Consider the following 72,089-nt stretch of genomic DNA (forward strand, 5'->3'; position numbering starts at 1 on the left):
ATTAACAAAAGAACGGATATACAAATGTGGTATATGCATATGACAGAATAATATTCAGCCTTAAAAAGCAATGACATTCTGATACATGCTGCAACATGGGTGAACCTTGAAAACATTGTGCTAAGTGAAACAGGCCAGACACAAAAGGGCAAATATTGAATGATTCCACTCACATGAGGTACCTAGAAGAGTGAAATTCATAGCGACAGAAAGTGGAATGGTTACCAGGGGCTGGGAAGAGGAGACAATGGAAAGTTATTGTTTAATAGATACAGTTTCAGTCTGGGATGATGAAACCGTTCTGGAAACGGGTATAGTGGTGATGGTTGCACAACAATGTGAATGTACTTAATGTCACTGAACTATACACGTTAAAATGGTAAATTCTGTTATGTATATTTTACAATAAAAAAAAATTAGGTGCTGGCCCCGTGGCTGAGTGGTTAAGTTTGCATGGTCTACTTCGGCCACTAAGGGTTTCTCCGGTTCGAATCCTGGGCGCAGACATGGCACCGCTTATCAGGCCACGCTGAGGCAGCGTCCCACATAGCACAACCAGAGGGACCCACAACTAAAAATACACAACTATGTACCAGAGGGCTTTGGGGAGAAGAAGAAGAAGGAAAAAAGAAGACTGACAACAGATGTTAGAGCTCAGGTGCCAATCTTTAAAAAAAAAATCAAATGTTTAGTACTCAAAATAGAAAATAAACGTAATGTGCCTCTTTTTAGTGATATGTACTTTAAAAATCTCTAAAATTATGGACTTTTCTAATAACCATCTCTTACACCCCAGCAGAAACTAAATAATAAATTACTGAAACAAAAATTCAAAGTATTCTTGAATGTCAAATCTCAAAAGTTGGTCTGACAACTGTGTAACAAAGAACGTCAGCTGTTTATTAACTTCTTTCCTTCCTAACTCCATTACTCTTTCCCAGGGAGAAAAATGCTTAATATTTCATTCTACTCAGCTACGTAATTATGAAAGTAGAATTTATTTCTTAAAATCTCTAGAGCTAAGCCAGGAAAACCTAGGTTCATTCCAGTCCAAACACAAATTAATGTTTTCAACAGTTTGGCATTTATTAAGAAATGCTGGCAGTCAAAAGTCTTATGTTCTTCTAATAACTCCTTCAGGCCATCCCACGCAATGACATCATCCTCACCAAATAAAGCCCATTATGCAATACCCACATATACAGTACTATCACTTTCTGTGAGAACAGTCACTGCTATGAATGTTGAAAGGGCCTGAGATTATAACAAATATTCTGTATAAGAGATTTTTAACACTGAGCAAAGTAAATTTTAAAAGAATACTATAGGAATATCCTTTATCATATAAAGAAATGGTAAATACAAACTACAAAAAAATTTCTAAAATACACATTCAATGCAAAATAATAAGAAAGAAAAAGTAAAATTCATAAGGAAGATTGAGTCCCTAAATAATTATATAGAAGTAATAATTTTGAATTTGATTTGATAACTATTTAATAAACCACAATGATACTGTTCATGGTGCTTCCACAGGCTAACAATATGAAGGACGAAGAACATAAACAGTTGCCCATTAAATGAAGATACTGATTAATTAAATGATGACTGATACAAGTTTGTTACACTTTGGAAACCTTCTCTTTAAATTTGCCACATTTAAAATATACTCTATACTTAGGTGTTCCCTTTATGTTTTCAAGCACTATGCCATTCCCAAGAAAATTTCGCTGACAGAGAATGCAATAAAAATTATTTTATTTTAGCTAATAATAAAATTATGTAACCTACGGAGGTCAGAAATGGGAATATTTTCTAATGCTTTTCATTCTAAAGTCATGTTATTTTTACCTAACTTGTGAGTTTTCTTTTTAAAATTGTTTTTAATTTTAATTAAAAAAAAATTTTTTTTTGTTTTATTTTATTTTTTTAAAGATTGGCACCTGAGCTGACATCTGTTGCCAATCTTCTTTTCTTTTTTTTCCTCCTTCTCCCCAAAGTCCCCTGGTACATAGTTGTATAATCTAGTTGTAGTTCCCTCTGGTTGTGGCATGTGGGATGCTGCCTCAGCATGGCCTGATGAACTGTGCCATGTCCGCGCCCAGGATCTGAACCAGCAAAACCCTGGGCGGCCGAAGCTGAGCATGCAAACTTAACCACTCAGCCACAGGCCAGCCCCATTTTAATTTTAATTTTTTATCAAAGGTAGTAAATTTATATAATTTTAAACACCAATTAGTGACTTCTGCTTCCAGGAAGATGGAGCAGATGTACTTTTCCCTATTCCTCCTGCTAAGCACAATTAAAACTCTGGAATTATATCTAAAAAAACAAACATAAGACTCTAAAAGGTTGAAAGAAGACGACTAGGGACTTCAGGATCCAAGGAATGACATAGTAATCAGTTCCCGGAGACTTCTTCCTGCCTCTTGTTTCCCAGACTTGGAGCTGATGTCTCCAAGCTGGCAACCCAGAAACAGGGATGGGCAGAGATTTAAAAAAAAAAAAGCCCCAACAAAAGCCTGCTCTCTCTAGCTGAAGGACCAGGAAAGGAGCAACCTAACAAGACAGAAAACTTTTACACAATAACTGCTCTATCCCAGCCAAACATCCCAGAAAAACTATGGCCACTCCTCCCCCCCCCCCCCCCCCCGACACACTGCCAAAGGAAGAGCGATGAGCCTAAACTTCTACCTTGCAGGACTGTAACGTGGCACTTCAGTGGCTCCTCCCCAGTCCCCACTGGTGTGGTGTCAAAGAAGGCCAAGCAGGGAGCCGGAACTTTCATGCCTGCCAGAAGGTCATGTGGCGCCTCCCTCCTCACCATGTGGGATCAGTGGAGACTACATGGGGAGCCTAGACTTCCACCTCTACTCAGCAGTAATGAGAAGCCCTCAGCCTTCCTGCTGGTGTGACGTCAGAGGAGGACTAGCAGACTTTGACCATTGCCCAGTAGTCGGAGAGGCAGAAAGAAAAAACAAATGGGCTGTCCTAAGATTATTGTTTCTTTTCAGAAAGCAAGGGCCTTGAAGGAATCTCTTGATTCCTTAGAGGAAGAAAACAACAGAAAGTGTACAGGGTATGTAGCAAAAACTTCAAGGACTGAAAAAAGTTCAAAATCTCAACCTGATGCTAATTTTACATGTTCTACGTTAGAGTACAAAAATTCAGACCACCATGACTATGGTGTTATTTCTGAAATAAGAGAAAAAAAATTAGAAAGGCACATTTCAAGAGGAAGTGCCATTGAGCCTATTTGACTTTTGAGTGAAGGAAATACTTTAACAAGGTCCAGTCCCTATAATTCACAACCTCAAAAGTCAAAAACAACATAAACTAGAAGGACCTGGGGGTTCAACGATGAGGATGTTGATAATTGACTTCTGAAGCAGAGTGTTGGAAATAGGCAACTGAGAAAATCCATTAATGTCTTATTTTGTTGATAATGCTATTGGAATTCATGCTGAGTGATGACCACTTGATATAACTAATTCAGAGAATATATATTTTTCTATGAAAGCTATAAGTGAAACTATCATAACTTGTTTTCCTCATTTTTACTTTCACATAGCAACATTTACAGAGATGCCAAAATGTGGCTCATTAGGAGGCAGGTCTTAGTTTTAATCAGATAGAAAATAAAAAGTATAGATCAATATAGTCATATTTTTAGATTACATTCTCTTATGTTTCTCTATAGCACCTTTGGAGTTAGAACTTTATGAACACTTTGAGCAAATTTATTACAATCTCATGACAAACTTTAATGGCAGCATATCTGGGCTACTTCATTGTGGCCTTCACTAGGATTAGAAAATCTGGTCACGATATTATGAAGAATTTCTTTGCAGTGAGGTTTAATTTGTTGTTAATAAGTATCTGTTGAAATTAAGATCACTAGATTAAAATAAACTCACTGTCAAATCTTGTTAACATAGTAACATTCTATTGGAAAAATATATTGTTAGAAGCAACTTGTTTTCCCATTTAAAAATATCTGTGAATATTAATGTATGACTTGTATGAATAAATCTGAAAGAGTAAATATTCCTTTTTCATTAAAAGACGAATGCATATTTTTGGGTTATATAGATGGAACAAGCGTCTCAACTGCTTGAGAAATTTATTTGGGGTGCATGTCTGCTTAAGAAGAAAGCTTTTTGTTCTTGCTGCTATTCTTTTCTTAGCATAACCAGAATATCCCCAACCTACACAGTCTGTGTCCTTTGCTCTATTTATAGCATAGTTTCACCTGAATACAGATACCAGTATTGTCCTAGTACAGGTGAGGAAGGGAAGAATTCCTAATAAACTGCTAATATTTTTAGGCACATGGGGTTTAATTTTTGATTTCTAATGAAATGTTTAAGCCTATTTCCAGTCCCATACTTACATTTAATTTCACAGAAATTTATTACTGGGTATGTTATATCCTCAACAAATACCATAAAATGAAAATACTTAGATCTCAGTTCAGGCTATTTTATGCAAAATTTTTTGACAATTTCAGCATAATGAAAGAATTTCAAGTTTGAATATATAATTTCCCATGGTGGGGTTAACTTCTGTCAGTACTTGAGATTGTATCATCAGCCTTCTTTCATAATGGAATCCTTTTTCCAGTTTAGTATTTAATTTGAACATGTATTTGCCTTTTAAAAAGTGCTTGGCCTAAATTTACTGTAACTGCACGAAATAAGCATTTGTTTAAAACAACATTCTTGTAAACACTCTCACTGAAATGTATACAGAATTTAAATCATGACCAAATGTATTATCATTGCCCTATTTATGATTTTCATCAGCTTTCCTGAAATGATTTTTTCATAATGTAATTGTGAAAACAAATTGAGAATCTTACTGGTAAAAATGACAAGTTATTTTACTCAACAAAAGGATTAAGACAAAGTGATACCCAACCACCTTTTTATTCTGCAGTTCAGTCATTCTATAAAACCAATTAACCCAGGAGTCCTAATGCAGTTTCAAACATCACACTGGTAATCTTATATATTCTAGCTCACTAACGATACCCCAAGTTTCCTAAGCCCTTACCAGACAGCAATTTGGTCTTACTGTTTATACTTAAATGCTCAAATTTTGCTTCAAAACCCAAACTTTTATTTTGCAGTAGAAGTGTAAAATTGCTAATTACTGATTTTATGTAAACGCTTTTTTCATCATTTCCCCACATCTTAAAACAAGATGTTTCTAGCAACTTCCTGAGATTTTTTGATTATCTCCCCCTGAACTCAAATTAGTACTTAACTTTGTGATTATTTACTGACAAGGATCCAAAATGTAAGCAATCCATCTATTTTCAGCACAACTAATTCTAGGCAAATGGATTTTTATTTTTCACTGCAATACTGGATATTTTCATTTCATTTAAACTATGGTACAGTCGTCCCTTTTTTCTCCTGCTTGGAACAGTGCTCTGTGAACTGTGTCTTCCAGCACATTTTAAAGAAGAGAACCAATTCAAAAACAATTACATACTTTGCTTATTAATGAAAGGCTATGTAAAATGAAAACAAATTTTTACTAGAAACGGCCAAGTTTTAAAAAAGAAGCAACTATTTTTGCATTTTCATAAAGTAGATCAGCTTGACCATCATCAGCTTTTGAAATGTGAATTTCTATTGCAGAGTAAAGGTCTTGTTTTTATAACACTACGATGCACTGTATTTCTTCCTGCCCTTCCATCCACCCTTCGTCCATCATCTGGAGAGCAGGATGTGCTGGGCCCCAGGACCGGCACCTACTTGGGGACGGTCAAGGTTTGGACCAGGGTGCTTAATAAACCAAAAAAAAGTCTCACTGGAAAAGCTATCAAGGATGCTAGCTAGGGTGCAAGAAGGCCCACACAGGATGCTTTATATATATATACATTTGTATATATATATTTGTGTGTGTGTGTGTGTATGTATATATATAGTTTGTATACCATTTGCTCAGGAAAAGCAATAATGTAAACTGAATGACTTGGAAAATGCATTTTTTTTTTCAGTTATGTTTTTCACATATCCTAGGAGAGTGGGAAGCTGAAAAATGTATGTAGGATGATAAAACTTTGGTACATATTTCCAAAGCTGGGCCATGAAAAGATATTAAAGAAATTTAACAAGAGGAATGAAAAATTAAATCGAATTTAGAACACTAATGTAATTTAGCCAAGAGAACTATTTTTACAGTCTGGAGACCTGGGTTCTATTCTTGTTTTGTTAGTAACATAGCTGGACTGGGATGATACAAAAGTTACTTAATTATGAAACGTAAAAATTGTATAATGAAAAGGGATGAGAACTCTCTTCTTTGGAAAAAGGTATTTTATAAATACAAGGCATTATTAATGACAGAAACTTTGCCACCAAACAGAATTATTTGATAACTTCTCACTTTAAATAATAAAAAATATAAAGATAACTAAAGAATTTCTCCAGAAGTCTAAAAAAAATTCTTAAAATGATTACCACAAAATTCAAAGTAAAACTCTTAAAGCACAACTGAGAAGGAAAATAAATCATACACTACAAAAAATGACTTCAACAAAAAAACTCTGGGAAAACATGATACCAGTTACCAGCAGTAACCAGCCAGCCATCTTTACCTTCTATACTGGAGTGGACACATCAGTTTAGAACCATGGCAGTACAGTGCACCAATTTACTCCTGTTATATATTTTATGACTCCATAATGACATGTAAAATTAGACTGACAAAAGTAAAAACATTTTATAACAAAGTGGAAGTGGTTTATTTTAGATTCAAAACGCATACTTCAAAAAGCTATATCCATGCCCAGAACAGAGTCTGAGGCACACATTTTTAATCAATAAATGTGGCACTGAAGTAAGCAGGGGAAAGAAAAGGAAGGAGAAAATAGAGGAAGCTACCTTTGGCTGAGCACATATACCCACTGGAACATCTGTAAATGCTCCATATGGCCACAGTCTCATTTAACCCACAAAAGCTCCTTCTGAGGCAGACATTGCACAGACGAGGAAACTGCCACTTTGGAAGGTTAGGAAACAGACTCCAGGGTTACACACAGCTAGCAAGTGACTGAACTGAAATCCAAACCCGGATTTCTCTGAATTCAAAGCCCACGCATAAATACACTTACACAAAACACTATTATACTATAAATTATTATTTTAAATGCTGAAAAATAGGTACATAATTAATAGGCAGCTCCATTATCCTAGTAAAAATCAGGGATTTTTACAGAGATACCATTTAACATGATCTAATACACCATCGCCAAATTGCTTCTGCAGACAGACACCTTTAAGATCCTATGGCATGCTTGCACCCTGCCATGTCACTGGACTGGCTTTTTCTTCAGATCTTAAAACAGGAAGGCTGAAAAATTAGAAGGAGAGGGGCTACTTTACTGAGTTATACTCTTGCTCCCTAGCCTACCTTCCTATATCTCCTGGAATTTTTATTCCTTTATTTTCTTGGGGGAAATTATTTTTAAAACTATTTAATAGAACTTTTAATAAAATGTTTTCATATTGTGATCAAAACTTCACACCCCCAGCCCCGCTGCAATGATTCCTAAAAAGTAAAAGGCACACATTCATGACTTTGAAAGGCTCCTGCTCCTTTACGTAAATTACCTAAGCTGTCCTGATGCTGTCCTGTCTGGTATCAGTTGTCACGTGAAACGATATAAAACGAGGCTCCAGTAGACAGGTCGTAATCCTGTATCCAGTGCTCACTAAAAGGAACCAAGGCTGCATAAGGATAACAAATACTTTATGTGGGGGAGGGGAAAACAGGATGGATCTGGAAAATCTTTTTGTTCTTGGAATGCAATTTTCAAGTCCTCAGCAGCAACGCTGGGATGGGAAAGAGGATTGCCCAAGAGGAGGGCTCCCACACATGAAGGGTTTAGGCAGTGACATACAACAGGTAGAGCCACTTGTAAACATCCTGAATTTCTAAGAGATACTTAGTCCGTAAGAATCCTAAAAAGGAAAGAACATGAAGGGTGCTGTGAAGAAATCAATACTGGGTTGGCCCTGTGGCCAAGTGGTTAAGTTTGCGCGCTCTGCTTCCGCGGCCCCAGGGTTTTGCCAGTTCGAATCCTGGGCGCAGACCTGGCACTGCTCATCAAGCCATGATGAGGTGGCATCCCACATGCCACAACTAGAAGGACCCACAACTAAAAATACGCAACTATGTACCAGGGGGCTTTGGGAGAAAAAGGCAAAATAAAATCTTTAAAACAAAAAAAGGAGAAATCAATACTCATGGAAAATTCTTTTGTGAAAAAGTAAGGAGACAATAATCAAGGTATAGATTCTATAGAAAATGTCTTTTAAGTTCATCTTGTCTTTATCTTATGTTAGAAAATAAACAAGTGTTTACAACTGGCAACTCCTATGATAAGACAGCAAAATTAATAAACCTACGCTGGTCACTGTTTATCTAACCTCAAGAACGTTTAGTTCCTATTGTTACTAAAGAATGTCTTCATAAGCAAGATAAGCAATTGAGCCAATAATAATTAGGCTTCTAAAAGCAACTATTAGAAAGAAATATACCAACAAGATAGATTTAATGGTATAATGATTTTGGGTAGAAAGCCCAATCTTAATAATAGAAGTGGGGACCAAACAACACAAGAAGATTGAGCACTGGACACAGGCTGGGGTTTCTGCACAGGCTGGGATCCTTACTGCTCTTATTAAAATGACAAACTAAGGCTTTTTTACCTTTCCAGCATAATGCTGACAGGGGCCCAGCTGAGCCAAAGCACAGTCCAAACGGACTTGCTAACATCATATTTAACACTAGCCATAAACATACCCATGATATGTTCAGACCATGAGCATATCATATCCTAGGAACAAGGTAGCTGTTACCAAAACTTTCTTCTTTGCCTACTGCACCTCCAAAAAGGGTCCTTTCTCTTTTTTTAATAGACTAGTGTTGAGAGTGCTCAATTTGGCCTATGTAGGATGAGGTTAGAATTTGTTGTTAGTGTCCTTGAGTCAATTCTGACTCCTAGCGACTCTGTATACGGCAGAGCAGAATCCTGCCCTGTTTTTTAACACCATCTTCTCAACTTCTGGTGCTATTCATAGGGTTTTCATGGCCAATGTTTTTGGAAGTGGATGGCCAGGTCCTTCTTCCTGGTCTGTCTCAGTCTGGAAGCTCCACTGAAACCTATCTACCAAGGGTGACCTTTACGGAATTTTTGAAATACTAGTGGCACAGCTTTCAGCATCACAGTAACATGCAGCTGCCCAAAGTGTGACAACCAACAGTGGTGATGTGGTTCCCTGACCTGGAAACAAACCCAGGTTATGGCAGTGAATGCCAAATTTTAACCACGAGACTGCCAGGGCTGGCTGGGGTTAGAATAACTGGGGTCAACTATTACTTCACTCAGAGACCCTTTGGGAAAAGAGAGCTACTTCAACTGCCTGATTAACTTTAGAGCAGTGCTTCTCAAACTGTAATGTTCTCGAAATCACCTGGGGATCTTATCAAAATGCAGATTCTAATCCTGTGATTGGTTCTGAAGTTCTGCATTTCTCCTAAGATCCTAGGTGATGCCATATTGCTGGTTCATAGGCTACACTTTGAATAGCAGAACTTTAAAGAACCATAGATTATTCTTCAAAATTTCAAAAGATGCTACCATACAATAGTAGTATCCTAGGAAAAGCAGGGCATAACAATTTAAAAGAATAATTATGACTTTGAATAGTATTTATCAACCAAGAAAACAGAAAAACTTGTGTTACTGAAACCAAATACTGACCAAGAATTTTTCAATTCACAGATGCAAGAGGCTCAGCAAACCTCAAGTAGGACAAATACAAAGAAAGTCACATCATAATTAAACTGCAGAAAATCAAAGACAACAGAAAAATAGTCTTAAAAACAGCCAGAGAAGAAACAAATGTTGTCTTAAATGTATCATGAACAAAACTAAAAGCTGATTTTTCAACAGAAATTCCGCAAGTCAGAAGAGAATGTAACACTTTTAAGGTGCTGAAATGGAAAAACAAAAAACCCTGCCAAGCAAGAATTCTACACTCAGCAAAAAAATGAAGGAAAAATAATGATTTTTAGACAAAACAAAAATTCTGAAAGAATTCAATGCTAGCAGACCTACTCAGGTTCATGATACAAGGAGCAGAGGGTCATTCATTCATTTATTCCAAAGTCTACCAAGGGTACACCATGTGGCACACACTACTGTAAATGCTGGGGATACAGACAGACAAGGTCGTTGTTCTAATGAAGCTTATATCATAATGGAGCAAGCATTCAATAAATAGAGACATACTATGAAGGAAATAAAGAATAGCAGTGAGGAAAGGTGGTTCAGAGCACCTGGACAGGGTTTATCATGAAAGTCTCCAAGGCAGTAAGTTTTGGGGGTTGGGGACTAATATTTATTGGTCACTTACTATGAGCTAAGAACTACTCTAAGTGCTTTTTATGTACTCACTCATAGTTAAGCTAAAATCTAAAGGATGAGAGACATCCAGTCACAAAAAGATTCAGAGGAAGGGCATGCCACAAATACAGGATATCAAGCTCAAAGGCCACAAAGGGAAAATAAGTTTGATGACTAGAAAGAAGAAAAGTGTAAGTAAGCTATGTCCAAGAAAGAATCCAGTTACAGCTTAAGAAGTTGGCAGAGGTCACAACAAGGCCTTTTAGACCCTGTTAAGGCAAATGAATTTTACACAAAGGGCAGTGGATAACTACTATAGGATTTTGTTTGTCTGATTTTACAGGGAAGTAACATGATCTGATTGACATTGTAAAAATATCATTTTTGGTTGCTGTATGGAGACTGCTTTCAAGGGGTAAGAGAAGAAACAGGAAGACTAGTTAGGAGGCTACTGCAATGGTTCATGGCAACGGATGACGGGGCTTGGGCTAGAGTTTCAGCAGGGGAAAAGAGAGAGTGGACAGATTTAAGACATGCTGAGGTAGATATGATTTGCTAATAGACTGAAGAGGACAGGAGAGAGAATGAAGGATGACTCCCAGCTTTGGGGCCTGAGCTACCGCATGGATGGCAGTAACCCTAATTAAGATGAGTTCTTACCTCAATAAATGCATGGTACTGTCATTTACCACAAGAACAGTTTGTTGATGTTAGTTTCTTCACTCCACCTTTTTTTTTTTTGAGGGAGGGAGGGAGGGAGTAGGGGCAGCAACTTGAGTCCTTTCTGCTCAAGGTACATCTGAGATACCTACTTAGACATCTAGCGGAAATATCAAGTAGACAACTAAATACGTATCTGGAGCTCAGGCACAAAGTCAAGGCTAAAAGTATTTGTTGAATGAATACACCACAGAATCAAAACTGACTCCAGTTGAAGCCAGTGTGGGGGAGGGAGCGCAATTTAACTCACATCTCTCAAACACAATCTCTGAGGAGATGCCTCAAAACCCCTAGGCCTCCTAAGTCTTAAGAACTCCAAACCAGTCTGCCCTTCATATCTTCTAAATGAGGAAAGATAAAAAAGAGTGACTTAAGCCAAACATCTAAACAGTAAAGAATCAAGGCTAAAACATCCAAATCTTCTTACTCCCAAAGTAACGTTTCCCCTATCCTACCCCATCCCATCAAATCCATGGGAGCAGCTCAGCCATTACAAACTATCCCATCCCCCACTTTATATACACACTGGTTTGTGCTATGTATGCTACACAAGGAATCCCAACACATCTATAGCATTGCTTCAAGAAATTTCTTCAGTCTTTGTCTTCTAATATCCTTTCCTTTTGAACAGGGTACAGCTCTTTATCCTTGGACTCCATATCTCCTATCTCCATGTCTCCCATTTCCCATATCGCCTCAAAGTAGAGCCTACAACGCTTTCAGATACATAACATTAAATCCCCTTTCTCCTACTTAAAGATCATTAAGAGGCTAACCACTATCTGAATCAGTATTTGCCAAACGAGGGTAATGGGAGCCTGCTATCCAAGGGATATATGAAATAACCCACTGGAGTACAGCAGAAAAACATTAGAACTTTTATTTCTATTTATCTTTAATTTCTCCTTTAAAATTTTATATTTTATGTATATTTTTAACAAATATAATTTTAGTACATTGGCACATGCATATAATATATAAACAAACATATATTTATCAAAAATTTTTTACTATAGGGACCAGCGGCTGAAATGACAATAGAATACTGGCCACAGGTATTAGGATTTGGGACACTGCAGACACTTGAAAGAACAAGAGGTAGGCAACACTGTTCATCTTTCTTTTCCCTAAATTAATGCAGACTTCAGATCTTAAAAAGAAACTGAATAAAGAAAACACAGGAAAGAAAAACTGAAGGTACTCTTAGAAAAGTCTAATTAATATATCTTTCCGTCCTCTCCCAACTCAACCAAGAAATGGAAGGTTTGGCTACAGAAAAGTTAGACTGATTATAGTCAGTAAAGTAAACTGCCTATCATTTAATGTTGCTTACTGTGCATTATGATAATTACATACTTCACTAAAGGCTTACTTGGTTGTTTGACTTTAGTATTAAATACAACTTGTAGTAGAAACATGTCATTGTTTTAGGTTGCCCAGGAGCTAAACAATACCTGTGCTTGCAGAATCCAATACTTTATGAAACAGAGATCTTTCCTCAAGAGCAGCTGAAAAATGCTGTATAGTATACTTGCTTTCCCAGCCTCTCTTGCAGCTGGGGACACAGGCACACAATCTAAGTTCCCCCAAACAAACACATCCTCCCCAACCCTGAATTGACAGCAGAGTGGTAACAACACGTCCCAATTTCCAGAGGCAGTGGTGGCAGAAGTTCCAGTGCTGGCATATAGTGTCCATTAACACTGGAGTTGGTGGTACAAGTTGAGGTATCGTGTCTATCTCCAGTGGCAGTGCTAGTGTCTTCGGAGGACAAGTTCTGTCACACGATTTTGGATATTGTTACTGGTTTACCTATCCTTCCAGCCTGGTTCTCCAGTGCCCCCAGGGATTTTGTGGGCTCCTCATCATGAAAGTTGGTTTCTGTTGCTTGTAACTAAGAACCCTGACTAATATCATCTCTCTTATCCTCTATGACACCAATTAAAGAGGGTCTGAATGCCTGACTTTTTGACATCAAAAGGAAGCATATTCACTGGCATTATCCTTGAGAATGTTGATTGAGTTCTACTATATCATTGAAGCCCCAAGGGTTCCCAGTAAACCTAGTCACAGAGAAGTCAGTTGTCACTATTTCTAAAGCTAAGAAGGTGAATAGGCTCTTCATCATTCCCCGTTTTCTTCATCATTCCCTTCTCATTCACTCACCCACCCACCCACCCAATAAACACTCAAAGGGCATTCGGCCTTGTACTAGGCGCTGTACAACAAAAAGAGAGTAAGACAGAGCCCTCTATAGTAGGCAGAATCCTAAAATGGCCCCCCAAGATTTCTCCCCCTAACCCCTGGGACTACGAATATGAAATACACTCTTAATATGTTCTTCATGTGGCAGAAGGGATTTTGCAGATATAATTAAGGTTACTAATCAATTGACTTTGAATTAAACAAAAGAGAGAATCTCGCTGGACCCCAACTCATCACATGAGCCCTCTGGCTTGCAGCAGAAGAGGAAGTCAGAGATTCGAAGCACAAGGATTTGACACACCACTGTTGGCTTGAAGGTGGAACTGGGCCATGTTGTAAGGAATGTGAGTAGCCTCCAGGACCTCAAAGCAGCCTGAAGCTCACAATCAGCAGGAAAATGGGGACCTCAGTTTTACAGCTGCAAGGAACTGATTTCTGCCAAAACCTGAATGATCCTGGAAGCAAATGCTTCCCTAAAACCTTCAGATAAGAGCCCTGCCTAGCCAGCACACTGATTTTGGCCTTGTGAGACCCTGAGTAGATAATGCAGCTGAGTAGTCTTCTGACCTACAGAACTCTAAGATAAATGGATGTTGTTTGAAGCTGCTAAATCTATAGTAATTTGTTATGCACCAAGAGAAAACTAATCTACTTCCTTCAAGGAGCTCCCAATCTAATATGAGAAAAGACAATATCGTTCACTGTGACAGTAGAAAAGTGTGCACAGGGTATTAGGGAAGCAGGAAAGAAGTGCTTAACTGGGGAAGGGAGACAGAGGAGAAGGAAAAAGAGAAGGTAAAAAAGAAGGGGTGTTACGAGTGACACATGAGTTAAGAATGAATAAGCCTAAACAAAGCAGTGCATGAAAAAAGTAATACATCATAAATGTACAATTTTTTAAAAAAGTATAAAGTGAATAACCATATAAGTAACGATCCTAGGTTAAGGAATAGAACATTTCCTGTACTTTAGAAATATACCCCAATCTATAAGTCCCCTTTCCTAACTATAACATTTTCCCTCTCCCTTAGAGGTAACCATTATTCTGACTTTTGTGGTAATCGTTTTCTTGCTTTTCTTAATAATTTTAGCACTTTTGTATGATGTTGCTTGCTTTTGAACTTTATTTAAAAGTGTTTGTGTTGCATATATTGTGTCATACTTCATTTGCTCAACGTTTCGAAGGTTCATACATGAAACTGCATGTAGCTATAACTTATTCATTTTCACTGCTGTGAAATCCTATCAATAAATATATCACAACTGATTTATCCAATCTATTGATGATCGTTTGGGTTGTTTCTATTTTGTCAAATATGAACAATGCTATGAACATTCTTATACATATATCCTGGTGTACATATACACAAGTTTCTTTGGGGCATAAGAGTTTGGAATTTCTGGGTCACAGAGTATGTGTATTTTCAACATTACTAGGTATTTTTGAAAACTGATGCACCAACTCACATTCCCATTAGCATTGTATGAGTGTCCCCATTGCGCTTTCTTTCCAGTACTTGCTATTGTCAGCTTTTTGTGTAGTACCTCAGTTTGGTTTTATTTTCCATTCCCTTAATTACTAATAAGGCGGAGCACTTTTTCACGTATTTATTGGTCATCTGGAATTCCTCTTTAGTAAAGTACCATTCAAGTGTTTTCTCAGTTTTCTATTGGGTTGTCTTCTTACTTGTTTGTAGAAATTCTATACATAATGCTGGATATCATTAGTTTGTCGTATTTCCAGGAAACCTTCCCTTACTCTGTGGCTTATCTTTTTACCCTCCATGATGTGTAAACCATTTTTTTAAACCTATTTTTAATGACAAAACCTATTGCCTAGTTTTTCTAAGAAATAAGTTTAATAAACCAGCTAAAATCTTTGGTTTAAGACTTTCTTCAAATAATAAAAATCTAGAAACTTAGAAGAGCAAGGGAAAAAGTTAAAAGTGAGTAAGGAAATACCTTAAACTTTTAGGACTAGTTTATGATTCTAAAATCAGTAGCAGTGCATTTAATATCACTGGGTACTTTAGGAACTCAAAATAATGTTCCTTTGTGTGAATTATCATATTTACCATCTATTTTTTCTCCAAGCTTGAGTGGAATAACTGTTTCATAAATGAATTGAAAAAAATAATGAACATGTATATTACTACTTAAAAGTCATATTTTGAGATATTAACCATCCAGCCCCCAAATACAGCCAATGTAAAAGGAAATGGACCCTAGGAAATCCTTGGCCCCAACACTGCTGCCATTCTTCTAGTCTCAACATTGATTTTGTGGTGATCTATGACTCATCTTTTTACCCCTCCTAAAGGCACCATCGTACTATTTACCCTTCCTATTTAAAAAACAATGCCAGTACAGTTGAGTCTAGATTTCTCCCTTGAAACATAAATTTAAATTTTATTTCAGATGTCTTTATACTGAACAGCCATGATCTCCCACATGGTCTCTGCCTCTCTTTATAAAGCATGTGTGTGTGTTTCTGTTGCAGGAAGAAGGACATAACTAACAGAAGTCTTTTTACCTTGTAAGTCTTTCCCACTGTGTCAGTACAATATAAGAACTGTGCTGTTCCTCAGGCAGAAGAGAATGGAAGAAGCTTCCGGATGAGCGTATATTAGAGCTATAGGCTCTCTCATTTCGAAGGGAAGGTAAAGTTATGAGGGGGAGTTATAAATATTGTTTCCTGAGATGTGTTCTTGGCACCCTACATTTCAATTCAATATGCATAATTCCATAGAAACTTTGTTACAAAGAGTAGCATTATATACAATATAATATCCATAATTCTGAAACTGGGATACACATGGGGAAGGTGGATTACAGAAAACAGCAGAATAAACATTATAGAAACTTATTTGGTTTGGTTTTCCCTAATGGCTAGTAATCTGAAACCATAGATTTGTATTAAAACGAGCATGAAAATATAGAGTGGAATTCTTAAGAAAATTCCAAGCCTTCAAATTTCAAGTTCCCTACTGAAGCAACTTCAAGGTCTGCACCCAGACCTCTGAGGTTAGAGGGACTTAAATAAAAATTCATGTCATCAACACATACACACACTCTTTAGAGAGAGACATGGGAGATCATGGCTGTTAGACATAAAGAGGAATGAAATGCAAGTTAAAATAACTTCCATATTTGGGGAGAAAACAGGTTGTTATGTGGCCTATAAACCTAGTTAGGCTACATACAATATATAACACTGTTTCTATGAGGAAGTGCTTTTGAAATTTTGTTTGTAAATTAAGTTTAAGTTTTAAAACTGCATATAATTTGTTAGAACAATTCCACTTGATGGAACAAAGCAAACTACAAAGAGCTGATACATGGTTTTCAGTATATATGTACATGCATTAAAAAAAAAAGCCAGAAAGAGTATGTGAAAATGTTTACAGTGGTTTATCTATGCAGTAGTATTATTCCTTTTTTCCTTTCTCTCCTTTGTGTATTTGTTTTTCCAAATCTTCTACAGGTAATACCTATTACTCTTAATTACAAAAGAATTCAAATTAAATATATAGGAGTTTATATACACACACAAAGAACTTTCAATTCTTTGTTATCAACTGGTTCTATGACAAAAGGTAGAAAAATAAATCTTTCCCCTTAATTTATATACTTTCTCTTGTAGAAAAAAATTATATTCCTCAGGATGCACTGAATACAGAACAAAGACATAACATCTCTCACTTATGATTTTGACGGTGGGTGCAAAGTAAAGACAACTTATGCACTGCTGGTATAAAGCTAAGCGGACAACCCTTCTAGAAGGGCAATTTTACAATCTGTATTAAAAAACCTCAAAATTGCATATAACTTTTAATCAATCAATTATATTTCTAGGAATTTATCCTTAGGAACTAACTGGACAAGTCTGCAAAGACAGACATACGAGGCTATTCTCAGTAATATCATTTGTAGTAATGAAAGTTGAAAACAATCCTCATGTGCATCAATGGGGTAAATTAAATGACAGTATAGCTATACAATGGACTGCTATTAAAAAAATTATGCTACAGATCCCTATTTTCTGATATTGTATCTCATGTAGTGAAAAAAATCAGACGATAAAACAGCCTTTGTATGATCTCATTTTTATAATTAAAAAGTGAGAACATGTATATTCATGAAGAAAAGTGTCTTCTTTATAACTTTTTGTACTACAGTGAACAACTCTTAATATCAGAAGAAATGATTTCTAAAGTCTACTAAATTCAACCAGTCTGGTTAATGAAATAAAATTAGTTTTGTTGTTTTCTACTCTTTCATCATTTCTAAGGCTCTTAGAAGGTTCTTCCTGATTTGAAATCATAACACTTAGTGGATGGTAAATGTGTGGAGTATACAGTTAATGCCTGTATTAACAAAGACGACTGCTTAAATGCAAGTCTTTCTTAACAAGATTTTATTTCAAAAAGAAAAAATTATATATCCCCCCTGGCCCTGAGATGCTACCAAGGGTCCCATAATTACGACTGAGCCCCCGTTTGCTGCCACCTCCTCCCTTCACCTCTGCCTTCTCAACCATTATTCAACAGTGTTTTCAGCTCTAGTCACCATGGTGGCTTACTGTCTTCATGAATATAGAAAAAACCTTGCCAAAAGAAGTCTGATTTACCAAATAAATAATACAGAAGAAAATCTCAATTCTATTCAAGACAGTAAGCCCCACATCGCTGTCCAATATAATTTTCTGCGATGATGGAAAGGTTCTGTCATCTGTGCTGTCCAATGTGACTGAGAGTAGATCTGCCTAATGTGCTGTCCAATATGACACAACGTGGCTACTGAGCACTGGAAAAGTGGCCAGTGCAACTGAGGAACCAAATTTTTAAATTTTAACTTATTTTAATTTTAATAACCACCTATGGCTAGTAGCTACCATGCTGGACAGCACCGCTCTAGAAAAACTCACAGAACATATACTGTGGTTGATACAAAATATACATAAATAAGGATCCAAGAAAAATATGATTTCCACCTAAGACCTGGCACTCTAGTGCATATTTCCAAGACCAACGAAACCATAATTTTGTGGCTTACAGATTGCTTCCTTGAAAAACTAAATGGCCTTTTAGTAATCCTCATTCTTCTTTACCTAGGAAATAGCATCCACTTCTTGGAAGTCTCAAGTCTCATGACTTCAATAACACTGCATTACCTTGGCTCACCCTCTACATCACAATTTGTTTTCTTTTTTTGTGTAATCTTAGTCTCCCTCTCCTGCCTTCCACTATAGGCTTTTCCCCAAAGCTGAGTCCTTGGTTTCTTATTTCCAGTCTTCCCTTCAGAAGAGATTTCTTACAGCTTCAACCATGAGTGCTATTTGCCCTCTGTGAAACAGCACTACCTCACTATATAGCCTTAGAGACGTCATTTAACCTTTCTGACACTGCTTCTCATTCGTAAAATAACTTACATGGTTATTATGGTTCCTTCAGCTTTAGGATTCTGTGAATTCCAACACAGGCCTAGTTATGGAACTTTGTTTTTTTCTCAGGCTGATTCCTCTTCTTGCCTTTTTAAATGCCCATGGTTGTCAGTGACCAGCTTTTCCACTCTCCACACTCTTTCTGCAAGAATCTCATAAACTCTTCACAATGACTCTCTCAAATATATACCGTAGCCCTAATTTCACTCTTAAAGCTCCAGATTTACATTTCTATTTGCTGCACAGGATTAACTAGACGTGCTACCAGCCCCTTATATGTATCAGGAAATCAAAGAAATTATGTGCACCAAACTTGTCAGTGTGGCTTAGTGATCAAAACCGCAAGTTTTAATATCAGATGTATCTGAATTTGAATCCCAGTTCTGTTACTTATTAGCTGTGTAACTTTGATCAAATTAACCTCGAGTCTCCACTTTTTTATGCTTAAAATGGGGTTAAAAAGAGTACTTAAAACTCATATGGTTGATGTACGTGCATGTTTTTGAAACACAGCTTAGTATAATACCTGGAATATGCTAACAGCTCAATAAATGTTAGCTAATATTATTATCAGTAGCATTACCATCTTCCTAGTCCTCCAGGTTTAATAGCTCAGTCATCTTTGATGCATTCTGTCGCCCCTTTTTTTAAAATTCAATCTGCATTTGTACATTTTCATTTTCCAATATGATCTGTTGTCCATTCCCTCATAGATTTGGATTTATTACAGCTACCCAACCAGATTACTAGATTTTTTAATATTTACAGGGTGAAGCCGGTTATTATTATTGCTTCTCCTATATTACCTACCATAATGCCTTACACATGAAAATTCTGCTATTGTTAGACAGTTCAAATAATCTTTACACCTATTTATTTATCCCTTGAGTTCTTTGAAGGCAAGGAGTGTCTTGGTCCTCTTTGTATATCTACACCTGCCAAAATTCCTTAGTCAATCAATGTTTGTTGAATGAATGAATGTTGATTAGTCCCCCTGTCTCTAAACCTGTCATCAATCTAGCTTCCTCATATGTGAAAAGGACCTCTTACATTCTCTAATCCAACCATGTATTCTGACCAAACTGGTCTCACCACAACATTATCAAGAGGAGTCTCACTGTATTCGTCAGGACTCTTATTTTATATCAAAAAAATTCTACTCAAATTACTCAGAAAAGGGAATTTATTAGTTTGCATAATTTGAAAGTCCAAAAACAGCACTAACTTATCAGAACTCTTTCCACCTTCTGGCTCTGCTTTCCATTTACTGGCAAGCTCCAGGCTCACAATCTATTCTCTCAGCACCCCAGGGTTCAAAGCACGCCTCTTTCTCAATAGTTTCAATAAAAAAATCAGAATTAACACTCATGTTTGCCAATTGGAAAATACGCCCATCTCTGACAATCACTGTGGCCAGAAGGACAGACAACATTGTGAGTAGGCCTGAGTCATGTGAACACCCTCTGTCCGGGTGGGAACTATGTAGCTGAGAGGGGTGAGTCTCTAGGAAAACTGAAGTATTGTCCTCAGATGAAAGGGGAATGTGTGGCGGATTGGCAAAATTAACTGACGTGCCCTGTCAGACTTCTTGCATGCTGTCCACCAAAGCCTGAAGTGGCTTTCCTTCTCACTTCTACCTACCCACATCCAAGCTACATCCTTTCTGCCCCAAGAAGTCTCCTGTGATTTCTTTTAAGATTTTCCTTGTCCACTGGATCAAGTCACCCATTCCCAAGAAAATTGTTCCCTTTTCCTAAAGAGCTACCTTTTTAAAACAGGAGAGAAAAACCTCAAGAAAATGTTCCTGGTGAATTCTAATCATGTCACATTAAACATGGGATGGATATTACATGCTGTCTCTTAGAATGTAAACTCTTGAAAGACAGCAGTTCTACCAGACGCATTCTATATATTATGAAAGAACAGACTGTGTGGCAACTTTGATATATATAGTATTCAAATAATTTTCTAGGCTTTAAATTTTCTATAGGGTCTGAACAAAACATTTTAGCTAACATAAGTTGGGCCTGAATTCACCAAAGTACTTGGTATAACAGGTAGACTATGGTTTTGGAGTTGCCTCATACTAGGCTCAAATCCTGCTAATACCACCTTTCCTGGCCTTTAAGCTAAAGGTCTTTGTGCAAATTATCTAATCTCTCCAAACTTTGGGTGCGCTATCTGTAGACAGGAATAGTAACATCTATTAGGAGCCTGCGTGGTAGAGTGAAGTGAAAAGAGGTAGATGGACTTGGGCTGAAATTCTGCCACTAATACTAATTACAGTGACTCCTCATCTGTAAATTCTGAGTGATTCCTCATACGTAAAGTGGGGATCATAATATTTAACCCATTGGTAGTTGTGAGCATTTAACAAGGCAACATATTTTAAAACATCTAACACAATGAATAGCAAACACTGAATACTCAATAATGATGTTCTCTCTATCAAACTATGTTTAAAATAATTCAGAGAATAATTCAGTATTTTTGTTCTTACCAAGGTTTGCCAAAGATATCTCATAATAAGTAATGTCTCTAACATGTTAGTAATGAATCTAGTCTAGTAAGGTATAAAATACCTTGTAATCTTTTTTATTTTTCATACTTTTTGACCAGATAACATGTCAACCAACACAAATTTGGCTTATAAAGAAACTATTAAAGTAACAAAATAAGCGTGGATAATAACAAATTAAAAATTCAGAGCTCAGTAAGGGAAAAATTCATTGGGATTACTTATTTTTCTTCACAAATGCCCTTGGGTTTTGTTAGTTAATAAAATATTTCTTAAAGGCAAAACATGTTGGTCCTAGAACTATTTAAAGCAGATATGATAAGAAGCTAGATAAACTCCTGTAATCAACTATTCTTTAGCTTCAGGCTCAATGTAGTAATACTGAAATGACTCACACCAATATAGAATTGCTATGCTATCCATCTCCTAAACAGCCATATGACGTATAGCCATTTCCTGAACAGAATCAGGAAATTTGGGGTATGAACGACAATTTTAGATGTCACCTATCAGAACACATGCAAAAGGTAAACGACTGTTCAAATTTACCTTAGCAAGAAAGTTTAATTTTAATATCATTCGCTAAAAAATACAAACTATATTTAGTACAATTATTTCCAAAAAGAGATTAAATAAGTAGGCACTGAATTTCTTCCATTTTACACCAGAGCAAAAGTTTCTTTAAAGAATAGTTTCTTGAAGTAGCTTAACAGTTCTGTTTATTTTTCTAACATAAGTCAATCATATACAATGCTCATCAATCCTTAATGAGTGCACAAACATAGGAAAGGTGTTAAATCGAAGATTTTAAAATAAATAAAATGGAATACACATAAGACACAAAGTACTACACATTCCCTGATTGCAAAAATACTGTAGGAAATTAAAAAAATCTGACTACATCATACTATACAAACTGTGTAAGGGATTTTTTCCTCCTTTGTATTTGTGTAAAACATGAATAGACTCAGTTCTTAATCTACTCTCTGAGGAAGCTATATTTTAAACACAAGAAAAACATACTACGTTGAACACTTCAGTCACCAGACATTGTTCTCTACAACTAAGAAAACCAAATAATACCTAATTCTTTATCTTTCCTGTGTTGAAAAATACGTACAAAGCAAAGTGATGTCTGTTTGTTTTTAAAGAGCATTAAATACAGATATAGTAGCGATCTATGTATTTTTTTTAGGTTTTCTTCCTTCAACTTTTTTGGGGGGACATGAGGAGAGAGGAAAGCAATGGAAGTCTGAAGGTGAGCTCTAGTTACTTTTGCAAGTACATTTGGTAAGTCAACTAGATGAAGGTGGAGAAAGAAAAGTTACAGCGATTGGGCTCACATTAAAAACAACTCTGGAAAAAACGCCAGTGCCGAGATCGACGCTTTCCTGACAATGCAGCGACCAATGGTACTCTGATCCATTAAGAGCGCGCTACAAGCCCAAATCTTAGCAAGTCAACTTGGCATCCCAAATCCGAAAGGGCCTGGGGAAACCGGGGCGGGGCAAGGGACTCCCTCAGCAGAGGCAGAAATTCATTTTCTGGGAGGGTGAACCACCTCCCACCAACCCCACTCGGTCCTCTCCCCCGAGAGCGGCCGCCGTCCGCCGCCCAGCCCAGGCTCGGGGTCCTGCCCGCGGGGATGGGTGGGTTGGAGCAGTCGGCTTCTCCCCGTTACCCGGGTCCCGACCAGGAGCAGTGGGACCAGTTGCTCTAACTACCCCGAGTCCCCCGCATCGGCTGGAGCGGCCTCCCGCCGCGTCCCGGGCCTCCCGCCGGCAGGAATGCCCCCGCCCCGCTCACCCGCCCGGGTGGTGTCCGTCAGGTCGTGGTTGGCCGCTCCCCGGGGAAACTCCCTCAGTTTCCGGCCGCTCAGGCTCAGCACCCCGGTTACCGCTGCCTCCTCCAGCGCTCGATCGAGGGAGCGGCTCCATGAGCCCGGGCCAGGACCAGCGCCCGAGCCGGAGCTTGGGCCGCAGTTAACGCCGGAGAGGTTACCTCCCGACGCCACTGGGCCAGAGTACTCTGCAGCCGCGGTCACGGCGACCAAGCCAGCGGCCGCCATTTCCCAGCCGACAACCCTCCGGCCCGCGGGCTCAGCGCATGCGCGGCCAGAATTGATGGGTGGGCGGGGAAAGGGGCATTCAGACCCCGGCCGGTTCCCTTGATGGGCAGGGCTGCGGTGCCCCTCCGCACATCCAGACGCTTGCCTCCGCCCACATCGAGTTTTTCAAGGGAAATTGAAACAGAACTCACAAATCGGGTGCAGCCCCCTACTCTAGGTTCCCAGTAGCATTTCTAAAACGCCTCTACAAAAATATCTTTCAGACAACGCTCCTCACCAAAACTTCTCTGCTTTCCTCAGTCCTGGAGGATTAGGTTAAGCATTAAATTAAGGCTTCTTAACACTGTTGCTATCAGAAACTTGGGCAACAAGAGGGGACCCTGCGATACGACCTAAAACATTTGCCACCTTCTGTCATTCTATAAACCAAATGATCTAAATGGAGACTTGTAGATTTATTAACTATCATTGCCTGAAGGAAATACAAATGCTAACCTGGCTCCCAAACTCCGTAATTTTCATTGAAAGAGTTATCTGAATATTTTAGGCTCTCCCTCCATTTATTAAATAATACTTGTCCTTTAGGCAAGATCTTGTTGTTGAGCAAAGCAGGATGAACGGCATTAAAGTCTAAAATTTTGGTCTGGAACCAAAATTGAGGAAAATGATCTGACCATAATCTAAATGTGGGAATTAAGGGTAGACCAAAGAAATAGTGAAAAATGAAACCATTACCAAAAAAGTGGAAAATACCATATTTTAAACCAATTATACCTTACTTATATTACAACCAGTATTCAGAATATTGTTTCTTTCACATATTCAAGCCGTTCCTGCTACATGATGTAAATTTTCCCTACAATCAACTAGCATTTACTGTGGGAAACAGAAGAGGCTGTCAGATGCAGCTCTTTTCCTAGGAGATTATAATCTAATTATGGAATCCAGACAAATATACCAATTAGAGAATAAGACAACAAAAAAGCGGTGATGGAGATTACCCATCAGAATTCAGACAAAAGGAATCTGTATGAGGGATGAATGAGGTTTTGAAAAAAATCTGAAGGATTATTAAGTGGAATAGGCTCCAGGGGGATAAGAGCAATACTCCAGATTGGGAGGAGGATCAGCGTGAATACACCAGGTATGATTTATAATGGTACATGTGGAGAACATTAAGGCCACAAGCGAAAAAGTTCATGTCAGACAGCAAGAGAAATTAAGTTTGGAGAGATCCTACCCATCATTCAAGGTCCAACTCTTCTACAAAACTTTCACTAGCACTTCCCCCAACTCCTAAATGGAAGAGATTATAAAAAATTTTAATCTCAGTGCCAAAGCTAAGTAGTAACAGCTGCTCAGAGTTATTCTATGAACTCTTAATACTACATTCTAGATTCTTCAGCAACAAGTTCCATGATCAATTATCAATGTCTGTCTTGAGCATGGGTCACTGCAATGGCAAATGATCTACATTTGTCATCCTTGGCAAATAACACTTATCCAATGCATGAACTGGTTTTCTTGATTTTGGTTTCCTAAAATTTTGTTATTCTTAGAAAGATTTTAAGCTAATTAAGAGCAGGACCTCATTTTATACTTTTTAGAGATACTTCAACTACAATGACTAAAAGCATAATCCTATATTCCATATTAACTCCACAATGCTACAGAAATAGTTGCCAGATAGCTAAAATGCACCATTGTCATCTATATTTGATTACCTATTATCTTCCACATTTACACTAAATTCTTCCGATAAGGTCTTTGTAATATGGCCTCATTCTTCCTATCTGCATATCTCATCATAATTACAACATACCATGCAAATCCAGGTCTCTGAACTTCTGAACAAGTTTATAGATTTATGTTACTTTCCTGTTCAACTAGATTTTAAGGTCCTTAATATGTTAAACTCTTTAATTGTCCATATCCCAGGGCTGAGTATATCATCAGGAGTTAAAAAAAATAGTGAGAATGAATGGAAAGCAGCAGAGACACATGATGGGTTACTGTACTAACACAGGAGAGAAGGTTGGGAGGCGACAACAACAATTTTTGAGAACAGGGTACGTAAGTCTGTAGATATTCGAAGATCGAAAGAAAGGCCCGTGGATACGGGGGGAAATGAAGATGCTATATACACCATTATATGAGACAACTCCTAGTAAAGAAAGGCTGAAAGAAAAGATAAAGGAGCTAATTTTGAGACTTCTAAGGATTTGAGGTTTCACCTAAAAAATAAAGGTACAATATGAGAGAATTCTCATCCTACTCCCTCAATCTTCTCCATAAAGCAAGTGAAAAGATCATCTTGTGAGAATGAGATATAGGAAATGGAGTCATTGTGAGTTCACCAGTCTTTTTTTTTTTTTTAAAGATTCGCACCTCAGCTAACAACTGTTGCCAATCTTTTTCTTCCTTTCTGCTTCTTCTCCCCAAATCCCCCCAGTATATAGTTGTATATTTTAGTGGTGGGTCTTTCTAGTTGTGGCACCTGGGGTGCTGCCTCAGCGTGGCATGACGAGTGGTGCCATATCCGCGCCCGGGATAAGAACCAGCGAAACCTTGGGCTGCTGAAGCAGTGTGCGAACTTAACCACTCCGCCACGGGGGCAGCCCCTCACCAGAGAGTCTAGTGATGAATAAAAGAAATGATGAGAAACAGTTACAAAAAGGCTGTGAGTAAAACGGTTACAGGGATCTAGAACTTATTCCACTACTGCTCTGTGGTCTGGAAGCAGGAGCTGAAAAAACAGGCAGTGGGGGTTACTGATTGTTAAGAATTGATAGAGAGAACTTCCCTGCTTCTTCCTGTTTATTTTACAGGCTGAGAGTTAACTCATTGAATACTAGGGGCAAAAACGTTTCACTCAAATCTCCATAGCTCTCTCCAATTCTGCATCTCACTATACCATGCAGAAATAAAGTCCTTCCCTTGCCCCTTCTACTCACTAGAAATATATTATGGTCACTCCTGTAAGTCTCCACTTTTATAAACCCAAAGTAGTAGGATTAAAATCTTGGCTAATCCCATTCTCTGCAAAAGTAAAGACACTGACTTGTTGAATACATTCAATAAATGTTTGGTCCTTTCCTTTCCTGACTTCTTTAATAAGAAACACTAATAACTGACTTTTAAATTTAAAATTTAGACAAGGTGATTTTCTTCTCTTAGAGGAAAATGGAAATCGAAGTAGAAGTTAAACACACACACACTAGGGGAAGTTTCCTATTCATCTTTAAACATAGGTAAACCTGATCTGAATACACTCAGAACAAGGAATTTCAGTTCCAGAATGGTTATCACATTTCCCTGTTTTATCAACTTTTTTGTTGAATAGATTTCAGATAGAAAGCAAACTGTAATGGTAGGGAAAGAAAAAGACATTAGAAGTCAACAATTTATAAGCAAATCTTTAAATCTCTGTTAATGGTCCATAACAGTCTAAAATTCTTATTGTAAAAGCTTGGGGTTTATTGGTATCACTTTATAAAAGAGGCTAACTCCAAAATGATCTATGCAAAAAGAGCTGTCTTTAAATGGAAGCTTAAATCACATGCTTCATTTTTTTTTTACAGTGGCAAAAACCAAATAATCATAGAATCCTGATGAAAGTTCAAAGGTACATTGATCAGAAACGAAGAAATCATTTTCTGCCCTAATACTGCCTGCATTCAGAGTGTATATTCATTCTCTGTAGTGCAAAGTCAGCTATTTTTTCTCACTCTTATTTCCTTATAGTAAATACACATCAGAACAAAATTACCCTGACACTGTATGTTATGTGAATTATAAAGCTATTGACAGGAAAATATGACATATATATTTATTCTAACAAAAAATAACAATTGGGCAATGAAGCCTATAAGTTTCCTCATACTTAGTATTTTATGATTTATTTAAAATTAAAATTTAAAAGTTTATGCCTATTAAAAAAAATACATAACGTCTGATTAGGAAGACTGGTCTTTTTCTAATGGGTCTACATAATACCAAAGTAACAAAGTCTCATAATCATCACTGGTAGAGTAGATTTACTTACCACGCTACAAATGCCAAAGCATGGCTATTACCACTTCTTAGATATCTGACAAGCCACACACTACTCTACTACTTTCTGTGGGTGTTCAATTGACAAGGGCAGTTTATTACGAACTGAGAATTAAAAGATCTGAGCTCAAAAAGTGACTGCCACAAACAAGTCTTGAAAAGTTGAATTTCACTTAACTAGGATGTAAAAAGAGGACTTGAACTGGATGATCTCTAAAGGCTCATTTAACCTAATATTCTGCATTCTAAGTAAATCTGAATGAAATGGTCAAAAGGCAGTTGGAAGGATGTCAATATGAGTCTAGAGTGATTTACCAACTTGGCTGGTAGGTAGGTTGGCAAACTCTAAAAGTTGTAAATATATCACCACAAAGTTCTTTGTAACATAGAACAATCTATAAACCACAACTCAATCTTTATAGCTAAGAATAAATCATGTGAGACCTGTAACATTTTATTTGTTAAAAATGGACAGCTTCAGAATAGATCTAAATGTAACTTTTCCAAAAAACACCAAAAAGTACAGTGTAAAGCATCTCCTCTTTAAATACAAACGTTCATTTTGTGATGCACTGCATCAATGTTTTGCATACACCTTGATGCAAAGGAAATTTTAAGTTGCATCCTGTTTTTAAAAAAAAACTTTAAGAACTGAAAAAGGATGACTACAACCACATTCCAAGAAAGGAAATTTTCCTCCAACAAAGCATATTCTTTTGTCTATATACAACATGTTAGCACTCAAGAATTTTAATTTAGTTGTAACAAAGGCAAAATTTTATATTTAAAAAGAAAATGAAATGACAGATGCATGAAGAGCAAAAGTTTAATATACCAAAGACACTCTGTTGTTTGATGCACTTAATGTCAATATTTGGGGCAATTTTTAAAGTTTTCAAAAAAAGGCATTAATAATAGCTCTATACAATAATATTTAAAATAAGAAAATGAAAACTTTATACCATATTTTCACAAACTGTTCTAAAGACAGCAAACTCGTGCTCAGTTGTTTTTCCTTTGCTTTAAAATAAGCTACCAGTAATTCTAAACCAGTCTAAAACTTATTGTTCATGGATCAAATCTAAGCATTTATACTTGCAAAAAAGTTTCGCAATGAGTCCTTGGGCTAAGGAGAGACTAGAGTTTATTTTCAAATTGTATGACTGGCTTCCAATAATCCCTTATCAGTAGACTGACTGGCAAAATACCAGATATTAAGGATCAGATTTAATTCTTTGGTATAAGCATGAAACTGTTATTGATAGCTTTCCGTGGCTAGCATAAACCAAGTAACCCAAGGAGGAAGAGAGACAACAATAAAGTCTAGCATACAATGCAAGGCAGGCAGGAGTGATAACTTAATGCTTTGTTTTTTTTTTACAGGGAAAATCAACACTAATAATACACTCTAGGGAAACTAACAGCTATTTAGAGGTTTTAACATTATAGCAAACCAAAAGGTTAAGCTTCAAAATGACCAAACTTGTAACTGGAATATTTTGCTGCATTTTGGCATTATACCATAACTTATAGTATACAACCATCTGAGGACTCAACACTAACTTGGCACAACAGACTAACTCCTCCTACCACTCCAGAGTGTGGGGGGGGAAAACCCTTTTCTCATCATAAATGCCTGAATTTTATACAAGAAATCAGAGTGAAAGGGACAAAACAATGTTACAATGTAACTCTATCATCATTTTGCAGTTTTTTTCTTTGTGATGTGTACAAGCATATTTTCATTTTTGGAGCTGTATATTGTTTAACTTAGCAAGCTCAAATATAAAACTTAACTTTTCAAATAAGAAAGTCTAGGACTTTATGGCTATTAATTTTACTATCAAAATATCTAAGGGGCTCAATCCATTTTAATAATTATAATTCTTCTAAATATTATTTGAAGAATTCTGTGGACACTAGATTTAAGACTACACTAAATCCAAACAGTATACTTATAACCTGTGTTTCAAAGTTTTTCACCTCAGTTACCTGTATTCAACCTGCTACTCCCTCTCATACTTTCTTCATTTACTAAACACAAATTGTCAGCTTTTACATCAGACCTTCTCCTCCAATGCTCTATCAAATAACTTTGTAAACACATTTATAGCCTTTTACACACCAACATTTTAAACTGAGACTAACGCCTAGAGTCACATTTCTTGTTAAAAGTTCAGTATTAAAGATTTACAACTCTGGAGGATTAACCTAATGTTACCTGAAAAATGAACCAAGTTCTAGATATTCCCATAAACCTTAAAACCCAAAACTGCAATTCTAATAAATTTTTTTACACCTCTAAGGAAGAAAAGTCAACCACACTTATTACATCAACACTATAAAAGATAAGTGACAGCAACAAAGGGACCTATTAATATTTCTGAAGATCAAGATTTACCATGGCAAAGTGTAAAAAATGGGCAAAGGCAATGAGATCCTAAATACCACTATCATAAAAATAATCAATTTCTATCTCTCTGTCTTCTTTCTGCTGCATGAGGAACCAAAGAAGTCAAATAGAGAATTGTTCTGTCTGAGCCAACCATGAAATCTTTAAGAACAGATAGGTATATTCCCTGTTATTCTTCCAGGGCATTATTTATACATTAAAAAAAAAAAAAAAACTTCAAAAATAAAAATAGGAGTTATTTAGCCTTGTGAATATTTTGAAATAAAGTTTCTTGAATTCCTGTGACGAACTCTTCAAGCAATTCAACTTTTAAAACAGAGTCATCACTCCAATGTCCCTTTGACATGGGATCTATCCCACAGTTACAAAGCGGCTTCCTCCTTTGTTGAACGTGAGAGTGGCTCTTTGTTCCTTCAGGATCCCAAATCGCTCGTTCAAAGTCATCCCTGTCTAGAGAAAACAAAACAAAACAAAAAATTAAACTACTTGACTACAAGCCATATTTTCTTTGGAACAATAATGCAATCATAATAGTATTCACAGTAACAACAGCCAACATTTCCTGAATATTTATGTGTATGAACTCATTTAATTTTAAGAAAAACCGTACGAAATAGGTAAATTTAGTGAAGTTTGCCAAAGTTAGTTAACTTGCCTACTTGCAGCTCCAGAATTTATACCAGGTAGTCTGACTCAGAATCCCTATCTCCTAGCCATTATAATGCCTACACTATACACTATATAAAACACATATCCTATAATGCCTATAAGTCATACATCCAAAGATTTCTCTATCTGAATTATTTTTAGGCTCTGCAAACACTGCCACCAACTGTAGCAATGCCTTTGATAAAAGAGTTATTTAGACTTGTGAATATTTTGAAACAAATTTCCTTGAATTTCTGTAAGTTCATCACAGAAATTCATATCAAAATATGGTTTTTGATTAACAACAGAAAGCACACAAATTATACCCAATTTCTGAAAGGAAAGTAACAACAGTGACAAAATAAAATAAAAATAAGCAAAATCAATTTGGTCAAATTTCTGTCCATACTTCATATCTTGAATTCCACAGATTCTTATGTCAGTGGATACAAAAAAAGCATGTGACAAAATCCAACACCCATTCATGATAAAAGTTCTTAGCAAATTACAAATAAAAGGAAACTCCCTCAATCTGATAAAGAGACTCTACTAAAAACCTAATGGTAACATCATACTCAATGGTAAAACATTTAATACTTTCTCCTTTAGCCTGGGAACAAGGCAAGGATACATGCTCTCCCACTTCTATTGAACATTGTACTGAAAGTCAATCCTAGCCATTATAATAAAGAACAAGAACAGATTTAAAGATTAGAAAGTAATTTGGAGAATGACATGATTGTTCACATAGAAAATCCTAAGGAATCTACAAAATTACTAAAAGTAATAAATGAATTTTAGCAAGACATAAGATACAAGGTTAACACAAAACTGTCAAAACCATGGTGAAATATACCACTTCACACACACTTGGATGGCTATAATCAAATGAAAGATAATAACAAGTGTTGGGGAGGACATGGAAACATTTAGAACTCTTATACATGCTGGTAGGAATGTAAAATAGTGCAGTCACTTCTTTGGAGAACAGTCTGGCAGTTCCTCAAAAGGTTAAACAGAGTTATGATACGACCTAGCAATTTCACTGGTAGGTATTTACCAAGGAGAAAGGAAAACACATACACAAAAACTTGTACGTGAATGTTCAAAGGAGCATTATGCACAATAGCTCAAGAATGAAAACCATCCAAATATCCATTAACTGATAAATGAATATATAAAATACAGTATATATCCATTTAATGAAACATTATTCAGCAATTAAAAAAATGGAAATATTAACACAGTATGGATGAACCTTGAAAACACTATGCTAAGTGAAAGAAGCCAGTCAAAAAAGATCACATAGTATATGATCCCATTAATATGAAATGTCCAAAACAGGCAAATCCACAGAGACAGAAAGTAGACAGATCAATGGTCTCCTAGGGTTGAGGAGACTTAGGACATCCTATTTAATTTGTTATACATTTGTTAATTAGAATATTAACCATAAATGGTCCAAAGAAATACAGGAAAAAAGTTTACCTGTTTTCCAACACTATTTATGTCAAATTGTAAAGGGACACCTTTAGGAACTTTTTTTATATCAGATTGCTCCCGTTTTGTCAAGAATGAGGGTACAGCAGTACGAGTTAATCGTGGTTTCTGGGTTCTATTAGAAAAATATAAAAATGAAATCAGATCAGCTTAACAATCAAAATAAGAGAAATAAATCATTTGGTACATAAAACATCTTGACATGTACACATGTTCAAATGTATTAGGGCTACTTTATTTGTGCTCTCAAGAAAAGTATCTGGTTCTTGACTGACTAATCTAGAGACTAAAATTTATAATCGTTCACAGGACACCTCTTTAAGTAGAACCATAAACTTTTCAACAATTTGGAATGACTGTGATCTCCAAGTCTTGATCTTCTAGAGACTCATCACATGTTTTTTCATTTCAATCATTAAAATGTCTGGCTAGATGACAAACTCCATAAACTTAGAAAGTTTATAATGCAATAAATATAATGGAATGATTAACTAAATTAAGGTCATCTAGGTGAAAGAATGCACTATGAAGCCTTTAAAAAGAAGGTAGATCTATATGTACCGAAAAGTAAAGATGTCAAAAATATACTGGGGGAAGGGGAAGAAGGTATACATAAAAATAGATGTACATTTATTTGTTATACAAGCACCAAATTTTTAAAATAAAAACACAAAATTGTTAAATGTGGTTACTTTGGGGCTGCAGAACTAGGAATCAAGAAAGCTTTTACTCTTAACTTTATACTATACTATTTCCATTTTGTACCACAAGTATTAGAGTCTTGCATTGCATAACGACCAGAATATGTTCTGAGAAACACATCATTACATGAACATCACAGAGCCTACTTACATAAACCTACATGGTATAGCCTACTCCACATCTAGGCCATGTGGTACTAATTTGTGGGATCACTGTTGTATACGCAGTCCAATATTGACTGAAACATTGTTATGCGATGCATGACTGTACTTTTATTCTTGTCTCAGTTTATTCTAACTTGGATCATACTCTGAGCAGAAGACCAACACTATTCTATCATCTTACATAATGAGAAGTTATACTTTTTGCACAATAAAGACTTACACTGGGCACTGCACTGCTCCAGGATTGTCAATGGATACAGTCAAAATTCCTCCATTTGTAGTGGAAGTCCGCCATCTAGTTTCAAAAAACCAAAACTTCATTAAAATATAAGTTTATAAACCCTATAATGTATTCTACATATAAACATACATTTTAACATAGCCATTATTTTTTCTTAGCTTTTAAGAAATATAGATACCTGGGGCCCACCATGATATAATTAATCACCATCTTGGATGTAGGAACTGGACACCTGAATTTATTTAATATTTTTCAGTGTAACAAATATATGCACACTAAAAAAAAGTCAACACAGAAAGGCTTCTAATGAAAGCAACAGTCCTTCACCCCACCATTCTCCGCCTTCCTGCTTCCCAGAGGGAGCAATTCTAACCTTGCCTGTTTTTACTGCTCGCTCACTACCTCCAGTTTGCTAAACAAGATGCTTATATAATATCTTGCTATGATGAGGATTTAGCTCATCACACTATCGTCTAGTTTCCCTACCTACTCCTAACCGTTTTGATGACTATATCACTATTTTACTTCCATTATAACTTTAAATATACTTAAATCTCTTTCTTTCAGTAGTGTCTCTTGACACCATCCCCTACTCACTTTCTATGAAAGGACAGTAGTACCTCCATTCCTTTCTTCCATCTCTTCTCCCACTTTGTACCTCCCACCTTTTATCAGCTCTACTCTTATATTTATGTTAGTCAAAATCCAACATTTACATTATATTCTGTTACCAAATTAAGTATTTTGTGCTATGTTCTATAGGTTGATTCTCAAAACAAATAAAAAGCATTTATATTATTACAATTATGTAAAAAATTTTCATTGCAGAAGCAAATAGACTATGATTATCACTTCTTTATGATTTCCAATGTCATGACTCTTGTGCAAAAGAATACTGCCAGCATTAAATTCAAATAGTTTCCTTTCTTACACTTTGATTGCTCAAAATCATGCCCTATTTTAGTTGGAATCATATCTGGACCATGATCATGTTTTATTTTCCAAAAAGCAGCCATAATTTTATATGGTTTAATCTCCAAAGCTGATCATATTGATGGAATTAGAATGCTACAACTCACACACTTGGGAAGTGCAATTCTAACACACAAAAATATATTTTTAAAAACCTTTATAGGTGTAAGGGGAAAAAATGTGAAAAGGAGAAACATCTTATTGTTTTTAAAGGTTTACAAATTTTCTAAAAGCTCTATTGGATTTTCCTCTATTTATTCTCTAATACATTCATTTGTATAAAAGCAGCTACAGAAAATAAAGAGCTGTTTTAATAAAATGGAAAAAAATGTAAAAAAAACCCCCTAAAAACAGAATGTATTTCGTGCCAAAACTGTTAAAATACTGATGTGAAAATTTAAAAGGTTTTTGGGGGGGGCCAGTCCCATGGCTGAGTAGTTAAGTTCGAGTGCTCTGCTTTGGTGGCCCAGGGTTTCACCGGTTTGAATCCTGGGCGAGGACCTGGCACCGCTCATCAAGCCATGCTGAGGTGGCATCCCACATACCACAACTAGAAGGATTCACAACTAAAAACACACAACTATGTACCAGGGGGCTTTGGGAGAAAAAGGAAAAATAAAATTAATAAAATAAAAAAATAAAAAATAAAAAAAGGTTTTTGGGAAAAAACAAAATAAGATTTATTTATTTCAGGCTCAACAGTTAATTTATTCATTTAATTTCTTTTGGATTGGGGCATATAGTAATTCGGGTCACTAATATTCTGGGAGTTTTGAAATGACATCTTGAAAAACAAATTGAAACTTACTGACGAGTTCTCTTTGCTACTACATCGTCTAGCAGTTGTTCTGTGTTCAACTGGGCCTGAACCTGAAGGGAAAAAAAAAGCAGTAGATCCCACAGAAAGCAGAGGATTTGAATCCAAAGAGCTATCCTGCTCTGTAACCTTATAACCCAGTATGGTATATGTATGAATGCAGGAGAGGGGCATGTGCTTATTCTGGCAACACGTCTTTGTTGGGGTTCCTATATGAGAACAAGTGATAAAAACAAGTTTATTCCTAAATAACATTAAATTCTTATAAGATGTTGCTATTGAGGACAACAAAAAAGAAAATAGGAAAAAAAAAAAAAAAGAACGAATCTAATGTCATGTTCTCCAAATCCCAGACCCAACCCCTACACCTCAACCACGGGCCATGCCTACGATTGAGAATTACTAAAGGTGGATGTTGAGGATCCTTTGTTCGGGTACAAAGAAAACACTACCAAGAGTTTTTCATACCTTCAGGCCTCTTCTGAAAAGAAAAGTTGCCTGGCGAGTGTCTTTCTGATGACTTAATTTATTTCCACTCCTAGTAAAATTGGCTGGAATATTATTTCTGCAACAAAAACACATATATCATGAATAGCCTGAGCCACTTAACTCTGAAACATCTTGAGAAAAAATAAGCAAAAACAGTTAAATTCATAGGCTGAAAACTTGAGGTACACTAAACATAAAGACTCTAAATTATTTTCTTATTTACACAAAGATTTGATTTACAAATATCTCCCTCTGCAGCATATTACATAACAACCTGGTTAATTTTGTATTAATGTATCTTGCAAATATTCAGCTCTCTAATATTCTAACATAAAACAACTCCTCTGAAGACATTTTAACATTTTTAATCCTAAATTTGGTGAAAAACATAAATGAACAGATTTACAGGATTAGTACAAAGATCACATCTAGGCACATCATAGTTGAACTACTGAAAACCAAAAACAGAGAAAACCTTGAAAATAACATGTCCAGTTTTCTCTTCCTTCCTCACTCAGAAACCTTTATGTATTAATAAAAAACACAGACAGACTTACTCTCTTCCGCTGCTTCCTCTTTCATGCACAGAACAACATACTCTTAAATATGTTTGACTTGACCTTCACTAATTCCTTTCTAGTTTCTATAGGAAGTTGGTAAAATACGAGAAAAAAAATTTTCATTTTTATTTATTTTTATAATTGAGTGCTTAACAGGTTAGCTAATCTTACCTCCAATCTTATAGAGGCTCAAATGCTAAATTTCCGTGGTAGCCAAATTAAGATGGGCTCATTAATGGCTCATGTAATTAACAAGTTATTATTTGAGAAGTTCCCTTTTTCCAAAAGGTACCACTAAGTGATTCCAAAAAAAAGAGACAATGGTTTTAAAGCAAAACTGCAATTCCAGCCATTGCATTTATACCAAGACTTCATTTCAGGGCTTTTTTGTTTTGAATTATCTTCTATAAGAAATTAATAAATGGTACTTGAAACTGAAATAAGGAAACTTCATAGCTTGTCAATTTCCTTTCTGCCCACTTTATCCATACAGAGAACAGAACGCCACAATAGGTCATAATTTTTAAGTTTTTGTTATGCCTTTCAATTTAATATAAAAATAATTTCAGCTTAATAAGCATTTACACAGAATTCTTTCTAGTTGGCCTTTTCCACAAATAACACATATTGTTCTATTAAGAGCCACCGAGACTGAATAACAAACTCAGCTTTCAGGATTCCCAATTATGAATAATTCTGGCTGAGGTGTTTTTACCAAAATAATCACCTTTTGCAATTTTATTCTATATGTCATTGCAATTTTATTCTATATGTCAAGAGAGGTAAAGAAGTAGAGTGAAGTTTTTTTAAAAAATTTATAATTAGTTAAATTCATCAATAACACTGGGTCTAAAAAATAAGGAAGCTATTACTGAATGCTTTCATGTTGGATATTGAGACATTCCAAATATGTCTTGAAAATGACCAAATAACTACAAGAATCACTGCAAATCCATCCCTTTGAATATGTAGTGTGAGAAATGTATCTTTTTAAATGCAGGATAACATATTATTGTCTTTATTATTGTCTTATATTTGAGTACTTACTTTCTATTTAACTGGTTAGGTCTCTTGAGAACTGCAACCGGTTTTCTCTGCACTTCATTTTGTCTCAGAAGGTTTGTCTTCCTTTTTAATGCTGGAAAATATCGTTCTATATTCTTTCAGAAGGCAAGAAACTATGTTAATCAGATTGCTTTTTGACATATATCCTCCTACAATAAACATTCCTGAGGCAGAATGGACACGGACTGCTGAGATGTATAGGTTAGAGAAACAGAGATTAAGTGACTTGAATGTTTCCAGTGTTAAGTGACTAAAAAGACAACAACCACATCATACTTAAAATTCTTGCCTCAAAAGGAGAATTCAAACAGAAAAATAAATTTTTATTTTTTTGAGGTGCTCTGGGAGATGCACGGGTGATGGGGAAACATGCCTCTGGAGCTCAAGAGAAGAATCAGAGAGCCAGAGATGTAAATCAGGGGATCATTTATATAAACGTGATTTTGATACCAAGTGAAGGGATAAGAGGGCCAAGGTACAAAAAATAAAAATATGTGAGAAAGAAAAAAGAGGAGGTCGTGATAACAAAGAGGCCTGAGTAGAAATGGCTACAGAGAAAAAAAGGAAAAGAAAATTTAATATCATAGAAACAAGCACATGAAATGTCCACCTTTTCTCCCTCCACATATGTAAGTTCAATCTATCATTAAAGCCCAATTTAGGTTTCCATATTTTCCATAAAGACTTTTCAAAAGTCCTTGACAATATGGACCATATATCTTATACTTAATCTGGATTCCCTTATATTTTAAGCATATGAGAAATATTTCACAAATACTGACTGACTATAAAACGCAAAAATTATAAAAATCTGGGCCGGCCCAGAGGCACAACAGTTAAGTGTGCATGTTCCACTTCGGTGGCCCAGGGTTCACTGGTTCAGCTCCTGGGTGCGGACATGGCACCGCTTGGCAAGCCATGCTGTGGTAGGCGTCCCACATATAAAGTAGAGGAAGATGGACATGGATGTTAGCTCAGGGCCAGTCTTCCTCAGCAAAAAGAGGAAAATTGGCAGCAGATGTTAGCTCGGGCTAATCTTCCTCAAAAAAACCCCACAAAACAAAACAAAAATAAATAAATTTAAATTTACAACTAAAAAATTATAAAAATCTTCATTTTCATAAATATTTGGAAAAGAAGTAAATGTAAAAACAGGGATAAAGAATATCAAGAGCACAGGAGAAATGCTACAAAATCAGATTAATGGCCCATTCCAAGGTCTGTATTTTTGTCTTTAATAACATCAAGGACCATTTATAGGTTAACATGAAAGCTCGTTCTTTGATGCTGTTGTCAGATTATTTTCCTTCAAAATACTTGCCATATTGTAATCATATGATTTTCTATTGATTCACTGCAGAATCCCTTGCATCTAGCATACAGTGGGTACTCAGTCAACATTAGTTAAATGATGAATACATGGAATACAACTATAATACCCATTAATATATGGTGAATTTATGTTCCATGGCTCTAGAATTTATATGTGTGTATAAATGTGTTCTAAAAAGTATGCCTAGGAATGTTTTTCTTTCATAATAATTTTGACTAAAAAAATTATTCCTTGGGAAGAAATAGAGAATCTGAATAGACCAATCACAAGTAAAAAAATAGAAAGAGTAATCAAAAACCTCCCCAAAAATAAGAGTCCAGGACTAGACGGCTTCTCTGGAGAATTCTACCAAACATTCAAAGAAGATTTAATACCTATCCTTTGCAAACTGTTCCAGAAAATAGAGGAAGATGGAGCACTCCCTAATACATTCTATGAAGCCACCATCACCCTGATCCCCAAACCTGACAAGGACAACACAAAGAAGGAAAACTACAGGCCAATATCACTGATGAATATAGACGCAAAAATCCTCAACAAAATTTTGGCAAACCAAATACAGCAATATATCAAAAAGATTATACACCATGATCAAGTGGGATTTATACCAGGGACACAGGGATGGTTCAACATCCGCAAGTCAATCAACGTGATTCACTACATTAACAATATGAGAAACAAAAACCACATGATCATCTCAATAGATGCAGAGAAAGCATTCGACAAGATCCAACATCCATTTATGATAAAAACCCTCAATAAAATAGGTACAGAAGGAAAGTACCTCAACATAATAAAGGCCATATATGACAAACCCACAGCCAACATCATACTCAATGGACAGAAACTGAAACCCATCCCTCTCAGAACAGGAACAAGACAAGGGTGCCCACTTTCACCACTCCTATTCAACATAGTACTGGAGGTGTTGGCCAGAGCTATTAGGCAGGAAAAAGAAATAAAAGGAATCCAAATAGGCAACGAAGAAGTAAAACTCTCGCTGTTTGCAGACGACATGATCTTATATATAGAAAACCCCAAAGAATCCATACAAAAACTATTAGAAACAATCAACAACTACAGCAAAGTCGCAGGGTATAAAATCAACATACATAAATCAGTAGCATTTCTATATGCTAACAATGAACTAACAGAAAAAGATCTCAAGAACTCAATCCCATTCACGATTGCAACAAAAAGAATAAAATACCCTGGGAAAAATTTAACCAAGGAAGTGAAAGATCTATACAACGAAAACTACAAGACCTTCTTGAAAGAAATCGACGACGACATAAAGACATGGAAAGACATTCCATGCACATGGATTGGAAGAATAAACATAGTTAAAATGTCCATACTACCTAAAGCAATCTACAGATTCAACGCTATCCCAATCAGAATTCCAATGTCATTCTTTACAGAAATCGAACAAAGAATCCAAAAATTCATATGGGGCAACAAAAGACCCCGAATTGCTAAAGCAATCCTGGGAAAGAAGAACAAAGCTGAAGGCATCACAATCCCTGACTTCAAAACACACTACAAAGCCACAGTAATCAAAACAGCATGGTACTGGTACAAAAACAGATGCACAGATCAATGGAACAGAATTGAAAGCCCAGAAATAAAACCACACATCTATGGACAGCTAATCTTTGACAAAGGAGCTGAGGGCCTACAATGGAGGAAAGAAAGTCTCTTCAACAAATGGTGCTGGGAAAACTGGACAGCCACATGTAAAAGAATGAAAATCAACCATTCTTTTTCACCATTTACTAAAATAAACTCAAAATGGATCAAAGACCTAAAGATTAGACCTGAAACAATAAGTCTTCTAGAAGAGAATATCGGCAGCACACTGTTTGACATCAGCTTCAAAAGAATTTTTTCGGACGCCATAACCCCTCACATGAGGCAAACAATAGAAAGAATAAACAAATGGAACTTCATCAGGCTAAAGAGCTTCTTCAAGGCAAGGGAAAACAGGATTGAAACAAAAAAACAGCCCACTAATTGGGAAAAAATATTCACAAGTTATTTATCCGACAAAGGGTTAATCTCCATAATATACAAAGAACTCACACAACTCAAAAATAAAAAATCAAATAACCCAATTACAAAATGGGCAGGGGACATGAACAGACATTTGTCCAAAGAAGATATACGGATGGTCAACAGACACATGAAAAGGTGCTCATCATCACTAATCATCAGGGAAATGCAAATCAAAACTACACTAAGATATCACCTTACACCTGTTAGAATGGCAAAAATATCCAAAACCAAGAGTGACAAATGTTGGAGAGGCTGTGGAGAAAAGGGATCCCTCATACACTGTTGGTGGGAATGCAAACTGGTGCAGCCACTATGGAAAACAGTATGGAGATTCCTCAAAAAGTTAAGAATAGAAATACCTTACGACCCAGCCATCCCACTACTGGGTATCTATCCTAAGAACCCGAAATCAGCAATTTCAGAAGCTCTATGCACCCCTATCTTCACTGCAGCATTATTCACAATAGCCAAGTCATGGAACCAACCGAAGTGCCCAGCAACTGATGATTGGATAAAGAAGTTGTGGTATATATATATATACAATGGAATACTACTCAGCCATAAAAAAGGACAAAGTTGTCCCATTCACAACAACATGGATAGACCTTGAGAGTATTATGTTGAGTGAAATAAGCCAGACAGAGAAAGACGAACTCGGTATGACTCCACTTATAGGTGGTAGTTAACGTATGGACAAAGAGAACTGATCGGTGGTTGCCAGGGGAAAGGGGGGTGGGGGGAGGGCACTAGGGCTGAAGTGGTGTAACTACAACATGACTAATAATAATGTACAACTGTAATTTCACAAGGATGTTAACTTTTATAACCTTAATAAAAAAAATAAATTAAAAAAATTATTCCTTGGGGCTGGCCTGGCGGTTTAGTGGTTAAGTTCACACACTCCACTTCAGTGGCCCTGGGGGTTCACAGGTTCAGATTCCAGGTGCAGACCTATACACCACTCATCAAGTCACGCTGTGGCAGCCTCCCACATACAAAATAGAGGAAGAGTGGCACAGATGTTAGCTCAGGGACAATCTTCCTCACCAAAAAAAAAGATATTCCTTGAGAGAAAGAAATTAAGATATTTAGTTCATTTTTATGTTAATTTTATTAGGGTATTATGTACATAGAATAAAATTTTAAGTTTATAGTTTGATGAATTTGGATAATTACATACAATCATGTAACCACACCATAATCAAGATAGAGAAGAGTGCCCTCACCCTAAAACGTTTCCTTGTGACCCTCTGTAGTCAATTCCCTTACCTCGCCTGACTCCCACTCCAAGCATAACTGATTTGTCACTATAGCTTAGCTTTTTCTACAATTTCAAATAAATGGGATCACACAGTACATAGTCTTTTGTATTTGGCCTCTGTTGCTTAGCACAATGTTTTGAAATGTATCCATGCTATCCTGTGTATTAACATTTATTCCTTTTTTATCGCTAAATAGAATTCCACAGTATGGAGATAAGGTGTTTATTTCTGTCAAAATCAGATAAATGATTAAAACTACCCGTTAGTAGAAAATAACTGCCATTTACACGCAGCAACAACACATTTTTTTAAGGTCACAGATGTTCTAAATGGTTTAGTATTATCAGAGTTAAGTTAAAAGTTCTACAGAAAATAACATAGGCCCAGTTTTGGTAAATTCTGAATCTAAAAGGGAAAAGTTACGGAATTGACACTGACAAAGATATACAGTCCAGTAGAAGAATCTCGTAAGAACTTAAACACAACTTTTATATGACAGATATTCTAAGTTGACTCTCTCTAAAATCTATTCAGTACATTCTTAGCATTCTATAATTTAACATTTTCAATATTTTCAAACAACTCAAAAGACTACCACATGTGGCAACTTAAAATTTTTCCTGGAGCAAGTAATTAGCAGTTAAACCCACTCTCCCTTCCAGTATCCATATATCATTAATGTCTTCTAATTTCTAATAATTAAACAGTAAATTCTATGATAAAGTTTTAGAGGAGAGAACAGCTGTTGGTGGTGGCAGAATTGAAAAGTTAAGGGATCTAAGACAGTTGTGGTTTTTAACCAGAATACGCACATTTAAGATAATTTAAGGAATGAATGTCCTGAATTTTTTTTTACAAGTATGTATTACTTTCATAATCAGAGAAACCAAAGGGATTGAAAAGTAGAACATTAAATTCTTTAGTGGTTCAGATGTACTAAACATAAGAATTAGAAGAAAAACAATTTGTGAAACTATTTTAAGGAATGCTTTAGCCAATCCAAAAATTACTCCTTGAGATGTAAATAAAACTTAAGTTAAAATTTGAAAAGTAACTAACTTATGGTGGGTAAATGATTATAACTCTAATTAAAAATATCAACTAGGGGATAGGTACCTACCCAAGAGAAATGAAAACCTATGTCCATACAGACTTACAGGTGAATGTTCACAGCAACATTATTCACAATACCCAAAAAGCAGAAACAACCAAAATGTCCATCAACTGGTGAATGGATAAACAAAATATGGTATATCCATATAATGGAATATTATTCAGTAATAAAATGGAATGAAGTATTGATCCATGCTACAACATGAACCTGAACCTGAAAAACATGGCTAAATGCCAGACCATTTATTATTGTATAATTTCCATTTACAAGAAATGTACAGAACAGGCAAATATATGGAAAATCTACAGAAAGTAGATTAGTGGTTGCCTGAGGCAGATGATAAGGTATGACTGAATGGACATGAGATTTCTTTTTAGGGTGATAGAAGTGTTCTAAAATTAGATTGTTGTGATGATTGTACAACTCTGTAAATTTTCTAAAGTTCATTGAATCGTATGCTTAAAACAAATGAATTTTATAGTACAAACTTATACCTCAATAACCTGTTAAAAATTGTACACACACACAGGGAAAGTCAGGAATCCATAAGAAAAAATTTCATATTTGAGAATGTGGAAATTTAGGTTTCTTCATGAATGACAATGATTTTTAGTTACGAAATTTTTTATATAAGTCCCAAAGTACTACCTAAAAAATAAATAAAAATATTCAAATAAAATGCTCTCTCAAGCGCATGCACAGATACATTAGTACAAATAAAAGAAAAGGGTATCTGACTCACGGGTAGCCATCAACCTACCTTGTCACTTAGAGGTGGTCGATTCATAGGACTAATTCCTTTTCGAATTCCAGATGCTTTTCTGGCTGCAAGGCCAGTGATAACTGCATAAGGACGTCTCTTTCCAGGTATTACTCTTCCTCGACGGCTCAGACTATTCTTACCAAAACCTGTAGGAGAGGGGAAAAAAAAAGAAGAAACAATATCAATCTAAGAATACAACTGAGGGGCACACAGGTCACAAGATATCTTATTTCTTAAACAGGGTGGAGGGTATGAGTTTTATTATTATTTATTTATATATTTCTTATATTATTTACATATATTTCTTTTGAATTACAGAAAATATTTCATTTTTTTAAGAGGCAATAAGCTGCAGTAGAAAGGGTCCTGTTGCTATAATGGACTGTAAAGGACCAGAGGATTCTCACATTTCCCCTCTAGCCATCCTCTGTCTGGTATTACTGTCTCAATAGATAGGACAGCCTCAACTTTCCCTGTGCAGTGTGTTAGCCGCTAACCACATGTGATTATTAAGTACTTGAAATATGGCTAGTCTGAATTGAGATGTAACAATGTACAATAATTCATTAATAATATTATATTTATTATATGTTGTAAAGATATTTTGGCTATATGGGGCTAAATAAAATATATTATTAATATGTGGCTCACATTTTATTTCTGTTGGATAATGCTAATCTAGAGTGGAGTCACTATCTCATCTCCCATTTACTTACTACGTTGCAATTTGGCTTCTTTATTTTCAGTCCTACCATATGCAAACTGCTTTTGCTAAAGTTCCCAGTGAGCTTCAATGGACGTATTTTAATATCTGTGGCATATTACATTACTGACTTTGCTTTTCCATTTTGTATCTTATCTATTTAAATACTTTTTTCTGATTATGAAAAAATAAACGTGCTCACTGCAGAATTCTTAGAAACATATAAAGTATAAATAAGGAAATAAAAGTCACCCATTATCCCACCACCTAGAGATAACCACTAACATTCTACATCTCTCTAGTCTTTTCTTTTACTTGTATGTATACATTTAAAAAGTTAACATTTTTAATTCCAACCATTTTTTTTTTTTTGAGAAAGATTAGCCCTGAGCATCCGCCACCAATCCTCCTCTTTTTGCAGAGGAAGACTGGCCCTGAGCTAACATCCATGCCCATCTTCCTCCATTTTATATGTGGGACACCTGCCACAGCATGGCTTGACTAGCTCGGGATCCAAACCAACAAACCCCGGGCTACTGAAACAGAGCACATGAACCCAACCGCTATGCCACCAGGTCAGCCTCAGTTTCAAAAATTTTTAAGCAACTCAAAAGACTATCACTGGGCTGGCCCACGGCCAAGTGGTTAAGTTCATGTGCTCTGCTTTGGCAGCCCAGGGTTTCGCCGGTTCAGATCCCAGGTGTGGACGTGGCACTGCTCATCAGGCCACGCTGGGGCAGTGTCCCACATAGCACAACCAGAAGGACCTACAACTAGAATATACAACTATGTACTGAGGGGCTTTGGGAAGAAGAAGAAGAAGAAGAAGAAAAAAAGACTATCATTACATGAGGTAATTCACAATTTTGTAGTACCAAGTGCCTAGAAGGTGGACTGAGTCAATCTTCTAGCAACCACATCTTATACTCTATATACTACTTTCTACTATACATTAACACTACATTGTGAATATTATCCCATGTCCCTACATCCTTTTATTTCATTAGTTTTTAATGTACCACACTTGATCCAATCAATTTCATACTAATCATTTTAGCTACTTCTAATGTTACACTGTTATAAATAACCTTGCCATAACAGTGTAGATAACACTTCTATACACATTCATGATTATTTCCTCAAGATATAAGTCTCTAATAAAAAAAGATATAAGTTTCTAGAGAACAAAATGCTGTATCAAATAGTAAAGCAAACTCTTAAGAATTTTGATTCATACTGTAAAAATTCCCTCCAGAATGACTATATTTATTTACATTCCCAGGAAGATAATGGTGCCACTTTTTCCATATTATTGACAACTCTAAAAATTATTCTTTTTAATCTTTACCATTTAGTATTTGAAAAAAAATCTTGTCTTACTTGGTAGTTTACTAGTGATAATGAACATTTTCCATGTGTTTTTTTGCTATCTGCATTCTTCCATTTATGAACTGTCATATTGATAAATCCGTTTTCTAAAGTCTAGTTCTAATTTCCTTGGCTACTTTGATAAAAGAATTACATTACATTTATAATTGATTTTTCAAGAACTGACATATTTACAATACTCAGGAACACAGTATGGCTTTCTACTTATTCAAGTCTTCTTTTGCCACTAAATTGGCTCCATATAGTTTGAAGATTTTGCTCTTACAGGTCCTGCACATTTCTTTTTAAGCTTATTACTACTAGGTATTTTTATACATTTTGTTGTCAATCACAAAAAAATATCCTTTTCTAAGAATAATTTTCATATTATCATTCCTGGCATTACAGAAAGCTACTGAGTTTCTTGTTTGTTTGTTTTTTTTTTTTTTTGAGGATGATTAGCCCTGAGCTAACTACTGCCAATCTTCCTCTTTTTGCTGGGGAAGGCTGGCCCTGAGCTAACATCCATGCCCATCTTCTTCTACTTTATACGTGGGACGCCTACCACAGCATGGCTTTTGCCAAGCGGTGCCATGTCCACACCCAGGATCTGAACCAGCGAACCCCGGGCCACCGAGAAGCAGAACGTGCGAACTTAATCACTGCGCCACTGGGCCGGCCCCACTACTGAGATTTTAATTAATACCTTTTAACCAACCATGTCACTGAATTCACTTATTACTTCTAATAGTCTTTCAAGCTATTTTCTTGGGATTTCTGAGTGACAATCATATCACCCACAAGTGATACTGTCTTCTTCCTTCCAATAATTACACTTTAAAATCTTTTATTTCTTAATGCAACTGCCGGAAATTCCACAGAACCATGCTAAGTAACAATTGTGATACTGGGCATTCTTATCTTAACTCTAATTTTGGGGGGAATGTTTTCAGAATGGTATCCTGTATAATATTACACATCTGAAGTATGGTAACAGGTCTTCCAACAGAAAAGTTTCATGGTCAAACTAAATAAAGTAAAATAGTTTTCCCTACTGTAGGATTTCTCAGAACTAATGTGTGTGATGAATCTCTAAAACAGTGATAACATGTCACTCTCAAACTTATCTAATTCCAGAACGTTTTTGTGTGGTGTACCCATTTTAAGGCCAAAATCTAACAAGAGAGGAAAACTTGTTATATTATGATGGTTGAACCATTTACCAATTTAATGTCATTCAGCTCCCAATTCATTCTTTACTGCCATGCTTCTCTTAATGGAACATTTCTCTTACCAGCTGGCACAAGGTTAAACTTTGTCAGTAGAGGGCGCTGGAGGGACTCTCGAAGAACAAGAGGCTTTTCTTCCACCTTTCAGTGTACAACTCAAGGCTTATTCTTGTGGCATAGGATACCCAGTGGCACTCATTATCCCTCTCCCACAAGCTGAGACTATGGTAAATAAAGCAAGAGAGGCACGTAGGGCACAAAATCTGAGCGTGAGTGACGCCTTAAATTTTGGTCCCTAGGCATCTGTCTAAATCTAGTCCTAGGTATCACTACAGTTGTGGCCCTGCTCATCCTCCAGTGAAAGCTGCATCACACCCACAAATGGCTTCCCAGTGAGTTTCACCAGCATGGCAATTCAGTATGGTGGGGAGTTCTTCCAGATTGCTTCCTTTCTCGGCTGCTGTGCCTCAGTCCTAATGGTACTGATTTTACTACTTTTATAATCAGAAAAAAAGCAATAAGTTACAATTTTTTCTTAAATTTTAAAATCAAATTATTGCCGCTCTGTGTGTGACTTCCTTCTAGAATTGCAACCAAATGGAAATTAGGCATGCTGGAGGAACCTGTATATTCAAATTAAATCTACATCTACTTGCTGTTTTTATTTGTATTAAATAACAAAGCAGGTAGGCACTGTGCTGAGTACTTTAATCTAAATGGGAACTTGATGAGGTTCACGCTATGATCTCAATTTTGCAGGTGAGCAAAATGAGGTGAAGGACAGCGACCACCCAGAGGTCATAGTTAGAAAACAGCAGTCATGAGCTAAGTGGAAGTTTGTGTGGCTCCAAAAACTGAACACTTTTCCAAACTTTAGTTATATAAAAACTAAAGAATAGTAAAAGGAGAATATAACCTATGGTATATTTCCAAAGAAGAAAAAACAACTATTATAGAAAAGTGGGCTCTGAGCTAGGTACTATAAAAAGGGCAAGATTTGAATAGGAAGATAGATATGAAGCGACAAGTACAAAGATGGCACAGCATACTGAGAGACAGTCTAGGGAAAAGGATAAGAAGTAAATGGATGTAGCTGGCCTCAAATCAGAGAGCTTTAAGTGGGGATAAAAACCGCACTTGACAAGGAATGAGGGGGTCACAGAACTCAAGATCAGATTACATCAGTCTAGAAGGCAGTATCTTTTTTTCTTTTTTTTAAAGATTTTATTTTATTATCATTATTTTTAAAGATTTTATTTTTCCTTTTTCTCCCCAAAGCCCCCTGGTACACAGTTATATATTCTTAGTTGTGGGTCCTTCTAGTTGCGGCATGCGGGATGCCACCTCAGCATGGCTTGATGAGCATTGCCATGTCTGTGCCAAGGATCCAAAACTGGAAAACCCTGGGCAGCTGAAGCGGAGCACGCACTTAACCACTTGGCCACGGGGCTGGCCCCTAGAAGCAGTATCTTAGAGTGAATGGAAGAGGGAGAGAGAAGGCAGAGAGACCATTTCAGATACTATTGCAGCCCTCAACCATGATATGATACAGGACTGAGAGAGGAACAAAGAAATGTGAAAGTACTCTAAAAGAATGAATTAGTAGAGCAAAAAGAGAGATTAAATAGATGAATTTCTTAATACACCAAAGTTTTATGCTTAAATGAGAAAGACTCATGAGAAAGAATACAATTAATTAAAAGGAGAAAAGTATGGGATAGAATTCTATTTCTGGGTGCCTTCTATTTCTGACGGTTATTGTCATTGTTCCCATACTCATGATTCTTTCCACTAACTTTTATTTCTCTCTTATCAGTGGCTTCTTCTCCTTTACCTTCTAGCAAACCTGGATCATCCCTTCCCTCTCCCTCCCTTTGTATGTCTGAACAAACTTCACTAGCTGTACCTCAGTTTTAGCAATGGTTCTATTTTTCACTCTTTCATTGCACATTTCACAAATAAAGACCTTTACATATTGCTTCAATTTCTCTCCGTTCTTACCCTCTGTAACCTTCATATACTCTGAAAGCACTATGAAGTACTGAAGACATCATCTCATGCAATAGTCTTTTCTTAGTTTTCATCCATTTAGCCCCTCCAAAAAGTTCTCTTCTGTCTTTCCAGAGGGTCTTCATTCTCATTACTTGAACTACTATCTCTGAAGATCCTTTCACATTTTCAGCTCCATCGGAGGGGCAGTTTAGCCACATACAGAGCTTTAAAAAAATTCCACAGGCCCTACTTCTGCAGATTTTCATTCAGTAGAAATGAAGTGCAGCCAGACTATCAGTCTACTTTATAAAGCTCTACAGGTGCAACCAAGGCTGAGAACAACTAAAATTAGAGACAGGAATGTTCATCTTTCCTTTGAAACTCTTCAAGAACTTCTTTGACACCAACATCCACTTGCCTCAATAATTTCTGGAGTCTGATCACTTACATGAAGATTTGAGAAGTTTTCTAGGAAATGTCATATCACAGAATGTATGTAATCATACAACTGGTTCCTTTCCAAAGCAATATACAAATATTTCCCTGTCTCTTCTACCAAACTTTTTTGTCTCAGGACCTCTTTACCCTCTTAAAATTTATTTAAGACCCCAAAGAGTTTTTGTTTCTGTGGGTTTACGTTTACTGATACTTACCATACTAGACGTGAAAACTAAGACATTTAAAAACTACTTATTATTTCATTAAAACAAGAGTAATAAACCCCCTCCATGTAGGACAAACAACATCTTTAATGAAAAGTAAAAACTATTTTCCAAAACAAAAATATTTGCTAGGAAGAGCAGCATTGTTTTCCATTTTTGCAAATCTCTTCAGCATCTGGCTTAATGGAAGATAGCTAGATTCTCATATCTGCTTCTGCACTCAATCTGTTTTAACTTTCACATGTTGTGCAGACTCTGGAAAAGTCCAATGTACATTCATGAGAGAACAAGAGTAAAAACACAATTAATGTCTTAGTATTATTATAAAAATATTTCTGACCTTGTGGACCCCCTTGAATCTCAAGGATTCCCCAGGGTCCCTGGACAACACTTTGAGAACCACTGCTGTACAGTATTCCACCACTGAAGGACACTGTATGAGTATTTATTGACTGACCAAATTATATTTCAGGCACAGAATTAGGAAGAGTTTATTCACGTATTTGTTCAGCCATCAAAAATAATTTGAGTATCTGCCAAGGGCTCTCTGTCCTACTTGTTCTCTTACCTCAAGTGAACATCCTCACTGAAATTACAACGTGGAAATCTCAACTTCTAACCAATCAGAGTTTAATATCTCTCTGCACATTCAGTGACAGCAGCAGCTGTTCTATTTTAGGCCCTGTCACATGTAAGTGGAGAACATACAAGTGCAAGTTCAATCTTACAAGATCCTAAGCTGCCCCTAGACATCATTTATCTCAAGGCTCAGATCACAAACCCCATAAAAGGAAAGCTTTTCTGTTCCCTTATGGACCAGATTCTATTTCACCTTATCAATAAAATCACCACTGATTTTCTTAGCACAAAATCCCTATCGAAAGTCCCGTAGTACTACTGGAATTTCTCTTATAACAATTCTCAACTCTGTTTTCTTTTTTTTTTTTTAGAGGAGATGCTGGAATTCTTTTTTTTTTTTTTTTTAAGATTGGCCCTGAGCTAATGTGTGTTGCCAATCTTCCTCTTTTTTTTCTCCTCCCCAAAGCCCCCCAGTACATAGTTGTATATTCTAGTTGTAGGTCCTTCTAGTTGAGCTATGCGGGACACCACTTAAGCATGGCCTGATGATTGGTGCGAGGTCTGCACCCAGGGTCCGAACCAGTGAAACCCTGGGCCACTGAAAGTGCGCAAACTTAACCACTTGGCCACGCCACAAGGTGGCCCCTCAACTGTATGTTTTCTATCTTATCTGTTATCTAACTTCTCTCTGTTACTCTGTTGAAGTAAAAGACCACACCTTTACATACCCAGAGAACCTGGTCAGTTCAGAGCATTTACCAGGTATTTAACATATAGTTAGCATAAATGAATATAATCCTGGCTTCTATGAACTCTGAACTTATTTTAAAACAAATCATATAAAATACGGTTATGTTGAGTAACATTTATAAGAAATCTTTAAATATAATCACCGGAATTAAATATTCATTCGCTATAACTAAATACTTGTCACAAAATTTACTTGCTTGGGTTCAGCTGTTCAAGAAATTATTAGGGAAGAATAAATTTTTTTGGATGGTATAATTTCAGTTACAGACATATTTTGAGGATATGCTGGCATATTAGCTGTTAAACATAGAACTAAATATATTCAACCCACTGGAGAGTAGAATATCTTTTATGTTTTTCAACATATAGGATAAAAACTTGGGAGCTGGTTTATCATATACTTTTTCATATGTGTAAAAAAGTTGTAGAGTTTTTAAAATTTGAACAGAGATTTATTCTAAAACAGTGAAACAACTGCTAAAAAAGTTAATGAGTCATACATGATTAACAGTGCTCCCAGTTACTGCCTTAAATCCATTTTGGAACAAGATGGTTATAAATAAACAAGTTTCCAGATTACCGAAAATAACTATATATGTAGAGTTCCAAGATTCTTAGATAACATCTAAAACATTCAATTCTGAGTGTCACCTTTGGAGGATTTAACAAATCCTAAGGGTCTTGGATGATAAGATACAGTCTGGAAGTCATTTTCTATGCAGAATAGTAGTCTCCACATATTTAAAAGGTTCTCATATAGAAAATAGAGTTTGCTTTCTATAACTCTGTAGTATTAATAGGCAGACGTGATTTAATTCAAATTAAGAAAATTTTCTAGTAAACAGAGCTGTCTCCAATAATGGAGTAAGTTGTGTTTTGAGGTGTTATGCTCTTTCACTGAATATATTTAAGCTGGAGTTATACAGTCATCCATCAGACAGACTGTTAAAGGAACATCTAACTGTGAAGGAGATAAGACCTCATGATAACAACATTAAGATCCTTTACAATTCTATAGCCCTCGATATAATTTGAACTATATACTAAGGTTACTTTAAAATGACTTAATGTTTTTAAGAAACAGTGTTACCACCTATTTAAGGCAATTTAAATGTTTACCAGATTTTAAGATTAAAGGAAAACCAAAGAAGAGAAAAATACAAATCACAAAGGATACTGATATATTTCCTCCATGTTCAAAGTATGCACTAAAGATAGCATACTATGAACCCACAAAGAACAGCTCTTTATTAAAGCTTATTTGCAAAACTTACCAGAATTCTGTTGGATTCCCCATCGTACTCTCATCCTGAATTGCCGGGCACCACTTTGCTGGAGTCTTCTATTTAGTCTCGGAAAATTCTGCTTCTTTCCTTCCTTTCGATTCAATTTGATGATATCATCTGTGATAGAAGAAATGTGATGATTATTTTAACTTAATGACACAATTACTCTGTCTCTCTTTTTTTTTAAAGATTGGCACCTGAGCTAACAACTGTTGCCAATCTTCTCTTTTTTTGTTTTTTGTTGTCTCCTTTTTATCCCCAAATCCCCCCACTACAAAGTTGTATATTTTAGTTGTGTGTCCTTCTAGTTGTGGCATGTGGGACGCTGCCTCAGCATGGCCTGATGAGTGGTGCCATGTCTGCGCCCAGGATTCCAACCGGCGAAACCCCGAGCTGCCAAAACAGAGCTCCTGAACTTAACCACTTGGCTACAGGGCCGGCCCCATCTGTCTCCTTTTCTAGTTGATAGATTTCCTATGTTCCTAACTTCTTTTCTACTTTGAAAGCACTTCCATAAGAGGATAATAATGATAAGAAGATAAAAGCTCTAATCAGCCAATATACTAGGAGCACTGAAAAAAGGTTTTGTAGGAAAAGTTCAAATCAATAGCCCAGAGCAGATCTACCAATTAATGAAGATTTGTTATCCATAGTATTTCTTTCCCCGATAAATGTAAATAAGCGAAAGTCTGATTACAAAAATTATTCATACTTATTTTTCATAATCACAGAAGTCTCCAGTTTTTAAAGATGACCACCTTTCAATAAAACCATAGGTGGCCAAAAAATAAATCATTCAATTAAAACATAAAATTTCTAAGTTCAGCTCAATACAACAAATATTTATGGAGTATATACTATGTGCAATGAATACAGATGGCAAGCTGTGCTGTAAGAAACAAAGGAAAGTAAAATATCGTCCCTGCTCTCAATAAGTTTAAAATTACTGATGGAAACAGACATGTAAATGGTAAATACAAAATTAAACAAGTACCATAAAAAAGATAAAGTACAAGAAGAAAACACTATTAGTTCTCTACTCCACTAGCAAAGTAATTCAGAGTTTCCTTTTCTTTCTCTGCTGATCTAAGCCTCATTATTTCCAAAAACACTTTCAAACTCCCCAAAGTAATTCACAAACACCACATTGTTCAAATTCCACAACAGAAAAACGTAAAGATTACGAAAGTAAATGTACTCCAAATTCCTATTTGCATCTGTTAAAAGGAAGTTACTAGAAGCCAAAAATACTCATTTTAGACATATCCATTTTTCCACAGTCTCAACTCCAACATTAATTTTAATGACTGATAAAGAAAATAAACTAAAGAAATTGAACATGGTCAACAACTTCTTAATAAAATTTAACAAAGGAAAGTAAAACATAACCTCAGTTATGTTTTCCAAAGTGCTCTAAACACATAATCTAACAATTATATTAATATAATTAGTCTTTTCTGAAGTCAAAGAAGGAAATATAGATAATAGGGATCCTTTCTTACATATTACTATTCTATCTCATCTACCTGCTATCTTTAAGACTCTCAATCACATTCAAACAAATACTCGAATAAAATCATTCAAATGTCCCCCAAAGTACTTCCTTATCTCCTTGAGATCAATCCTTCAACTACAAGAGTTCATCAAAGTTAAAGACACTCAAAAACAGTTTAAAAAAAAAAAAAGGTTTCATGAACATCAGATACATGAACTTAAATTCTCAGTGAGCAGAAAGGGAAAACTACAGTCAGAAAGACACTACTTTTGAAGTACTACTTTCTTTTTACAAGATGCTACTACTTCTTCACCAGAAGTCTGAAATCTCAGAGCCATGAGAGCAAACCAAAGAAATGAATTTTGTCTGGGGACCATTAAAAAAAAAAGAAGCAGAGTATACTTTTGACTAACCAGGTTAATTTTAAAGAAGAGCATTATGGAATATAACATAACTAAACATTAAAAGTAGAAATGCATATCAAACATAACATTTTGTTTTATATTTAAACATTTTATTGTCTAAATCCTCAAGTTAAATGTGGCAGAGAGGATTCTTCTAATTCAAAAGAAGAAAATGGCTTTCTCCTACTCAAGGAGTAGATAGGGTAGGTAACAGAAGGAAAAAAAAAACCAAACCATTACGATGAACTACTTTTATAAGTTTCTGTTATAACACTAAGGGTATATACACGGTAATAATAATACTAGTAACTGAGTACTAAGAGGCCTTCTTCTGACATGTATTCATTTAATTCTCACAATTCTATGAAATTATTATACTACCCATTTTCAAATTAAGAAACTGAGCCACAATAAGGCCAGTTTATCGGTAACCCGAATTAGATTCTAAAACCTCTCCAGATACAATCACAAAGCATAATATTCACAATATATTCACAAAGCATAATAACTGTGAAATAGATATCATTTCTTCATCCCATCTCTGTAAAATTCTCATCAAAAAAAAAAGGCACCTGACAGAATGCTGTATGTTCTTGGAGAGGAGAAAAGGGGCCAAGCTCTACTTTAGCCATCCACAGCTCTACATTTCTACCTATTTAGAGAAGTTTTCTTCACTTGTACATCCTAATGACCAAACAAAATACATACAAAAAACCTAGAAACTTAAGAAACGTATTGGTTATGAAAACACACGTTTAACACTTCCTACAACAGCTAAAGCTTGGGGCCCTAGAGCCAGACTGAAATGCTGGCTCCACCACTTACTTGTTGTTTGAATTTAGGCAAGCTATTTAATTTCTCTACGCCTCAGGTTTTGTAAAATGGGAATAACAATAATAGCTTAGTGTGTGTATATGTCATACAATGCTTACTGTGTACCAGGTACTGTTCTAAACGGTTTATATATGCCTACTGGCTCATTTTAATACAACCACCCTCTGAGGCAGACAAGCACAGTTATGCACCTTTTTACAGATGAGGCACTGAGAAGTCATCTGCCCATGACCACATGGCTAATAAGTGGCAGAGGCAGGATTTGAACTGGGACAGCGTGGTTCTGGATTCTAGGCTCTTTCTCAACAGGAGCTCATACCTCATAGAACGGTTATTATGAGGATAAACCGAGTTACAGATAAAATGCTTAGTCCAGTGCATGGCAGGTAGTAAGCATCAATAAATATCCGTTATTATACTTTTTCTTGGCCTTATTAGCTCAAAAGATTTCTCATTTCTATAGCCTTCATTATTGACTAGCACTAAGACAAGACGAGGCCAAACCTATTATTTCTGATGATTTAGTTAATTCATATACTGGGATCTGACTCGTGGCAATCAGAGAAACCAAGAGTTCTTGACTTTTGACTAAACCTTTGCAGATAAACCACAACAAGAGAAAGCTACCATCCTCGGAAAAGTTACACAGCGGCACCCATGAGTCAGGTACTTCTCAAATATCCAGAAAACTGTGGGCCACAGAAACAACAGGCAGCTGACCACATCTAACACCATGACTTGAATCCCGGTAAAAACGGGATTACTTTTTAACCAGCTGAGCCGAACAGAGAGACTAGTGCCTCAGTAGAGTTCGGTGGGAATTTTTAATTGAATCACCAGTCCTCCCGATTTTCACACGATCCTCACCAAACCACTCCCCCCTTCTACGTGCTAGACTCCGCGCCGTACCCGGCTCCCGTCAACCCTCGTAATTGCCCCCCCCCCCGCCCCCGGTTTCTGCTTCATAATTTTCTAATCAACGAACCGGGAGGCCTGGCTAAGGAGAACGCGCTTCCCTAGCGCCGCCTAACACAGCACCATCTGATGAAGTCCCTGCCTGGCGCTGTGTTCCGTCTGCCACACGCTCCCGGGTCGGCGCCCCGCGGGCTGGCGCCTGTCACAGCGACAACTCTCGGGGGCGTCCCTCCGCTTCTCCCACAGCGCCAGGCAGAGGCCGGGCGCAGAAAGGGCCAACCAGCCCCTCTCGGGCAGCACGGATTTCCAAGGCGCGCAGCCCCGCCGGGGCTCTCCAGGAGCCTCCTCCGGAGGAAGAGCTTAGGCGACCTTCCCCTCTCCCCGAGAACGCCCACCGCCAACACGCTCCAGGCAGCCCCGCCGAGCGATCCTCACAAAGAGCCGGCTCACCCGCGAGTGGTAGCGCCTCTTGGGGGGGGAAACGGTCCGCACCCCTGGCCCCTCCAACCCTCCGGGCCCGGGCGCCCCCCGCCCCCACAGCCCCTCCTCAGACAGCCCAGCCGTGGGGACGCCCGGGTCCCTCCGGCTCGACCCCCGCACCAGCCTGTCCAGCCTCCGCGCCCAGGGCCCTCCCCTGGTTCCGCCCACCCGTGAGAAAACTCGATCGACAACGGCGGCCAACTGCCCCTTCCCCCACAAACCGCGGGACTTGGTTCCACCCAGCCCTCCCCCCACTCCAACTCGGTCCAACTCGGCTCCTCACCCAAAGACATATCAATTTTGTCGAGGTTTTCATTGCCGCGGGCTTTCGGTGGCGCCGACGGGGTAGCCGTGGCTCCCACTAACCGGGTACCAAACCGGTTCATGACTCGAGACGTCGCGCCGGGACCGACAGCCGTGAAGGCCAGAGGCTGAGGCCTGCCACCTCCCACTCACGCACGCAGGCTCGCCGCACCGACGGAGCGCGCACGCGTGCTGGCGGCCTCCTCTCCCTCCCACCCGCGGCTGCGGGCGGGCTACAGAGACGAGCGGCCAACGAGAGTCGCCCCACGCGGGGACTCGCTCCTAGCGGCCCTTGCCGGACGGGAGGAAACACTGCACCCGCAGCTCTGGGCGCCTGCAAGGGCTGCTGTTTTGGCAGTTCGCTTTTCAGCCCAAGTTGGGGTGTGCAGGACCCTGAGCACCTCAGAATCACATGCCTTAGATGAGATCATGTTCCTCCGTGTCCTTCGAGTCCCTCCTGCTACAGAAGGGCCCCCTAAGCTTTGGTACACACGAACTTTTCACACCCCACTGCAATGCAGCCTTGGAGGCAGGACAGACCCCTGCGAGTGTAGATTGCAGAACCGCGTCCCAGCTCTCCTCTCCCTAGCCAGCTCCTCCACCTGCAGCATGCGGAGTCGCCACGACTGGACGCCAAGCAGAGGCTGCAGTCACAATTCTTGCGTCACCTTACCTTACCAATGAAAGTGAATGCTTACGTTTCCCGTATCTGTACCACTTCTCAACTGGCACTCAAAACATTTTGCATAGTACTAGCTACCTTAATAAGACCTCATCTTCCCTTGGGAGAGGGGTAAGTACGTACCTCTGCTTATTTGACTGCATTTTTCTCTAATTCATTTGCATTTGGAATTGATAGGAGGATTCATTTTCTTTCCAATCATCCCTATAGGAAAACTTTTTAATATTTCATGAATTCCTACGTAATAACCTTTTTTTCCCCTATGTACAAAATGTGATATTCCCTCTCTTCTTACCTCCTTCTCCTCCTTTAAAGTAACTGCGTTTGTGTGGAAGCATTTAGGTTATGCCATCGTCATAACAGTTTAAATTATCTAAGACATTTACGTCTAAGGAAAAAATCAAGGGCAGGTATTCTGTCCCTTTAGAAATCTCTGCCACCTTCCTCCTCTCTACTTCTTAAAATGTCTTTTTGCATAGAAACGAATCGGTGACCTAAAGTATCTCAAAACCACAGTAGCCTGTACTTAATTTAGTTTTTCCCCAAGACAAAAATATAACCATATAAGAAGAGTGAATCAGCCGAGAACACACCGATGAAGGGGTACAAGAGACTTTAATGGTGGAGGAAGGGCTCAGAAAGACCCAAGAACAGTATTCAGCATGCCAAGAAGAGTAGCATGTATGCTCTTAGCACAATGTGCTTCCTTTTATTACTGTTCCACCCTACAGCCATCACCGCTTTCCCAACTGCTAAGAACTAGGGAAAGTGGGTTATAGAGCTGGTGGTACATGGGAGACCTAGGTTTTATTGAGTGTTATCTTTCTCTCACTTCAGACCTTCAATGGGTGAACTTGGGAGAGTGTCTGGGCCTCATACTCCTCTTCAAAACAAGCAGGTAGTTATACTAAATTATGTAACTAAATAAAGAATCCTAAGATTCCTTACAGTTCTAAAATCTCCTAAGTACAAGACATTTTTCTCCACACTATCCTTCTCTCACTAGAAATAACTTCTACAGTCTCTGCTTATTTGTGGGAGTAAACTACAAGGAGGAATCTTAGGTTAAGTTCTTAATTTTGTGGAAGAAAATTAATGCATTTAGAGTTTGAATGCATTTTGTACTTCAGATATTTATAGGATAATAAAAATCCCAAATGTTTAAAATCCTCCCACCACCAATATATAAAGATTTCCTTTTATACTGGTCTCCCCAAACCTGAAACCCCATCCAAAATCTCCTTAGCTCTAAAGGGAACATGCTACAATAATTCATTAAGCAATCCTAGCTGCTGTGTTTCAGACTCTCAGGTTTGCCCAAGGGCTGAGGGTCTCAGAGTCTCAGTGCAATCACCCAGATTCCAAAGGGAAAAACAAGAAAACAAGAGGCAATGTAGGTAAGGATAGGTCAGTCACGCACAAAACAATACAAAATAAAACAGCAACCTGAGACACACACAGCAAAAGTGAAGAGGGAGACAAGCCAAGAAATCAGAACTGGGGCTTGTCCAAGAAGTTGATCAGCCAGCTACAAGGGCTGGTATTAAAAGGTCAACCCTGCAATTTTCTGGGGCAGAAGATGCAGCTATTCATTTAATCATATATTCATTGAGCACCAGGAACAGTAATAGGCCCTCGGGATAAAATGGTGAGCAGGACAGATGCAGTCCTTATCTCCACACAGCTTGCAGAGCAGAAAATATGTTCTGAGCACCCACTGTGAATAAGGCACTGTGCTGGACACTGAGCAGGCAGCCTTTGTCTAGAGTACAGCAGTTCAGCAGCTTCATCTAAGTCAAAATAAACAGAGGCTTCAAGCGGCTGTCCTTTTCAGAGGCTTGATTTCATACAATGTAGATATGACGGCATCTAGGATTGCCAGATAAAATACAAGACCAGTTAAATTTGAATTTCAGATCAACAGTGAACAATTGTTTAGTATAAGTTTGGTCCAGGTTTCAGATAAACAGCAAATTTTTTTACTATGATATGTTGCATGCAATATTTCAGATATATTTATGCTAAACAATTATTTGTTGTTTATCTGAAATTCAAATTTAACTTGGAGGCTTAAATTTTTGTTTGCTAAATCTGGCAGGCCTACCGACATCACACTTTTCTATTAACACTTTCTGGCTCTTTTCTTTTCTTTTTGAGGAAGATTGGCCCAGAGCTAACAGCTGTTGCCAATCTTCTTCTCTTTGCTTGAGGAAGATTGTTCCTGAGCTAAAATCTGTGCCAATCTTCCTGTATTTTATGTGGGATGCTGCCACAGCGTGGCTTGATGAGCAGTGCTAGGTCCACACCCGGGATCCGAACCTGCAAAGTCCAGGCTGCCGAAGCGGAGTGCGCCAACTTAACCACTACACCTCTGGGCCGGCCCCTCTGGCTCTCTTTTCATAATGTGCATAGAGATCTACCTTCTCTTCAAAAGTAAGCACAACTCTTATGTATTTCATCCTTTAACTTGTTTTTATTAGTTTGATATGTCTTTTAAGTCCCTCTTTTTTCAGCTATATTGAGGTATAGTTGATGGACAGTAAAAGACATATATTAAAGTGTGCAGTTTATACAGGTATATGGTGTATATACCTGTGAAAACACCACTGTAATCAGGATAATAAATATATCCATAATCTCCAAAGTTTTCACTTGCTCCTTTGTAATCCCTTCCCCCCAACCACTGCTTGAGCAACCACTGATATTTCTGTCACTATAGATTAATTTGCATTCTCTAGAATTTTATATAAATGGACTCATAAAATATATACTCTTTTTTTATCTGGATTATATATTACCTAGCATAATTGTTTCCAATCTGTATGCCTTGTATTCTTTTTCTTGCCTTATTGCACTGACTGAGGACTCCAGTACCATGTTTACTAGGAGCAGTGAAAGTAGACATCTTTGCTTTGTTCTCAACCCCAGGGGGAAAGCATTCAGTCTTTCACCATTAAGTATGATAATCAGATTTTTTTGTACATGCCTTTTATCAGATTGAGGAAGTCCCCTTCTACTCATGGTTTGCTAAGAATTCTAATCCTGAGTGAATGTTGAATTTTATCTAATGCTTTTTCTGCATCTATTGAGATGACCAAATGGATTTCTTTTTAAATTTATTAATATGGTGAACTACATTGACTGGTTTTCAAATGTTGAACCATCCTTGCGTTTCTGGGATGAACCTACTTGGTTATGGTGTATTATCCTTTTGATTTGTTGTTGGATTTAAGTTGCTAATATTTTGTCAAGGATTTTGTTTCTCTTTTCATGAGTGATATTGGTGTGTAATTTCCTTTCTTGCAATGTCTTTGTCTGATTTTAGTTAACAGTTCTTTTGTGTTTCAGAAGAGGATTTTTAGAATTCATATGTTGAAGTAATTTGTATTATTACTAGTATAATAAGGGAGTTAGGCACAATTTGTATTATATGTAGCTATAATATATATTAGTTAGGTATAACTATTAGTTGTTATACCTAACTCCCTTAAGCTACTTGTACCCACAGTACAGTTTTTCTTCTCTTTTCTGCTCAATTCTTCTCATTCTACCCCCTTTGTAACTGTTTTCTGCTGCAGTAGCTTTTTCTTTGCCGCTTTGCTGTAGCTTCCTGTTTCTCTTTTGTGTTGCCCTTCTCCTTTGTTCTAAGCTTTTGCTGTTCTGGTCTTTGCCTTTTTATTTCAGGATATATGCATTCATTTATTCAGTCAGAGTTTGAGTTCCTACTCTGCAAGACACTGTGCTCCAGCGCAGTGATACAGCCGAGAACAGGACAGGCAGGGTTGCAGGCATAGCTGGAGGCATTACTGGTCTCCAGCTCCCTGACCACTGGTTTTCTCTGACTAAGGAATCTGCTCTGCGTAGATAGGGGAACTTGAAGGGGAATTTTTTCTGGACTCATGGGTGGGCCTCTAGCTCACTCGTAAATGTTAGCCTTGTCTTCTCTGGGCAGGGTAGGTGTCCTGAAAACCAAGGGTTCTAGGTCAAGTCACTGAATGACTAATTGTGGAATTTTCTAAAGCTACACAAATTTACATAAATCACACAATTTCCCCCATGTACAAAAAGATTGTTTCTTTTTAAAAAGATATCCTGGATTTCCTATGTGATTGGTAGTCTGGGAAGGCTCTGGAGAGCTAGAGTTCTAGGGCCTTGGGGCCTCGTAGGCATTCCCCCTTCCCCCCCTGCTTCTCTCCTTGGCCTCCTGGCTCCGGGATAAAGAGGCCAGGCTGGACTGTGGACTCACTCTCCTCCCTCTCTTTCCCTCAGTAGAAGATCCCTTCTCTTGGCCTAGCTTTATCCAGGTAGAGTTGCAGGGAACTGGGAAGGGACAAGGTGAACTTTCCTCAAATGTGGTAAGAGTTTGCTCAGTCCAGAAATAAGATTTTTGAAATTTTCATTGTAACTTTCTAAATTCTGAGTTTGTATGCATTGCCTATGGCTGGCAATGAGCTTTCCTATATCATTGAATAAATGAACGAATACTAAATGCTTAAAGGAGATGGAAATGTTGCTGTAAAGACAAAATAGAAACCAATCAATTAAAACTTGACAAAATTCTTCAAAAGCTTTTAGAATCACCCCATCTGATACTGCTATAAGCTTTATTCAAAGAAATAAGAGAAAAGAAAAGAAAAAGAATTTGGTAAATAAGTAAATTTGGTAAAATCAGTGAATTGGTCATTTGGCAAAATTGGCTAAAGACTTCTAAAAATGCTAAACTGTGTGAAAAAAATTAATTAATTACAAATACGTTCAAAATTAATCATTATAAGCTAAGAATTTCCTATGTGAAACATTAAAATTTTAGCTCTATTGATCAGGATACAGTCATAAGAAAAACAAACCATACTAAGATCCATGTCTATTTTTTAAAACTTGTCTTTTTTTTAAAGGATTTTTTAAATCCTTGCCTATTTTCAAATCTAGAGAAGTTGCAAAAACAGCACAATAAATACTCATATACACTTCATCAAGATTCACCAATTATTAAAGTTTGGCCACATTGGCTTTCTCTCTATATAGATAGCTAGCTATAATTGTTATTATTTTTTGTTGTTGGACAATCTCAGAATAAGTTGCAGACGTCACGACTCCACAGAATATATCTCTAAGGATATCCTTTACATAACCATGCTAAAATGATCAAATTTAGGAAATTTAACATTGATGCATTTCAATTATATAAACAGCAGCACTGTTTACAATATCAAAAACCTGGAAACAACCCAAATGCCAATCAATGAAAGACAACATCAATAAACTGGTGTACAGTTCATATTCAAATGTTGCAAATTAATCCAATGAAGTCCTTTACAGCAATTTTGATTTTCCAATCTAGGATCCAACCCAGGTTCACATGTTGCATCTTTGTCCTGCCTCTTTCGTCTCCTCTAATCTGAAAAAATTTGTCAGCCTTTCTTAGTCTTTTATGATATTTACATTTTTGAAGGTTGAAGGCAGTTGTTGCCTAGATTCTCCTTCAGTTTGGTTTTGTCTTACTGTTACCCTGTGATTAGATTCAGGTTATTCACTTTTTTTTTGAGGAAGATTAGCCCTCAGCTAACTACTGCCATGCCTCCTCTTTTTGCTGAGGAAGCCTGGCCCTGAGCTAACATCCGTGCCCATCTTCCTCTACTTTATATGTGGGATGCCTACCACAGCATGGTGTGCCAAGTGGTGCCATGTCCGCACTCGGGATCCGAACCAGCGAACCCCGGGCCGCTGAGAAGCAGAACGTGCGAACTTAACTGCTGCGCCACTGGGCCGGCCCCAGGTTATTCCCTTTTGTCAGGAATACTGCGTAAGTGATTTCGTGTTCCTCTCAGTGCCTGGCATCACGAGGCACATGATGTCATTTTGTTTTATTATTGGTGATCTTAACTTTGATCACCTGGTTAAGGTGATACCCACCAGATTTCCCCACTGTAAAAGTACCCTTTTTCCCATTTATAGTGAATAAGTAATCTGTGGGGAGATATTTTGAAACTGTATAAATATCCTGTTTCAGAATAAATTTCACTAACGGCTTTAGCATCCATTGGTGATTCTTGACTGAATCAATTATTACTATGGTGGTTACAAAATAGTGATTTTCTAACTCTACACTTATCAGTTGACATTCTAGTGTGAAAAAGAGCTTTCCCTTCCCCCTTTCTTCCTTCCTTTTTCTATTTATTTATTTCTTTGCACATATATATTTTTATATATACATATAAACTTTCCATAGATATTCAGGGACTCATTTTGTGTTACAAATTCTATTCCAGGGGCCGGCCTGGTGGCATAGTGGTTAAGTTCGTGTGTTCTGCTTTGGTGGCCCAGGGTTGGCAGGTTCAGATCCCAGGCACGGACCTAGCACAGCTTGTCAAGCCAGGCTGTGGCGTCATCCCACATAAAGCAGAGGAAGATTGGCACAGACGTTAGCTGAGAGACAATTTTCCTTAAGCAAAAAGAGGAAGATTGGCAACTGATGTTAGTTCAGGGCCAATCTTCCTCAAAAAAAAAAATTTAGTCTGAAAAGCAAACGGATGAAGAGTCTGAGGACTGTGCTTACCTTTGAGAAGAATATAGTTATTTATACATTTCATGAATTAACTCATTTTGATGCTCAAATTGTTTTTGACTTGGCCAATGGGAGACATCACTTAGCTTTTAAAATGTGAATATTTTTTAAATGCTAAGAATAATTTTAGTAAATGTAATAAAAAAGAACATATTCATAACTATATTGATATTTGTTGAATATATTTGAGGAAATTATTTCTTAAAACCAAGTTTTTGACAAATAGGTAATGTAATGAATTTTAAAAATCTGCTATTTGAATAACTGATTCTTGAGTGAAATTGGCTTTCTGCCAGTGGTATGCTAAGACCTACTGCTCTTTGTATAAAAGCAGCATCCTAGTGATCTTGAAAACAAATTGGTAAAGATCAAATAAATTTCTTCAGGTTTTTTTTTTTTAAGGTTTTTTTTATTCTTTTTTCTTTTTCTCCCCAAAGCCCCCCGGTACATAGTTGTATATTCTTCGTTGTGGGTCCTTCTAGTTGTGGCATGTGGGACGCTGCCTCAGCGTGGTTTGATGAGCAGTGCCATGTCCGCGCCCAGGATTGGAACCAACGAAACACTGGGCCGCCTGCAGCAGAGTGCGCGAACTTAACCGCTCGGCCACGGGGCCAGCCCCATTTCTTCAGGTTTTTTGACTTTTAAAATATTAATTAATTAATTCAGCAAGTAGTTACTAAGTAAGGCCATTACATTAAATGACACTTTTGAACTTTGATGCTTGATATTTTTGCATATTTGACAATTTTTTGCATTTGGACCCCAGATGCGCAAAACTGGATTAATCATAATCCTTGTTTCATGACATACTCTCATCATTTTCCGTACATGGCTCATTTTCATTTGTTTAATTATTTTAAATAACTAATTATAGCTTGTTATGACTTCATAACTATTAGTTATTTTAAAAGCTATGGACCTACAAACCCACCACTCAAAACAAAATCTAGAACAGACAATAACCCTATGACCTAGAAATTCCACTTCTAGGTATGTACTCAAAAGAAACCCTTGCTTATCTACAAGAGGAGACATGTACAAGAATGTTCAAAGCGGCACTGTTTACAATAGCAAGAATCTGGAGACAATCCAAATATCAATCAATGAAAGACAGCATGAATAAACTGGTGTATTCACACAATGGACTATAATATAGCAGTCAAAATCAATGAACTATAGTGACACACAACAATATGAATAAATCTATCAATGTAATATTAAGCAAAAAAAGTAAAGCCCCAAAGAATAAATACAGCTTAATACCCTTTTTATAAAGTTAAAACACAAAAATTTAAAAAATAATATTTTTTTAGGAATGTAGTCAGATACAAAGAAACTATATCAAAAGGGAAGCAGTGGAATCATAAACAAGGGATTCAGTATATGGCTACCTGGGGTGAGGGGAGAGAAAACATGGCTAGTGTAGGTTATTGCCATGTTTATTAACTGACTACTTTAAAGAAAATACGTGTAAACCCAGACTTGGGCATATGAGGAAAATCCTATTTTCTAGAACTTTTATTACAATTTTAGTTCTAGAATTTCCTGATAAAGCTGACTTTCATGTAAATGTATGTTAAGATCATGTGGGATTAATTTGAGATTATACTGTATGCCAACAAATAAAGTTCATACATTTGTAGAAACAGAAGGCAGTGAAATCCTAGTAACTAACACTGCTCCTTTCTTAAAAAGTATAACCCTTTAGCAGGAAAATATGAGAAAGTTTGAACAAAGAGTAAGTATTTTTTATATACATGGAAGTTTGAAATCTTAATTTGCAATAAAAGGCTCTTTCATTTCTCTTTTAATTGACAGACAAAAAAGTTTTCTCAAGTTTGAAAATTCCTGCAAGTCATATTATTTTTAAGAGAGCAACTAGTTTTTTATGGAATTAACCTTGATCCCTTGCTCACAGAGTTGTGCTGATTCCATTGCCTTACCACTGCTCTAATCCAAACCTCCTTGCTCCCTACAGCCACCACCCTAGTTTAGTCCTGGGCTTGCAAACTAGCAACCCAAAGGCCACATTCAGCCTACAGACAAACTTTTTTGGCCTGCATGATGTTTACAAATGTTTAATTTGTTGCCAATATTTAAAAATTTGGAAAGTGTACTTAAAAATGCAGATCCTAGCATCTTTATAAAAATGAGAGAACCTGGCAGCTCTAGGCCCATATGCCCATTTGGCAACATTCAATTATAGTGAAGGTGAGACTTTCCTTCTTGGATGAGGCATGTGGTTTCCAGTTCAGAGTTTCTGCCATTCTCCTACAAACTGGCTCACTTCATCACTGGCATTACCACCTTGGCCCCTTTAGGGACTTTCAATCTCCTCTCATATCTATTCTTCTGCCCTTATCTCCAACATAGGACATACCACATTCGCTCTCCACATTGTCCAAAGTAGCTTTCTAAGCAGGTTTGATCAAATCACTCCTTGATTTGCATATGCTTGCTTTGCTCCTAAATGTTTTCTGGATACCACTCAAACTCCTCAGAATGGCACTTCATGATCCGGCCTGCCTGTTCACCCACATCATTCTGTTCCCCACCTCTTCCCAGCTCTGATTACTACTTGGAACCAGCAGTTCCCAAACCAGCGTGCGTCCTCATACCTGTGCTGCTCTCTCCACCTCCTCTTCCCTTCTTCTCCTGGCTACCTCATACTCATCCTTGAAAACTCTGTCCTGATATCAATCCTCCAGAAAACCTGCCCCCAAAGCCTTTCCTTCCTGCTTTTTCTTTGTGATGCCAAAGCAACATGTGGCCTTCAGTTTGTAAGCTCTTCGTTGAAATGCTTGAGATCTCCAAACACCACCAACAGGTGCTAAATCAGGGCAGGCAGAAGTGGGGTTAACCGCCCTTGGATTCAGCCCAGCGTCGTCTCCTAGTCTAGATCTCTGACCGAGTCCGGTCCCAAGAGTGAAGTGTGACAGGAGTGTGTAAGTGTCCACAGTGGTACCGAATCTTGAGACTATCGTTGGCGGGCATTTCAGACCCGGGTTCCTATCCCACAGCACGCCCGCAAGCACTCGCCAACCGTCTGCTATCAGCCGCAAGCGCGGCCTCACCTTGGATAGAGTGGTGCATGCCGGGAGTGGCCGGGTCTTCGAGGTGCCTGCTGGGAGTTGAAGTTCTTGGAGCCGGAAGTGGGGGTGGCAGGGTTGGGAACCGCGGCTGAGGCAGCAGTGACCGCCGCTGCCTCAGCCCGGGTGCGGTGGCTCACCCTGAGCCCACACGCCGTGGGTGCCTCCTCCGTTCCCGGGGGGAAGTCCGGGAACGCTGAGGGGCGACACGGCAGGGACGCCTCTCTTCAGAGAGGAGGCGACGTCGCAGCCCCGGATGCGGCCAGAGGGCGCGGGAATGGAGCTTGGCGGCTGCGAGGACCGCCTGCCTGAGGACAGCAGGTGGGCTGGGAAGGGGCCGGGGGTCGGGGGCAGCTGGATGCGCCGAAGCACCAGGAGCGTTGGCAGGGCTCGGAGAGCATGGGGAGAAGTGCTGGGCGCGACAGACAGGAGGGCGACTGCTGTGGGCGACTTGTTTTGGAAGAAATTCTGAAAAGAGGGACGGGCAGGGCGTGGATAGGACGGACGAGGGAAGGGGTTTGGTGAGGGAGGGTGGATGGCATATGTTGAGGGCAGGAGAAGCAGAAGTGGGTGAAGCTCAGCTCCAAGACTGCTGGAGAGGACGTGGCTGTTGGAGGTGCTGTAGTGAGGTTTTATAGGCCGGAGTCTGTAGATAGGAGTAGGGCACAAGGTTGATGCCCTGAGTGAAACTTGCGGTGACAGCAGTCGGGCCAATATTGAGAAGGCTGATGTTGTAAGAATTTCTGAGAGCAAAGGGTAGGCATTGTGGGTGGCCTAGAAGGAAGCTTAGGCAGGGATGAGCGTGAAGCAGAAGGCGACAGGGAGAGCCTGTGCATGAAAGTGGACGATTGTAATGGCAGTGGTGTGGGGGAGGGGGCTTGCTAATGAGACTAGAATTTGTGTGCCTTTTGTTAATGCTGGGTCCTTGTCAGAGAGTGGCAGGACCTCTCTGTCGTTTCCTTTTTATCTTCAAACCCGTCACTCCTTCCCCACAATGTATAAGCAATTTCACATCTATTTATATGGAACTATTGTCGTGGAGTTCATACCTTCTAGAAATTCGAAGATTTAAGATTTTAAAAACTACTTTGACTAAATGGTGACTTGGATTCTGTAGAGGTATTTCCCGTGTTTAGAGTTTGCTTCATTAATAACTCTGGTCTTAACCTCTTAAAAATCTGGAATGGTGACAGGATAGAGCAGAAATGTGACTTAAGGGAGTCTTGCTTGACTTTTAAAAACGTTGAGATGTAGTGATGGTCTCAGAAGCAGCTGAGGTCCCGAGACTGGTGGTAGAATATTTACCTCTAAGAAAATACCAACAGGGAAAAATTAATGAGATGTTGTGCCTGGTTGAAGACCTGGCTGTTTTTAAGGGTGACTCCTCTTTTATGTACGCAGCCCTTGGCCTGCTGTGTAAAACTTGGACTGACAGGATTTGGGTTCCTGCCTGAGATCTATGAATGGTGTGTTCAGTGAAACTGAACATCTTACTTCCCTTTTGTGTGTTTCGGTTTCTGCTTATGTATGTTTGGCTATTTATTCTTCCTCCAGATGTCTGTGAATGCTTCATGTAAAAGTTCCCATATAAATTCTAAATAAGTTTTAGGATTATTTTTATTTTTCTCTACCAGTTCATGTGGGAGAGGCCACACTGGAAATTCAAGTTCAAACTTCCTCCCCAACTAGCTGGATTAGTTGTTTGTTTAATGTTTTTAACAAACACCTATTTACCACATGCCAGGCACTGTTTAAGAGCCTTACAAGTATTAATTTATTTAATCCTCATAACAACTGTATGAGATGGATACTATCATTATCACCATTTAACAGATGAGGAAGCTGAGACATGGACGTAGTAAATACCCTGCCAAGGTCCTACAGTGAATCCTGGTGGAATTGGGATTCAAACCTAGGCAATCTGGCTCCAGAGTCTGCACTTTTAATACTTATACTATGCTGCCTCTCACTATGCTAATATATTGGGACAAAGAAATGTATAAGATAGCGAATTTTATAGCATTCTTTGCCTGTCATTCAGGCCAGTAGGACAGCTCTTTTGGAGGTATCTTTTTCTCTTACTCTTTCTATGGAACTCTAGTCAAAACTTAATTTCAGCTGTGGGATTATCCCCACGAAGTCACTCATATTGTTGCTATAGCCTGTTCTCTGTCAATGGCTGGTTAACTCCAAATGTGTTGTTTAATAGGTTTCATAGCATTGATGGCCTCCTTAGCTCCAAAGAGAGATCTGGTGTGTACATGCCTTGTGCCTAGGAATTGGGGCATTGTGGCTGGGTCACTGCAAATCTGATCTTTCTATGGCCAATAAAACACCCAATTCAGAAAAAATCTTCTTGATGAGATGACATCATTTTTATATATAAAGCATAAAACTTTTCAATATATTTTCTGAAAGTAGTTGATGTAGTGAAATGTGCATAAACTTTGTAACCAGATGGACCTGCATTTGAATCCTAGCTTTACTGCTTAACTTGGCTCCTGCTGTCTGAGTGGGGAGAGTAATGCCTTCCTGACTGGTAAGTTGTGAGGATTCAATAAGAATGTTCATGAAGGTCCTCACAGAGTGCCTGGTATGTACTAAGTGCAAAAAATGTCTGCTTGCATCTGCTCCCCAGTTTTCTTGAAATAAGGTGGATGTGTGCTCTTCCAGTTGCTGTTTTCCTTTTTTTTAAAGATTGGCACCTGAGCTAGCATCTGTCGCCAATCTTTTTTTTTTTTTCCTTTTTCTTCTCCCCAAAGCCTCCCAGTACATGGTTGTATATTCTAGTTGTAGGTCCTTCTGGCTCTGCTATGTGGGACACCACCTTAGCATGGCTTGATGAGTGGTGCTAGGTCTGCGCCCAGCATCTGAACTGGGGAAACCCTGGGCCACCCAAGCAGAGCGTGCAAACTTAACCACTCGGCCATGGGGCCGGCCCCTCACTTGCTGTTTTCAATGCTATCGTTTGTTCTTCCTCTTTCCATGGCTCCTCTATCTGAGGTCAGCACACTGGGGAGTGGGGTATTGGCCTAGCTTTGACTTCATTCTTGAAGTGTAGTTATGTCATAGGTTCCCGAATTGCTTTCCATCTAGCTAGTTATCACTCTAGCAAAATACTGTAGTGCTTAGGGGTGATACTTCAGTTTCCCCAGGGTTTCCTAAATGCCAGTTGTTGGGAGGTGGTCTGGTGAAACTACTAAAGGAATGGTTCTTCTAGCACTGCTCTGTCACCCTAGATTGCTGTGCAGTCTACTTCTGAGCTTGGAACCCAGCTACATGCACAGTTTTCCTGGTACTGTGATCCAGATAGAGTCAAAATTCAAGTACCAAGATACCTTTTAGTGTCCCCAAAGTAAGCTCATTCCATTGACCAAAACCTTTTCCTCCTCTCTTCTCTCTCTCAGTTAATAGTGTTTTCCACTCAGTCAACGGAGCCAGAAGCCTCAGAGTGGAATTTGATACTTCCCTCTTCATTTCCCATCCAAGCAGTCACCAGATCCCATGAATTCTGTTCCTGATTTTTCTCTTGAAGCTTTATTTTCTTCCTCCATTTCCAAATATGTCAGTTTATAGTACTTAAAAAATCCAGAGAGTAGTATTGCTTCAGGCATGGTCAAATATAGATGCTTAAACAAGGATTTGTCCCTGTCTGTGGGCTTTTTTTCTCAATATGTCGGCTTCATTCTCAAGCAGGGTTTTCTACAGGATACCCTTAGCAACTTCAAGTTTAGAGATCAAGCAAAAAAAAAAAAAAAAGAATGCAATCCCAATAGAGACAGCAAAAGTGAAAATTCTGGGGCTGACTCTTTTTGGACTGAGTTGTTATGTTCCTGTTCTTATAATCAGAGTATGGAATACACTGCTCAGTCAGGCCTAAGTTTTGCGACCAACCCTGGATCCTGATGTAAAGCCATACTTTCTTGGAACTTCATGGACTCTAGAGTAAGTGGCAGAGGGGTGATTACCCTGTGAAAAATCAGGATTCTGTTACCAAAGAAAGAGACATGGACTCTGGGCACATATAGACTATATATTCACTGAAGGCCCTCATCATCTCCCATTGTGGATTATCTCAGTAGCCTTCTAACTAATCACCCAATCTGGACTCAGTCCCCCAATTCCAGACAGCCTCCACACTGCCACCAGCTTAATTTTTCAGAAGCAAAGTTGCTATCATATTTTGCTCAGAAATGTTCAGTTTCTCACTGAAAATAGGAAACAGTGAAAATTCCTTCCCTGGTATTTAACCTGTACTTTAGTCCCTATGAAGTTCCCAGTTAAAAACCATGGCATTCACTCACTCTCTCATCTCCTTCCTTGCTATTCTGGTTCTTGCTCCTCTGCATTTCCTGTAATACCTCCCCCTTTTCCTGGAGAGTTCTTAGTCATCCTTTAAATAGTGCTCCTTTAGAAGGCATCCTGACCTGTCCTTTTCCATCTCTTTTACAGCACTTCTCACTTCATAGCATAGTTATGTAAGTGCCCATTTCCCCATTGCATTCTGAGTACCCTGAGAGCTGGAGACTCTTCCTCTTTAACCACCATAAGTCCAGTGCCTCGCACAGTGCCTGACATGTAATTGGTGTTCAGTGAATATTTGTTTGTTCAAGGAATCAAAACTTAACATGCCTCTTATAGTTGAGCAGGTGCCAGTGCTACTGTTACCTTTGGAAGGGCCTCCTTTCCCCTTCTCTCTATTCATTTTCACTTTTTTATGTTTATCTTCATTTTCTGTTTTCTTCCCTTTCTCTTTTTCCTTTGACCATGCTAGGGGTTGACTGTATAGAACTGATAGCAAAGCAGGAAAATCACATGATTTTTGAGCAATCCATATTGCTAGTCCAGTTATTAGTACCAAAAAACCCCACAGAAACATTCTCTTGAAGCTTTTGGGGAAAATGCTATTATTAGAACCCAGGAGGAGGAGGTGTTTCAGCTGCCAGCAGGGACCCTAAGCTGAAGCTTTTCTCAGTATTTACCCTCCCCACAGCTGTTTCTGCTTTTTATAGCTGTTTTATCACTTCTTCCACTAAATGGAATTTTTTTTTGCATGTGTTTTGCTTTGTAATCTTTCTTCCATAAGTTTCACCAACTTACTTGGGTAGTTATAGACCAGCTCTGTCCAACGTGATAGCCACTAACTACATGTGGTTATTTAAGTTTAAATTAATTAAAATTAAATTAACTTTTTAAAAGATTTTATTTTTCCTTTTTCTCCC

General features: G+C 37.7%; 3 protein-coding genes across 16 annotated transcripts in view; 1 reads left to right on the top strand and 2 right to left on the bottom strand.

The window, feature by feature from the left end:
- Window positions 1–25,744, bottom strand: part of LRCH3 (leucine rich repeats and calponin homology domain containing 3) — a 102,121-nt gene extending 76,377 nt beyond the window's left edge. For 6 of the 9 annotated variants that reach the window (XM_046658557.1, XM_046658552.1, XM_046658553.1 and 3 more), the window contains exon 1: window positions 23,119–25,744. In XM_046658557.1, the coding sequence (XP_046514513.1) occupies window positions 23,119–23,380 (262 nt within the window). In that variant the 5' untranslated portion in view covers window positions 23,381–25,744. Of the gene's footprint in view, window positions 1–2,694; window positions 2,865–23,118 lie in introns of those variants that run through there. The other 3 variants (XM_046658556.1, XM_046658551.1, XM_046658554.1) reach the window with 2 other exon arrangements.
- A 2,501-nt stretch (window positions 25,745–28,245) lies between these two features.
- On the bottom strand, window positions 28,246–56,721 carry FYTTD1 (forty-two-three domain containing 1). Its single transcript, XM_046658939.1, has 9 exons — window positions 56,512–56,721; window positions 52,089–52,217; window positions 43,529–43,677; window positions 36,987–37,099; window positions 35,359–35,455; window positions 34,882–34,943; window positions 33,081–33,155; window positions 31,983–32,109; window positions 28,246–30,296 (listed from the first exon to the last, which is right to left on the bottom strand). Exons 1-9 carry the CDS (start codon window positions 56,612–56,614, stop codon window positions 30,198–30,200), a joined length of 954 nt encoding a protein of 317 aa, XP_046514895.1. The 5' UTR covers window positions 56,615–56,721; the 3' UTR covers window positions 28,246–30,197.
- Window positions 56,722–66,939: 10,218 nt separating this feature from the next.
- RUBCN (rubicon autophagy regulator) overlaps window positions 66,940–72,089 on the top strand; it is a 59,824-nt gene continuing 54,674 nt past the window's right edge. For all 6 annotated transcript variants that reach the window (XM_046658654.1, XM_046658656.1, XM_046658658.1 and 3 more), the window contains exon 1: window positions 66,940–67,188. In XM_046658654.1, the coding sequence (XP_046514610.1) occupies window positions 67,124–67,188 (65 nt within the window). In that variant the 5' untranslated portion in view covers window positions 66,940–67,123. The remainder of the gene's footprint in view (window positions 67,189–72,089) is intronic.

This window comes from Equus quagga, chromosome 4 (genome assembly GCF_021613505.1).
Source record: "Equus quagga isolate Etosha38 chromosome 4, UCLA_HA_Equagga_1.0, whole genome shotgun sequence".
In the NCBI taxonomy this organism is placed as follows: Eukaryota; Metazoa; Chordata; class Mammalia; order Perissodactyla; family Equidae; genus Equus; species Equus quagga.

Bases quoted from the DNA above. Each gene is read 5' to 3' on its own strand.
- FYTTD1 (XM_046658939.1), bottom strand. From the start codon at position 56,614: ATGAACCGGTTTGGTACCCGGTTAGTGGGAGCCACGGCTACCCCGTCG. The intron at 37,100-43,528 runs GTAGGTTGATGG...GCCTTCTGAAAG, and splicing joins GACCACCTCTAAGTGACAAG to AATATAGAACGATATTTTCC. The intron at 35,456-36,986 runs GTAAGTACTCAA...TTTTTGTTGCAG, and splicing joins CCTAACCAGTTAAATAGAAA to AAATAATATTCCAGCCAATT.